Source organism: Akebia trifoliata, chromosome 3, assembly GCF_017979445.1.
Source record: "Akebia trifoliata isolate Shusen 1 chromosome 3, ASM1797944v1, whole genome shotgun sequence".
NCBI lineage: Eukaryota > Viridiplantae > Streptophyta > Magnoliopsida > Ranunculales > Lardizabalaceae > Akebia > Akebia trifoliata.
In genome coordinates, this window is record NC_141377.1 from 9,558,127 (window position 1) to 9,630,215 (window position 72,089).

General features: G+C 33.2%; 5 long non-coding RNA genes across 17 annotated transcripts in view; 4 read left to right on the top strand and 1 right to left on the bottom strand.

Annotated features, from left to right (window-relative positions):
* Window positions 1-5,412: 5,412 nt before the first annotated feature.
* On the top strand, window positions 5,413-30,568 carry LOC147405927 (uncharacterized). 7 transcript variants are annotated; one of them, XR_015176194.1, is made up of 7 exons: window positions 5,413-5,728; window positions 13,505-13,826; window positions 18,986-19,883; window positions 21,858-22,196; window positions 23,623-23,942; window positions 29,856-29,916; window positions 30,038-30,566. It is a non-coding gene; the product is annotated as an uncharacterized LOC147405927 (long non-coding RNA). The 7 variants fall into 7 exon arrangements; XR_015176195.1 differs by having other exon boundaries at window positions 5,414-5,728; window positions 21,858-21,982; window positions 22,082-22,196; window positions 29,856-30,567; XR_015176198.1 differs by having other exon boundaries at window positions 5,414-5,728; window positions 21,858-21,982; window positions 22,082-22,154; window positions 29,856-30,567.
* Window positions 30,569-36,463: 5,895 nt separating this feature from the next.
* LOC147405928 (uncharacterized) lies at window positions 36,464-43,348 on the top strand. 2 transcript variants are annotated; one of them, XR_015176200.1, is made up of 3 exons: window positions 36,464-36,621; window positions 36,896-36,965; window positions 39,750-43,348. It is a non-coding gene; the product is annotated as an uncharacterized LOC147405928 (long non-coding RNA). The 2 variants fall into 2 exon arrangements; XR_015176199.1 differs by having other exon boundaries at window positions 42,890-43,348.
* Window positions 43,349-45,691: 2,343 nt separating this feature from the next.
* Window positions 45,692-53,616, bottom strand: LOC147405929 (uncharacterized). Its single transcript, XR_015176202.1, has 4 exons — window positions 53,420-53,616; window positions 46,521-46,580; window positions 46,280-46,430; window positions 45,692-46,057 (listed from the first exon to the last, which is right to left on the bottom strand). It is a non-coding gene; the product is annotated as an uncharacterized LOC147405929 (long non-coding RNA).
* Window positions 53,617-54,847: 1,231 nt separating this feature from the next.
* On the top strand, window positions 54,848-58,879 carry LOC147405930 (uncharacterized). Its single transcript, XR_015176201.1, has 3 exons — window positions 54,848-55,074; window positions 56,679-56,740; window positions 58,545-58,879. It is a non-coding gene; the product is annotated as an uncharacterized LOC147405930 (long non-coding RNA).
* A 5,164-nt stretch (window positions 58,880-64,043) lies between these two features.
* The window catches only part of LOC147405931 (uncharacterized), a 13,236-nt gene continuing 5,190 nt past the window's right edge, over window positions 64,044-72,089 (top strand). Inside the window, exons 1-5 of one of the 6 annotated variants that reach the window (XR_015176204.1) lie at window positions 64,071-64,315; window positions 67,599-67,818; window positions 67,927-68,184; window positions 68,265-68,407; window positions 68,485-68,818. This is a non-coding gene — a long non-coding RNA (uncharacterized LOC147405931). Of the gene's footprint in view, window positions 64,316-67,598; window positions 67,819-67,926; window positions 68,408-68,484; window positions 68,819-72,089 lie in introns of all 6 variants that reach the window. The other 5 variants (XR_015176205.1, XR_015176208.1, XR_015176206.1 and 2 more) reach the window with 5 other exon arrangements.

Sequence of the window (72,089 nt, forward strand, 5' to 3'; positions counted from 1 at the left end):
CCAGAGTTGAATTAGTTAATTAAAATTCTCTTTTGGACTAATCTCATTTACTTAATTGAGTCTGCAATTGTAAATATTATTGTTTTTAATGTCATCCCGATTACTAGATTTAATACAATTAAATATTTCATAAATTTTACTAATTAAAACCACTTTGACAGTTACAAAATTAATAGAATTTATGTCCATCTATATTATTCAATAATATTTATGTAATCTTAATGTTATTATATAATGTTCCAATAACATGATATGACATAAAACTTTAATCATTAAATCGAAAATCATATTGGATCACAATCTTGTACCAAAACAAAATTGATTGAATCATGATATTGAAGCAAAACTAAATTCAATTGAATCCTTATATACATAAGCAAAATCGAAATCAATTGGATCAATATGCATAAGCAAAACATAAATCAATTGGATCATTAAACAACCCTAAATCAATTAAACCATTAAGCAAACTTAAATGAATTATAGCATTAAGCAAAATTGAAATCAATTGGATTAATGTATATAAGCAAAATTGAAATTAATTGAATCATTAAGCAAAATTGAAAAAATCATATTAATGTATATAAGCAAAATCGAAAGCAATTGAATCATTAAGCAAAACCAAAATCAATTGCATCAATGTATATAAGCAAAATCAAAATCAATTGAATCCCTAAGCAAAATCGAAATCAATTGGATCATTATATAAAAAATCAAAATCGATTGGATCATTATATATAATCAAAAATCGAAATCAATTGACGAAATTATACATAACCATAATCTGAATTCAATTACCGAAATAATATAACCAAAATTCTGAATTATATACAACCAAAATTGAATTCAATTATACCGAAATATATATAACTGAAATTTGAATTCAATTAGGCTGAAATAATATAACCAAAATCGAAATATAGACAATCAAAATTGACTTCAATTATACCGAAATGTTTATAAAATCAAAATTTGAATTCCATTAAACGTAATCTTGGAGCAAAACGGAAATCACTTATTTGAATAAAATATTGAAATCGAATTTTAATCATAATAATCATGATCATATAACGATATCAAGAAATTAGAACGAGAATTTTATCTTAAAACATGGCAATCTTTATGCATGAATAGTTCGTAGTTAAGATATGTAGATTCAATAACCTATGACTCTGATACCATATATTAGATTTTATGCATTTAAAATCCTAAAACATAACTTTAATGCAGTTTGATTTTTCCCTATAGGATCTAATCTATCATATATCTCAAATACACTATTCATTCAATGTAAAATGAGTTAAAGATACTTACCTTGTGCCAATATAAAATCGTTGATTCCAAACATTGGAGGTGTGCTTTTCGATTCACGTGTTCCTTAAAGCTTTTGAAACCCCAATCAAATTGATCATTTCTTCTAGACTCACCTTCTCAATTCTCTCTATATGAATCGACTAGGTATTAATGATTGATAAATGTCACTCTTGTGAACTCTTTACTTTATGCATTTTCCACACATACATTCTCTTTATTCGTTCTTTCAATATGGGATCGTCGATCCCCTTTTATAAATGAAAGTTGATGGTATAGAGTTATTCTTTCAATAAGTTTTTGTAGACACCCCATTTTCGCACTTGTCCAATTAATCAACTCGTCAACCCGATTGCGACGATTCCCAATGATGGATGAATATTCTAATATTTATTATTGTTACTAGATGTATTTCCAAATATTTGATGAGTATTTCAATCAAACTTTAGGAACCACGCTACGCTATGAAAATATAACACAAAACATAGAAATCATCATTTCCAGACAAAAAGAAGTTTTATGAGAAAATCACTAAAAAATTATCAAATTACCAAAATACTCTAACATCAAAACATCCCTAGAGCCTATATTACGCTTAGAAAAGCCCTTTTCGAACACATAAAATAATAAATTAAAACAGAATAAACTGTTTCACCAATTTTCATAAAATTTGATAAAATTACAAAAATATCCTCATAGGGTTCATGATCATTTCAAGCCGAAAACCCATAAGTGACAAAAATTGATACCCTCATTGAATTTCTTACGAAAAACTAATTTCAAAACATTAAAATAAAAAAAAATTAAATGCAAAAGTCCGTTTTGAGGCCAAAACGGTAATTTTTCAATCCTAAAAATTTTAAAATTTTAAATTAATAATTAAAACATTAATTAACATAAAATGAAATCTTAATAAATTAAATTAAAATTTTGAACAAATAAAATCAATTAATTAAGCCCACGAGTCAAATTTTAAGTGGTGGCTCATTTATTTAAGTGGGACCCACATAATATTTATAAAAGAACCCTCCACTGAGGATCCTAAAGAATTAAAAATATAATTTAATAAAGAACCCTCCATTGGGGGAGTTCTCCAAAAACTAGAAATTTCTCATTCTACGTAAGATTTAAAATCATAATTAAACCCTAATTGAAACAACTTAATCTTATCTTTAAGAGACCTAGTCAAAACCTTAATCTCCCAAAAGCTCTTTAAAAATGAGCTTCCACCACCTAAATTTGCAGGTCAAGAAAAATCCTAGAAAAAAGATGCTAAAAGCTTTTCCAAGACTTCCTAAAACCCTAAATCTAAAGTCCCAAGTCCATACCTAACACCCAAACCCTATTTTTTCACCTAAAACACCTAGAAATTCTTAAACACCCCAAAAATCTAGAAAATATTTAAATCTAGGAGAAGAAAACCTCGTCTCGGAGATTGGAAGCATATCTAACGACAGAGACAAAAGTGAGAAGATTCACACGAGAAACGCTCTCCGCCAGTTTCTGAGGGAATCGATCGTCGCAATCACCCAGGTAAAAAAGATAATTTTTTTATTTTAATTTTTAGGTCATTTTTTCTTGCAATGTAAAACTTTTGGGAAAAGTAGAGACCGATGTTCGTCAGGTGGAATTGGTGCCTAACACCTTCCAATCCCGTAACGTGATTCTCAGACCCATTTTTTTGTAGTTTAGTACATTGTATCCTCTTAAAGTCATATTCTGGTTCCTAGATTGTAAAACTAAGTAGCAACTCCTGAAAAATCAAAAAGTGGATTCGCACAGGCAGATCAAGGGCGCTTGTAATTTTCTATCCATTAAGGTCTCTTACTAACTTTAAAGAATATTCATAATTCTAATTAGATTGGAATTATTTAATATTGATATCTATAATATATATAGAATCTTTATATAATTAAACAATAAAATCGCGAGGTTAATGGGCCAGATGACATAGAATTCTAATAAGACATGGGTGTGGCAGATGTTATATTAAATATTACAAGTATTGGAACGTACGTCTAAAGTATAATTTTTTCACAAAAATATTATGTAGAAAAGGTATTGAGAAAATTTTGACAATTTGATTGTAAACCAATGTCTACTCCTTATGATACAAACTCTAGACTAAAAAAAACAAATAACGTAGTGTAGCACAATCTAGGTGTGCTAAAATTATTGGTAGTCTTATGTATTTGATGAACTGTACTTGTCCTGAAATTGCTTATGCGGTAGGAAGACTAAGTCGTTATACACAAAGTCTTGATAAAGACCATTGGAATGGAATGCTTTATATAGAGTACTTCAGTGCTTAAGAGGAACCATGGATTATGATTTGGTATATAGTAGATTTCCTACTGTATCATAAGGATACAACAATTCTAACTAGATCTTTGATTTAGATTAGACGAAATCCACAAGTGGTTATATATTCACCCTCGGAGGGGTGAAGTGTCTTTGAAATCTTCTAAGCAAACTTGTATAATTTGTTTTACTTTGAAGTCAAAGTTTATTACTTTAGAAAAAGTCGGTTCTGACACTGAGTGGCTTAGAAATCTCTTAGTTGATATTCCTTTGTAGATAAGACCAACTTTATTTGTGTTATTACACTATGATAGTCAGGATGCAATAATCCAAGCTAAGAATAAATCATATAATGATAAAAGTAGGTATATACGCCTAAGACATAATATTATACGTCAACTGATTGATGGTGGGATTATATTCCTTGGTTTTGTGAGGTCAAAGTTGAACTTGGCCGATCCTTTAACAAAACTATTAGGTAAAAAGCTAGTGAATGATACATCGAGGGGAATGAGATTTATGCATATACCAAATGATCAACAATAATGGTAACTCAATCTATGTGATTGGAGATCCTATGAATTAGGTTCATGTGAGTAATAACAAATCACTAGTTGATTTGATAATGCATTATCACTAATTACATTATTAAGAGTCCTTTTCTATGGTATAGATAATGCAAACTGCGATGTATGAGGTTGAGTTACACTCTAAATGGATTTCATATTCTTTTATAGATGATGTGTTTAAATGCAGTTCACACTAGATGGATCCACCTATATGAGTGTGGAAATGGGATCGTTTCCTATGAGAGTTTGGATAGACTCTCTAGAACACATATGAATATCCAAGTATGATGCATGGCCTGTTTGTGCAAATGCGATTAGAATAACTCAAATTTTGAGAAGTCAATGTGGGTTGTGAGTCGACTAATTACTCACCCCTAGGTGTTGGTTCATAGCTCAAAAGACACTAATTCCTAAACATTGAAGTTTCATGCTTCTTAAATTTTTTTCTTAATTGTATTTTGAAAATTGTGAGGGATTGTTGTAATTTTAATTATTTTAAGCTTTTTCAAATACAAAGTGATTTTAGTTATTTTGGTTAATATTAAATATAAAATGGTGTCTCTTAATTTTTATCTATTTTGGTGTTAACACAAAAGGGATGGATCCATACCCGACTCAGATCAAGCGACATCAACCCATATTCGACCCATTTTTTAATTCAAGTTTACTCTATGAGTCCAAATCCACTAAATTTCGATTAGATAACTTGGATTTCAGATAAAATCTGACCTATTTTAGGCCTTTACCATTATATGACAACACTTGCACTGTTATTAGTCATATTGCCATACATCAACCATAAAACGATCATATAAGATCTAAAGGTGAGCTTAGTATCCCTGCAAATGATCAAAGGGATCAACGTCCTTGATGATCTTATGACTTATCCTTGATTAACTCATTTACCGCTTCTGGAGGAAAATTCCCCAAGAGTTCTGGTATCATAGATTGGACCTCATATTGCACATATTGACGTGAAAAGTAGATAGGAATCATAGATATTTTTCACTCGCATCTCAAGGAAAAACATCTATGGTTCCCATACACTTTCACGCCAGGGTGGGAGAGTGAGGTCCAATCAGCATTATTTATATTTAAATCATCAAAATCAGGAAAAGAGCAAAATGATTGGATAGTTCGATCAAGTTAGGTAGGCCAGGATGTACCGGATTAAATAATGGTTCGCATAAGTTCGTCTACTAGAATCTAGAGAGTATCCTAACCGCACGTATTAGGGTACTTGCTTTTAAAACAAGTCGATGGCTCTGCTTTCCTTCCCATTAGAATATAAAACGAAAGGAAACAGCTCAAGTTTGTGGTGGAATTTGCAGAAAGGGAGATCATGGCGGAATCTGTTAGGGTTTGTGATCAAAACTCTTAAGAAATTTTGATGGACAAGATGGTTGTTAATGAAGGAAGTATCATTTTTTCGTTCGGGATGGGCGATTTGGGAAAAGTTCAAAACTGGGTGGATCCGGAAAGACACCTATGTGATCGAACACCCTTATCAAAGAGTTGTCCATTGTCCATATTTAACAAAGAAAAAGGTAAATTTACTATCGAATTTATGAGATTTGATATTTTGAATTTGAAAATAATTAAAACGTGTCTGTTATTTTTTAATTGTTGTTAATTTCTTCCACTCTTTCATTTCAAATGAAATTTCCTAATTTGATTGAAATGTAACGTTATTTGTACTTTCTTCTTCTTCTTTGTAATGTTATTAGTAACTTCATGTGTGTATTCTCATGAAATGGAGAAAAATGAAAAGGTGAGTTTGGGTTAAACTGTATTAATTATGGACTCTTGCATTTAGATCCTCTTCATATGGAAATTATTGTCAATGACAGATCATAGTTTACAGACAGTTCCAATTTATGTGGACAAAAACACTTTCGTTAGAGATATGTGATTTTCTATTTTAGACGATAAACTGTTTGTTGTAATGTGGTAGATAGGTGTTGGTTTTTGAGGACTATGGAATTGAATGAAATGGTTGTTCTTCTGATGTACCTCGATCACATTAAATATGAAATAACTTCATGTCATAAGTTTCGTTGTGTATTTTGTCATTGTACCTCTGGAAGTTTTATTTTTAATTACACTACGTCATTTTAAAATCACATCATTTTTATTATTCCGCAAGTTTTTTCTCTGTTTACTCCAGTAGTCATTGTGTCCTTGCTATATTGGACATCAAAGACAAGAAGTTAGAATTCTTTGGCATTTCATGAGGTATGTTGTGATGGGTCTACTTGACAACTCTTTGTCTGTGAATAGCGTTCGGTTCAACCGTCAAACTCTTAAAGATCTTTAACTATGAGAGATAGACCCACTGCACGATGTGTTGTGTATAATCGACGATTCTTTTTAGCAGTGTCAATGATGGATGTACTGTTGTTGAGTCACAGGGTACTATGCTATGACATCAATCATTTAGTACGTCTCTGCCCATAGCATGGTACAATTGTTACACAAATGGGGCATCCCAAAGTGTTCACCATATGTTGTATTAATGGCTGAAATCCACCAAAATAGTGTATAAATAGAAGTGCCTCTTCAAATCCAACCAAATGAGTAGCCTAGTTAGAGTGTCTAAAACTAAGACCACATATTAAACCCAAATTCACCAATTGAGATTTGTTTGGACTCAACGGTTGAATTGGAACCAATTGACGAGCCTTCTTGTTATCAAAGTATATGAAAAATGGACTTCAAATAAAGAATTTGTAGATGCCTCGATAAGCATGCAAGTAACCCATAAAAATATGAGTTTTTTATTTAAGTTTCAGTAAAATCCGAGGACATCATTAGATTTACATAAAAATATTATCCAAAATGGACTGTAAATTTATGTAAATTGAAGTCAAGCGATAAGTTATTAACAAAATAACACAATTACATAAATGACAATTTCTTCTCCTGTATCATATAATTATCAAACTTTAGAGAAACTCAAATTTCTTCTTCTTTCTTCTCCAATGTTAGTCACCCAAACCCTAGACCTTCAAGCAATGATTCGAATACCTTAAAGCAAGAACCAAGAGTTTCGCGAAGAAGAGAAAAGGCTTCATCTCGTTGAGATCTTCACTCTAAGTTGAAGAACTTGTCTTGGGATGAAGAGTAAAGTTGGGGTTTCGAGTAAAGAGCGTTGTTGAGAGCCATTCTTAACAAAATCACATTGAACAAGACGTAAAACAAATAGGAAATCTTCCTACTTGTTGGGAGCCATTCTTAATGATTCGCATAAAAAAATTATCCAAAACTAGTTTTTGAAGAAACATAGATTAATCAAAGGTGTTTTGTTGAAGTTTTTTTTTTATTTTGGATTGTTTCACTTTAAAGCATGCATGTTTAAGTGTTTGATTCCATAGATTTATTTCTATTCAAGCTAAATAAGTTGCTTTTACATTACCTTACAAATTTTAGGGGAAAAAATAGGATAAAACAAGTTTGGGTGAAGTTTTTTGGGAAAAATTGACAAGAACGCATGCCTCACCCCCTCGCCCCATCACTATAATAGTGACCTCTGATCGTTATAATAATGTCATAGCGATCTGATCACTATATTAGTGTTGTGATCGCTATGATAGCGACTTTTAATTGTGATATTAGTGTTAGACACATTTTCAACACAATATTAGACACATTCCAACACAGATTCCAACCTAGTGTTAGGCACATTTTAACAATTTATTTTCATTAAAAACATTTAAGTAAATACTTTAAGTTATTTAATGAAAATAAGGGAATACCCCCCATTGGAAACAATAAAAATAGTTTAAAAATCAAAATCTCTAAGAATCAAAATCTAATTTTTGGGTCTAAGAATAAATTATGATTTTCTGGGCTCGAAAAATATTATCAGCTCTCCTTCCCCCCAATTTTTTTTGTGAGTATTTCTTCATAATAAAATCCCATATTTTAGACGATGTCTTATAAATGTTAGAACTTCCATTACCGAGAGTTTGTTTTCCATTTTGAAAAAAAAATTCAAAAATAACATTTTGCCAAATTTTCACAGCTTTACATCCTTATTACTTTCTTGTGAGTTTTCGAGCTTTCTTTGATTCGATATCACCATGTTGAATATGTTGATATCTCAGAATCACAATTGTTTTCTAGAAAAGATATACTTTGATAGATACCCAAAAAGATAGATGATTGATCGATGAATTGATAGTTTGATACCAAGTAAATAACCAAAAAACTTAGAACAAGTAGAAGAGGAGAAAGAGAGGAGAGAAAAAGAACCCAATTTGAATTGTTTAGCCTCTCCTCTACCCTTTATATATTAATCACTAAGTCATTTTGCGGTTGACCACTTACATTAATTAAGTAGTGGGCTGACCACAATAGAGATAAAAAAATAACCCACCTACACCACTTAAGTGGTGGATTGATCATTATAGACATAAACAAATAACCCCTTACACCACTTAAGTAGTAGACTGACCATTATAGACAAACAAATAAAATAAAAACATGGCTTTTAATATATGTAATTGTCTTGTGCAACTGTGTCGGTCATGCAGGCTCTTGGCTTTTGGGAGTTTGGTCTAGTAGTTGAGTGGGAGTGTGATCAGTAGGAGTTAGATGATGTGATTTCTTATTTGGACAAGCCCTGGTGCCTGGGGGGTTTCAAGTCTATTAGATTTCCTTTTGAGAGGAAGGGTGGTGCCAAAAAGTCTAGGGGCATGAAATCTTTTGTTGAGTTTGTCAATGAAAATGAATTGATTGACCTATCAATGGGAGGAAAGAAATATACTTGGTCTAATAATCAGGAAATTCCAATCATGTAGTTTTTGGTGTTTTGGGTTGGGAAGATCTTTTTGAAGCAACCTCTAGAATCCCAATTAATTTGAGAAAAAGTAATGTGTTTGCTTCCTTGGGTCTTCCATTGGGGATTTCTTATAAAAGTGTAACAATCTGGGACCCCGTGTTGGAGAAGGTGAGTCATAAGCTAGCTTCTTGGCAGCCTATTTATCCATAGAAGAGGGGCAGGGGGAGTTAACCCTGATCAAGTATGTGCTTACAAACATTCTTATGTTATTTTTGTCTTTGTTCTCAATTCTAGAAGGGGTAGCAAGAAAGTTTGAAAAGCTATTCTGTGATTTTCTATGGCATGACATGGAGGGGAATCGAAAACACCATTTGGTTAGTTGGAAATGCATTTGTAAAAAGGAGAGTGGAGGGGTGGGGGGTGAGAAGCCTAGGCTTGGTGAATTGGGCCTTGCTAGGTAATTGGCTTTGGCTCTTTGGGATTGAGTCGAATAATTTGTTGAGGAGAGTTATAAAAGCAAAATTTGGGGCTAATTAGGGATTGTGGTTTCAATCGAGCTGCTTATGGTTTCGAGGTTTGGAAAGGAATCATAGAGGTGTTCCTTTTATTTAACATGAGAAATCGGTTTAAAGAGGGTAAAGGGAATATGGTATAATTCTGGGAGGACCCTTGGTGTGGCAACTGACCTTTCATGTTTGATTTCTCGGAGTTGTACTTGATTTCTTAAAAAAAAATCCTTTTTTTGTTCTTCAGAATCATGGATGAAAATGTCATTTCTTGGGATTTCGATTTTGTAGTGTTTTTAATGATTGGGAGTTGGTTCTAGTTGCTGTTGTGCTTTTGTGTGTTAATCCAGTTCCTTGCAACCTAGAAAGGGAGGATGAGAGAGTCTGGAGTAGAAGTAAGGATAATGTTTTTTCGATCAAGTCCTCTTACATGGAGTTGAGCAGAGGCGATTCATCTTTATTCCGTAGCATAGAGATTTGGTGGTCGAAGGTCCCTTCAAAGGCATCCTTATTCATTTGGACAATGACCTAGGTAGAACTTTGACAATGGATAACCTGATGTGAAGAGGCTTCTGCTGTGCAAATTGTTGTTTGTTCTACTTTTGAGATGGAGAGTCAATGGATCACTTGTTTATTCATTGTACAACGACATTTTTTTTTTGGGGCGAGGTTTTTCGATTTGATTGGTGTAGTAGGATGTCTTCCAAGATCCATTCGGAGCCTCTTTCAATCTTGGTTAACGTTCAACCTCTTTTTCCAGGGTTATAAGATTTTTGTGGAGTATTACTCACTTCACCATCTGTTGGGGTCTTTGGAAGGAAAGGAATAGTTGTGTTTTCAAGGGCAAAGCTAGCGAGAACCTTCTATCCAAACCCTTGTGAAATGATGGGTTGCCATTGGTATCTTTTTCAACCTTGTTATTACATGATTAATGGAGTCAAGGTCGCGCCTTTTAGGGATAGAAATTCTTATTAGTCTACAAGATTTGTTTAACCTGTTAGCCTCTCTTACTAAGAGTTGCCATTCATGCTTTCATAATCATGTGGAGTGAGCCTTCTGTTGGCAACATATTTTGAATCTAGTTGTGCTAAGGCCATTGATAGTGTCAATCATCTCCCATCTTCCAATACCTTTGATTATAAAGTATTACTCTTATATAAGAAATGGGCATTGGCGGTGTTTGTTTGCGTTAATTTTTAGTGCTTATTGCTTAAAAAAATTATTTTCAGCACTTTTTAAAAATTAGCGCGTTTGTTTATCAAAAAAATTCAGCACAAAGTGCTAAAAATTTGGCTGAAATTTTCAGCACAAAAAAGACGCTGAATGCTTATCGCTATTTGCGCTCAGCACCGTTTATTTATTTCGTGGACAAATCTACCCTTAAAAATATTTTAAATTACCGCGTATGTCGTCTTCTACTTTCATCCAAATCGACGGAAACATAACGCTGGCTTCTCTCGTCTCTCTCAATCAGATCTTTCTCGTCTCTCTCTGTCTCTCAGATCTCTCTCGTCTCTCAGATCTTTCTCGTCTCTCTCTCGTCTCTCGGATCTCTCTCGTCTCTCAGATATTTCTCGTCTCTCTGTCTCTCAGATCTCTCTCGTTTCTCTCGCGTCTGTCTCTCTCTCTTAGATCTCTGTTGTCTCTCTTGCCAGATCTCTCTCTCGTCAGATCCTTCTATTATTTCTAGTCTCTCTTCATCAATCCAACACAGAGGAAGAAATATCAAGATTGCAGTTCGTGTTTCTTTTGTGATTGGAAATCTTAAAGGGTGTTGTTGGAGAAGCCAAAGGTGAGTTGGTTTCTCTTCTTTTACTCTGTCTGGTTTGTGTTTTAGAAGATTCATCAAGAGAAACTATCTGGGGTTTTTGGATTATTTTTTTGTTTTTTTTTTATTTGGAGTGTATATGGGTCTTATTTGTGCACAAAAGAGATGGAGAAAATGGAATATGAGCTGATTTTAGCATATGGATAAATACTTATAGTCTTGAAATAGAACCTAAAACTATAAACCCATACTCATCTTCTTGTTTTCTGTATTTCTGTATTTCTGTTACACTTAAGAACAAAGGTAAGTAGGTGAGGGGGACTTGTTACACCCTTATATGTGTGTGTGTGGGTGTGAGAGAGAGAGGGAGAGAGAGAGAGAGAATCCATTACCATGTATTGGATGTGTATGATGGATGGGGCATTGGAGAGGGAGAAAGAGACTTATGGGAAGAAAAAATTAATAATGTGACTGAGACGTTTTTGGTTTAAGTTGTACTCAAAGTTAATATAGAAGAGGAGAATAACAAAAACAAATCTCATGTTTTATGTTCTTTTGAATTTTGAGTTAGCTTTTGTTATTTAAAAAAAAAAAAAAAGATTATGACTTCTCTTATTTTTTTGTTTGGTTGCATTGTATAATTGTGTAAGTGTTAATTTATCGATTGGAGTGTATATGGGGCTCACCTTGTGTTTGTGAAAATGCCCATCAAGGAATCTAGAGAAGTAGTTAAAACCTAAAAGTGTTTGAAGAGAAACAGAGGAAACCGGTGACAGAGCAGCCTCGTTGCTATTGTTGAAATATTGTTGTAGGTTCTGAAATATTTTAAATGAAGAGAAATTGAGCAAAGAAGCCATTGTTTGCAGTCTATTAGCTAGCTTGAGACGTTTTTTTTTTTTAAATCATTATTTATAAATCTCTTATTTGGAGTGTATATGGGTCTTGTTTGGTGTTTGTGAAAATACCCATCAAGGAATCTAGAGAAACATCTAAACGATCCTCTAGAGAAACATAGGAAAACCAGTCACAGAACAACGCCATTCTTGTTTGTTGTTGTTGTTCGCATATTTGTCGAGGTTCTGCAAATGAAGAGAATTTGGGCTAGGAAGCATTCTTAGAAATTAAAATTATGTTTCCTTGATATTCTAAATGAAGAGAAATTGGATTAAGAATCATGGCTAAGACAATGTGTTCATTTTTTTTTTTTTTTTCTATTTAGAAATGTAAAACATACGAGAGTATATTTTTCCTTAGATTGATGGGCTCCAACGATTGGCCTTGGTTGGAGATTCATCCATTTGATTAGAACAGTTTTAAACAATCCTTGATGTTTTTCCGGCTATAAGTGATTCATTCTAACTAACACAGTGCATCCAAAAAAGAAATTGAGAAATAATTATTTTATATCTCCAAACAAGCTTTCCAGTGCATGTACTAGATATAGTTGTTTTATATCTCCTAACATAGTATGATAGGGAAAAAAAGAGTTTGAAGGCAGGGTTTTGATCCCAGGTCCGTGGTATTATCACACGAGTACTTTCACAAGTGTTATATGCCCAAATTGGCAAGTTTGCTATTAGAAGTGAATTATTTAAGACATTAGCATAATATGGCGGGAGATCATTAAAAATGTAGGATTGGAGATACTAGCACAACATGACCACGTTATGTTTATCAAAAATTGGGTATAAATGTCTTTCTTTGACACACACTAGAGACTAGTATCCCTTCACCTAGAGATTAATGACATTCATAGAAGTATAAAACCCATCATTGCTACAAACAGTCAAAATCATAGCATCATATATATTCCACAAACAACTTTCTTGGACCTTGATTGGAATATCTATCAAAATAAAGAACATAAAATCATACAAAATAATAAGGAAAATAAATCTCAGAGCCCATTAATAGTATAAGACCAACTCACAATTTATCCTCATTAGTGAACACATCTTCCCCAATCTTTTGTTAAATTGGTTTGTTTTTCTGTTTGTTTTCTCTTTGATATTTACTTTGGTTCCTAAATGGTAGACATTAGGAGATTTGTTAGTTTGAGATTTTAATGATGTTGGATGTCGCCTTGGTGTGCCTATATTTTTCTTTTTGTCTTATAAATTGTTTATTAGTTATTACTAATTACTCTTGGTGTGCCTATATTTTTGCAACCGTTCTATGAATTGTAGTTTGCATTTGTTTGAATATAACTAGCATCGATATAGATTATTTTTATAGTTATTTATTTTAATTTTTCTATTGCGTCTAGATATGGATTCTAATGAAAGCAACCGAGCGTGTTGGCTTGATGAAAGGGTTAGAAATTTTTTTATTAATCTATGTATTGAAGAAGTTAATCGTGAAGGAAGATCAGGGGAACTCTAAAATCCCAGTCATGGAATAGAATTATAGTTGAAATGAACAAGAAATTTTTGACTACTTTTAAGCAAATGCAACTAAAAAATCAATGGGATTATCAAAAGAAGCAATATGAAATTTGGATGCGGCTTACAACTTGCACGGGTAATGGATACAATGCAGAAACAAATACCATTCATTTGACTGATGAACGATGGGATGACTACTTGAAGGTATGTCTAAACCTATGCTTTTATTATATATTTATAAATCTTAAGAATATTATAAGTGGACTCACTTTTAATATGCTTCTAATGTGTCTCAGAAATACCCGGAAGCAAAATTTTTTTGTCATAAGCCATTGATGTTTGCACGTGAGTTATATACATTATTTGAATGTACAATGGTCACGGGAGATACTGGATGGGGTCCACATAGAGATGGGTTACTCGTGGATGCATCATCTCAAGTTGGAGAGGATCCACAAAATTTTGATGAGTTTGAATCATAACATTTGGACGATGAATTTTTAGGACAGTGTTCCCAATGTATCAACTCCTTCAGAAAATGTGAATACTTCATCGTCAAAAAAACGTCGTAAAAAGAATGATCAAGATGAACTTTAAAATAATATTCAAACACTTATCGATGTTCTTGTGAAATATACAGACAATGGACCCTCGATACAAGATTGTATGAAATCTTTGAATGAAATGACGATGGTGGGGAAAGGATGACACCTTTACAATATTGCGCTTAATGCATTTGCTAAGGGAAAAGAGTATATGACAATTTGGATGGAATTGACAGATCCAACACTACGGTTGTCTTGGCTTAATGCTATTAACTTATCATAGGCTTTCAGATGTGATATCTTAGTGGTAGTTTTGTAAATTTTTTTTGTCTTTGATGGAACATTTTATTTGTTGTGTTTATAACATGTTAGAGTGTTTATTTTGAATGGATTTCTTTAGATTTGAATGTTGGAACACATTTATTTTGAATGAGTTTATTTAGATTTGAATGGTGGAACACTCTTATTTTGAATGGATATTTGATTATGAAATGTTTGATTATCATATTACTTTTTATATATATACAAATTATTTATGCAACAGTGAATATGACACTACAACAACGGAGGTTTCTAATATTATTAATATTGAAGTTCTTATTTAAACGAATTAGACGACAATCTATCACTCGAGATGCAGTCAATGTATCGCCACTTACGGGTGAACAATTTATAAATGAACTCTTAAATGTCCTTCATCAAATTGTTACGAGTTGTTAAGAATGGAAAAAGAGTCATTCGTTAACTTTTATCGTTTATTTCAAGAACGAGGATGGCTTGTGGATAGTAGACATGTGAAAATATCGGAGATGATTGCAATGTTTCTTATGACAATAGGTCATAATTGTTGGTATCGACTAATAAAAAATCGATTTCAACATTCATTGCAAACAATCCACAAGTATTTCCATAAGGTTCTAATTGTTATGTTGTACTTTTTCAAAGAAATGATCATATCACCATCTTTCGATCAACCAATGGAAGAAATTCGAACTCATCGACATCTTAGACAAATATTTAAGGTACCTAAATTTCTACCTATGATAATTTTTATTTATGTTTATATTTTTTACCAGTAGTAATATATTTTTTTAATTAATTAACAAGGGTGCTCTTGATGGAACACTCATCCATGTTTGCATTCCATCGGATAGACAAATTCCTTATAAGGGAAGGGGAAAGGGAAGGGAAAGGTCTAAATGCTATCAAAATATAATGGTTATTTGTAACTTTGATATGATATTTACATACGTGCAAGTTGGATGGGAATGAGTGGCACATGATTCAAAGGTTTTAATGGAGATTATCCGTGATCCTACAAACAGATTTTCAATACCTCCATCTAGTATTATTAGTATTTTATATAGTTTTATTAGTAATAAATATAGTATCTAAATATATTTCTAATTTAACGATGTATTTATTTTGATGTAGATAAATATTATTTGGTTGATGCTGCTTATACGCACACATGAGGTTTTATGGTACCATATCGTAATATACGTTATTGGTTATCTGATTTTCGTCGTGGACGTCCTAAATATAAGGATGAAATATTCAACCATGCATATGTCAGACTGAGAAATGTAATTGAGAGGGCTTTCGGAGTTTTAAAGGCGCGGTTCCCAATTTTAAAAATGATGGCACCATATCCCTTTCCTACTTAGAGAAATATAGTGATTGCATGCATGGCAATTTACAATTTTCTTCATAAAATTTCGATAACTGATGAGTTTTTTCATCAATACAATGATCAAGATATTCTTCTCGAAGTAACTAATGGTGGATACTCATCTTGGCGTGGAAGAGTTGTTTGGACAATCTGAACAAACATTTATGATTACCTTACGAGATCAAATTGCAAATCATCTTAGTAGTGCAAATATATGAAATGATGTTATTTTATTGAGTATGACAATGTTGTATTTCAAGTTTAATGGATTATGTGATAATGTTGATCTCAAAATTTTAATGGATGTGTTGATTTTAAATTTTGGTGACTTGGATGACATTCTTATTTTTAATTTGAAAATTTTGGGATTTTATAAATACAAATTATTATTTAAAAATTGAAAAGTATTATTTGTTTTATTTAAAAATGAATTGCATTTTAATTTTATAAGAAATAATATATTTTATTATGTTTGATAAGAAATGGGCATTTGAAACATGCAAACAATGTATACTATGATTGTAAGGATAAAATAGACAATTTACCAGTTTTTAGCAACATGTAACAAACATGATTCTGCAGATTCAGTGCTTAATTTTAATAAATTCAGTACTATTTTGACATCTAAACAAACGACTTTTTCAGTACTTAAATTCAGTGCTTATAAGTTTCAGGACTTATTTTTTTCAGTTTAACATACAATACCTTAGTATCTGTTTGCATTGTCATGTTCATCGATCCTTGTTTTAGGAATAGTATATCAATTATAAAAAGTTTGCATCCCTTACGTAGTGTCTTTTTCAAATGGCTCCTGCCAGCCCATCCAAGAAAGATTTAGTAGTATTTTGAGTTTTTTAAGATTTGAATGGTGCAAATGGTCATGTTCATCAATCATGGTGTTAGGGATAGGGAAATCAATATAGAAAGTTTGCATCACTTGGGTTGTGTTTGATAACACTTCACAATCCCATTTATTATAGCTTTTGTAGTTAAAAATCGATTTTGTGCCGCAATCTGTGTTTGATAGTATTTTTCGTTTGCGTTTTTTGTGGCTTTTAACCGTAGTTTTAACGAGTGGGTTACATGAGCTTTTCACAATTGTGTTTAAAAACGGTTCATATGAAATGATCGTAATACCCTTTATCAAATAAAATAATTACAAGTTAAGTTCCATGACCTAAACCAAAACTTTATATTAGTTCCTATTTTCGTTCAACCTAAAACCTAAACCAAGTCCCACCGATCGACGCCATTTACAAAGGCATCTCTGAACGATGGCAAGACTGTTTGTGTGCTCCCAGTCACTGTATGTGAAACCCTAATTAGATTCTTTCTTACAACAACAATTCAATTAGTTCTTCAATTAGTTTTCCCCTGTTTCAATTTCAGATTCGAATCTTGATTCCTTTCTACCATTTGTTCGATTACAAGATCATTATGCTCGTCTCTGAGAGATCATGTCATTCGAGTTATTTCTTTTAACAATTCTAGAGATATTTGGGTTTTAAGATTCTCATTTCTAGGGTTTTTGCTCTAAATCTGCTTCTAGGGTCTAAAGAGTTGTCTTCTATTTCTCAAAGTGAGCATCATTGCTAATGGAATCAACATTATAATAAATTTTTTACTATTATATTGATAGAAATTTTTGTTTTGAGTATCCTAATTCTTACCCAATGATTATGGTTGATGAAAAATCTAAATTCTTGTGGTTTATACTTTGATTGATGGCAAAAAATCAGAAATTTGTATTTGTATAGTTCTTGATGTCTGAAATTTTCATAGGTTTTTTGGTCGATATATATTTATTTCCATTTGTAAACATAAATGGAAGTGGTTCATTTTTTTACCATTGTCAGATGGAGGATAAGAATTCAAAAGGTGCGAAAGCAAATTGGACACCCAAACAACGTGGAATTTGGGTCGAGATATGCTATGAATTAGTTAATAAGGGAAGGAAACCACATAAAGTGCTTGACAAGATTGCATATGGAATCTTAATGAAGGAATTTAAAAAAAAATTAGCGTTTACTATAATAGAGGGCAAATGAAGAACAAGTGGGATAGACAAGATTACACAAATACTGACATCTCTTATGATGTTGGGACCGGCATATTAGATGCAAGTAAAGAGTGGTGGGATGAGTGGTTAGATGTATATTTTTTGTTAATTTTTTCTTTTATTTATATTAGGAATTTTGTTTCTTTATATAATTTAGGGTTTTTATTTTTATATTGTCTAAAAGATGTAATATTCTGAACGAAGTCTCTGAAGTTTGCAATGCAATTAGATTTCATCTTTGTAGGCATACATGATATTAGTGGACGGATGTGGTCACCTGCATCTGGTGCCATGCCATCTACATTAGAAGTCTAGGAAGAGGACTTTGATGAGGATGATCTAGATGATGTCATAGAGACCCAGCCTCCGTAGTCTTAAACACCTCTGGACCCGACTCCTGATGATGCCGACGAGTTGAGGATGATGCTACCCCCATTGTACCCCCACCCATAGATCCCGTTCGACGTAAAGGTGGCAATACTCTACAGTCTCAAGGTCATAGATAGAAGATGACTACTGCTATGCGACTTGGTCAGACGCTAGATAAGTTCGTAGATGTAGTTCACACCCAGACATCTGCTACTTGCAATTCCATTCTTATTAAAAAAATCAGTAATTAAGAGTCCATCGATCTTTTAGACCAACCAATAGATATAACCCCCAACAGAGGTTTTTATTGTTTTACGTTGAAGATGTTTATGAAAAACAAGCAATTCAAAGAGGCTTTTTGTGGGTTACAATTAACAATTATTTGTTTTAGGTGGTTGAAAGGCAAGATGGTTGATTTTTTAGTTGGGAAGGATTTTTAGGCCTTTTTTTTCATATTCAAGTTATTTTTAAGTTGGTTTTATGATACATTTATAAGGTGCAATATACTTTGGTTACTTTTTGAACTAATATGATGCAATATACTCTGTTTATTTTATGTTGGATGGATATTGTGATTAATATTATATATGATGATTTCTGTTATATCGTAGATATGTAATTGTGTTTTCTATATTGTGTATCATAAGTTTGTTTGTATTTAATTTAATATGAATTTAAATACATGTCATATGAATTTACGAGGACTAATTTTGTGCAGGATACACTAAATGGCAATCCTATGACGTGTCATGCATTATTTAAAATGGAAAGACACGTCTTTTTGAATCGGTGTACTATTTTGAAGGAGCGAGGTCTACTAAAGATAGAACGATACGTTACTATTCAAGAATAAGTAGCGATGTACTTATTAATTATATGACACATTCAATGGCAAAGAATAATTGTAAATCGCTTTGTTTACTGAATTCAAACGGTTAGCAAGTATTTCAACATAGTTCTTTTGGTTATTGAGAATTTGTCAATGTCTTTAATTGTATCTTCTAACCTCAATGAAGTCTTCCGTACATTCGTAACAATCTTCGTTTTTTTACCTTATTTTATGATAATTTCTTATGCATATATATACATTAAAAATAGTTTTTTATTAATGTTTATAGATTAATGTATTGAAATATATATATAAGACTGTATTGGAGTGATAGACGAGGAACACGTTAGTGCACTTATATTAATAGAAAAACAAATGTGATACGAGAATATAAGGGTCTCACACAAAATGTAATGGCAATATGTTCGTTTGACATATTCATTCATGTGGTGGTTGATTGAGAAGAGTCGGCTAATAATTCATGTGTCTTCATTGATACATTAAATAGTCTCAGTTTAAAATTTTCATATTCTCCACCAAATTTGTATGTAAAAGTTTATTAATTATATATGTTTATTTATAATATAATTTTTTTTTAATAATAGATAGATATTATTTGGTAGATGCTGGATGCTCACTCATGGATGATTATTTCACGTCTTATCGAGGTGTTCAATATCATCTACAAAAGTATAAGATATCATGGGCAAATGATCGAAAAGAATTATTCAACCATTTACATTCTTTATTTCGGAACGTGCTTGAGCGGACCTTTGAGATTTTGAAGGTAAAATGGTCAATATTGAAGTTGATGTGTTCATATTATTTGGACAAACAATGAAATATTATTGCATACATGATCTTGTACAATTTTATTCGAAAACATGTCATTGTTGATGAAGAATTTGCTTGATTCGAAGAAGAAAGATCCATTGAAGAAAAAGAGTGCATCACTGATTAGGAATATATTGTTCCCACATCAGTAGATCGTTTTTATCGACAAAGAATGAAAATGCAGAGAGATTTAATAGTTGATGCCATTTATACTAATAATTATTGATATATTTTCATATTATATTTATTACTTTGTATTGTAAGTGTCGATACTATTATTCGATGTTGGGATAAATATTATATTATGTTGAAGCATATTATCGAGATTTCATGCTTATTTATGATCTTTTTGTGCATGATGAATAACATTGATGACAAATTATGTGTTTACCATTTTGTTCATGTAGTCGAGTAATGACATTAGTTATATTTGATATGGTTATAATGGAGACAAATAAAAAAGAATGAAAAATATATCTTGTACGCATTTATTAGATGTATATTTTTCATGTTTTTATTTATTTTAGTTCTACTTATTATATTAGTTATGATTATTATTTTTAAATAATGTCAGAAAATAAACGAGATGTTATGTAGATGTGTTATGTACATGAGATGTAATGTGGATGTTAGATTATGTATTATGCAGGTATTTTCTTTATCAGGAAAATTTCATATATCCATTTTTAAGAAGAGATATTGTCGAAATTTCGATAGAATTATAAAATTTATAAATTTCTTTAAATTAAAATAATTATTTTTATAATTTTATAATATAAATTTATTATATATATAGGTCCTGTTCAACAACAAACATTTTGGCAAAACATTTTTCAAAACATGGGGTTAGAGGTTTTGGAATGGGCTGATTTTTGGTGAGGATGATCTCTACGGTGAGGGATCATCCTCACCAAAAATCAGCCCATTCCAAAACTTTAACCCCAGTTTACAAGTTGAAAAATCGTGGACCGTCCATTTTTTGTAAACCATTTTTGATGGGGTTAGAAGTTTTGGAATGGGCTGATTTTTGGTGATGATGATCTCCTCACCATATAGATCATCCTCACCAAAAATCAGCCCATTCCAAAACTTCTAACCCATGTTTTGAAAAATGTTTTGCCAAAATGTTTGTTGCTGAACATTTCCCATGTATATATATATATATATATATATATTTAGTGTAATTATATATTTATTAGGGTATTCTAATCATTTTTTGTGCATTCTAGGTGTATTATCAACATTAAAGGTATTCTGATCATTTTACCGAATCCAGTAATTGTATTAAATAATAATTACCAAATCCTAGTAACAACACAACACTTTTACAAGATTATTAATAAGTTTTTTAGTGTTCCTGATTTTATAATTGTTTCTGACAACTATTTTTAGTCACAGAATTTGATAACAAAAGTTGACAATGTTATCAAATGAGACTTAAGTTTTTTGTCTTTAAAAAATTTGTTGTGTCATGACTTTTATTTATAAAACCATGATACATAAATCGAAAAATATATTATCTTATGTTTGAATGCAATTATATACTATATGTCATTTAAGAATAAAAAAGAACAAGTAAATCTCATAATGTTTGTATACCTAAAGCATTGTAATAATAACCAATTGATTACATTTTATTTATAATTATATAATGACCTAATAAATATGTATGCAATATCACATAATAATATATGAGGTGAGGTGTATCTCTAGTAAATGCAAGGTAACGATTGATCTCCCAATCAAAATCGGTTTGCCCAGTCGTGCAAAGTTCTATCTTGTACTGGTGTAAAATGGTACCGAAGTCTCATTAATTCATTGATGAGAGATTCTAATATCGTTGGCCTTTTAACGTGGGTCTAGCGCCTTCACTTGTCTTGATTTTTCGGTTGGCGTGCTAACTATTATAACATCTTTTTTTACCCAGGTTATTGTTTGACAATAGCGTCAACGACCCAACTAAACCTAATGACAGTTAACCATTCGACGACTACAGTCTATGATGGATCCATGTCTAAACTAGTTGTGAACCTCGCGTATAATGCTTACCGGGTATGCATGCAATCTCAAATCCCTATAGTTACTTACCTCAACCTCTTTACAATCAAAACCAAGGTTTATTAGAAAAAAGATATAACTGATACTTCTTAGATTTCATTGGGAGTGATTATCTCCAAGGCGTCTCATACCATCAGGGAGCAAGTCATACTCATCGACATCTTGGGTAATTTCTCACTTTCGAAAAAGTCATGGGATTACTTACAAGGTAGTCTCGCGGTCTTTTTTTGGCTCACCTATTATACTAAAATAATTTAAGTATGTTTTATTTGTGAGAAATTCAAACGAAATCAGTGAGAAGTTAAATTATTGGTTTAAGAATTGCTAAATTAAAAGAAAATGAAAAACACGAAAATATTACAACTTGTTCCATGGATACCCATAAATCATCCATCAATTCCAATGTGACGTTCCATATCTAAGAACAAACTAAATAACCCCTCCATAATCATAAACAAGGTACTATCCATATTTAAGATTGATCTTCCACCGTATCACTCTTAAACTAGACTACTAGACTACTGGATATCCATGCAACGAGTACACACTACCAAGATTCATCTGTACATACTTAGTAAATGCAAATACTTCTACATATATTTTTTGAGAATAGGGAAGGTTTTTATGTAATAAAACAGAAATATTCCATAGCAAAGACTAAGAGGTTATATGTTATAAAATAAAAACTTTTCACGACACGTGCCAATCTTTGCATTCTGAGTTTTCCCTATATATATGACATTATAAACTAAAACTTAAAAATACAAATCTAACAAGCAACACAACATCATACATTTTCCGATCAAATTAAAATTAAATATATTTTTTTATTAAAAACAAATGTATAAAAAATTTAGTTGTGCATAACTTACTATTCAAGATAAATAAATTAAGAGATCAATCCCAAATCAGACAAGAATGTCCACCATCAAAGAGAATCATTACTCAAAAAAAAAAACATTAAAAAGAAAATTATTAATTTTATAAACTAAATTTGCAAAAAGAAAGGATCATGCTTGTGTTTAGAAGTATATTTCAAAAAATTAATGGTCTATTTTATTATAATATAGTTAATTTTAAAAATATGCTTGCAAAAAAAAAAAATTTGTGTTGAATTTAGGAATACCATTTTGATTTAAACTTAACTAAATCAACTTTTTAAATCAAATCATAATTGAACAAAATCTTATTTTTCTTTCCTTAAGTAACATTTTAAAAATATTTACTTATCTATTGTTGCTCAAGATATCCAAGATAACATGTCGATCCAAAATCAAATAACATGTTCAATGTCAAATCAACCATCATAAGAGATAACTATTTTGGATTATTCCAAAATAATAATAAAAAACTTCAAAAATAGAAATTATTATTTATGATAGTAATTAATTGAAAATAAAATTTAAAAAATGTAAATTTGGGATGTATTGGACTCATCATTTTAGTATAAAAATTTATTTATTAAATAATTTACAAAAGAAAAAATTTGGGACATTTTGGACTAAGAAGTACTATTTTTTGAAATGTTATTTAGAAATAATTTTATATTTTATTATTTATAATCATGTTTAAGAAAAATTATAATAATTAACACACTTGTTGATGCCTATACTAATTAATTATCTTTGATGCAGAAATGATTAAATGAGAAACATGTAAGAGTGGTGCATCTGCTTCTACGTTGATAGGTGAGGACATCTGCATGGCTGGGGTACGTACTTATGGCCTTGGTCTGACCCCACTTTCAATATTGGCTCTCCTTCTGGCTCCTCTCGTGGTAGTTTTGTTGAGATGGACCCAATTGAAGATCGAGTTGCAACAGACTAATGTGATTGTCAGCATGATGAGGGGATGGTTGATTTGTAGAGGGATACGCAGAGCTAAATCCAGAGCCAGGTGTAGGAGTAGATAGCCCAATACTTTCAGACCATGTTCCCATATGGCCATTGTTCTAGTAAGGGATTATGAACATTATTATTTATTGCCTAGTACTTTCGGACTATTGTTATAAAACTTAAACTTGGTTTCGACTTGTTATGTTTTTTCAGTGTTTTTCCTTTATTTTATATTGTTTAATTACTAACTGTTATTTTGTCTTATTAGGTAAACAATTTACATTACATACATTATTTTCTCTTATAGTGCTGCATCTTATTTTGTTAAATAAGTAGTTAGTTGTTTTTTTTTTTTTTTTTTTGTGTTTCTTATACAAACAAGGGAGAAGAGCATTAAACAATGTTCACGAAGGTAAATTTAATATTAGAATTCATTTCCCACAGTTTAATTGAGTGGTTCTCTATAGTAAATATGACTTTCATGGATACCATTGAAGGTAAATTTAACGTTTGTGGAAAGAAAGCTTAGGTTTGCATAGCTATATTTGTTGAAGTATTAGATTTCATCACTGAAAAACAATGCATGCAGACTTACAGTAACTAAAAAAATCAGTTTTGTTTAGTCAATACAGACTTAAAGCAATTGATATGATAAAAAACAGAGTCCCGATTTACAATTGGGACTTGGTTTTGCTTTAGGCAAAAGTATTTAATGGCATATACAGTATGTGATGACATATTACTCCAATGGGAAAACATTTGACTATTGGAGCATTAAGTTCAACTTTTTTTTATGTATCTTCTCTTACAAATACCTTATTTCCACCTCCTATTCTTGTATTATTCTTTCACTTGCTTATACTCTTTGTACGTCATATTTTTACTATTATTTTTTCAAAATTTTAAGTTTATGCATCATAACAAAAGATCATGATATCCAATATTTCAACTATTAAAGCGGAGTCCACTTTAATTATCTAGAACTAAAAATTAATACTTAAAGTAGAGCCACCTTCGTATCATGAATAGTTTATACATTATTGGCAATTTAGCTTCTTGAATTCTTTTAGTCTTGTTACTAAATGACCAAATGTAATCAATTTTATTCAATTTGAAAAATGAATGCTATCCAAATATATTGTTCAAGTTTTGTTTTTATTTTCTGATTTTTAAAATATTTTTCCCTTTTTTCTTATATTTATTTTATTTTTTGAAATAAAAAATCATTTTGTGCCGTATGTGATTTTGCATATGCTATTTGACAATATCACAGTTTCTATAGTTTCGTCTAGTCAATACTGACTTATAGCAACTGACAGGATCAAAAATAGATTCTTGATGTGTAATTAGGACCCAATTTTAGGACTAGGCGATTTAAACCTTCAAAGATTTTGGGATTGTCCATCTCTAGGTCCAAAATGAGCAAACAAGCTCGGAATAGAATGAAACCAGTTTTGTCTAGTTAAGACAAACTTATAACAATTGAGTGAGTAAAAAAATGGAGTCTCAATTTATTATTGGGACCTAGTTTTAGGTCTAGGCAATTTAAAACTTCAAAATTTTGAAATTTTTTCGTCTCAAGGTCTAAAATAGGCAAACGTGCTTGGAATGGAACGAAACCAGTTTCTATAGCTTTGTTTCATTAAAAAAAACCTATAGCAACTGAAAATATCAAAATTGGAGTTTCGTTTTGTAACCAGGTCCGATTTTAGTTTAGGCAAGGCATAACCTGCCCTTGGTATTGCACATGGCTTGTCCTTGGCACTGCCTTGGGATAGTTCCTAACTCGAGCTTTGAATTGAATGAAACTAGCTTCTATAGCTTCGTTTAGTTAAAACAAACTTGTAGCAGCTAACGTATCGAAAATGGAGATTCGGTTTGTAATTGGAGCCAGATTTTAGCAACTGGTGGAAAAAAAACTGAGTCTCGGTTTGTAATCGGGGCCTGATTTTAGCTCTGGGCAATTTAAACCTTCAAAGATTTGGAATTTTTTCGTCTCAAGGTTTAAAATGGACAAACGAGCTCAGAATGGAACGAAACCAGTTTCTTTAGTATCATCAAGTCAATGTAGACTTAAAAAAACTAACAGAATAAAAAATGGAGTCTTGGTTTGTAATCGGGACCTGGTTTTAGCTTGAGGCAACTAAAAATTTATAGCTTGAGAATTTTCATCTCGAAGTCAAAAATATACAAACAAGTTTGGAATGAAATGAAATTAGCTTTTATAGTTTCATCTAATTGATACAGATTTATAGCAACTGATGGAAGAAAAAATGAAGTGTCGGTTCGTTATTGGTACCCGGTTTTAGGTCTAGGCAATTTAAACTTTCAAAGACTTGGGAATTTTCCGTCTAAAGCAAACAAGCTCGGAATGGAACAAACCTGCTTCTTTAGTTTCGTCTTGTCAATGTAGACTTATAGCAACTTACGACATAAAAAGCGGAGTCTCAGTTTGTAATCAGGTCCTGATTTTAGCTCCAGGCAATTTAAATCTTTAATGACATGGAATTTTTCATCTCGAGATCCAAAACAGGCAGACAAGCTCCGAATGAAACTAAAGCAATTTCATCTAGTCAATACAGACTTACTACAATTGACAGAATGAAAAACAGAGTCTTGGTTTGTTATCGAGATCTGGTTTTAGGTCTAGGCAAGTTGAACCTTTAAAGACTTGGAATTTTCTGTCTCGAGGTCCAAAATAGGCAAACAAGCTCGAAATGGAACGAAACCAGTTTCTTATAGTCGATGCAGACATAACAATTGACAAAATAAAAAACGAAGTCCAGATTTGTAATCAGGTCCTGATTTTAGGTCTAGGCAATTTAAACGTTTAAAGACTTGTGATTTTTCTGTCTCGAGACTGGGCAAACGTACTCGGAATGGAACGAAACCAATTTCTTTAGTTTCGCCTAGTCAATACAAACTTATAGAAACTAGCAGAATAAAAAACAGACTCTCGATTTGTAACTGTGACCCAGTTTTAGCTCTAGACAATTTAAAGAGTTTGGAATTTTTCTTCTCAGTGTCCAAAATGGGTAAACAAGCTTGGAATTGAACGGAATCAGTTTCATGTAGTCAATATAGACTTATCGCTAGTCCTGAGATGTGTGCAAGCCTAAGGACATGGGAGGCCTGGGCATCACTGAAGCTGGCATGTGGAACCAAGCAGCTATTTTCAAGCAGGTTTGGGACAGCCTCTAAGAAGAACAATCCTTGAGTCAAGTGAATGTGGCAGGCAGAGCAGAATCAAAGAGAAGCACTTCTGGACTATGGAAGTTCCCCCCAACTCTTCTTGGAGGAAAATCCTTAAGGCTAGGGAAGAAACAAGTCAGTTTATGGATTTCAAGATTGGCTCTGGGAGGATTGTCATGTTGTGGCACGATCCTTAGCACAATGAAGGGCTGTTGGCCAGGTTGTTCCCCCAACATCTCCGTTATAACTCAAGGATGCATGCTTGTGCTACTGCGAGTGCTCTTATCAGGGATGATCGGTGGGAATCTCCTTCTTCCATCCCCTCTTTGGATAATGTTTGGGGAGGCCTTAAGGATATTATGATCAACAGGCTCTCTAGTGATCGCCTTATATGGACACCTGCGCCGAATGGTGTCTCCTCCATTAGTTCAGCTGTCAAGAACTTGAGGCAGGAGTCCCTCCCCACCCAGTGGGCCAAGCTCATGTGGAGCCAGTGAGGGATGGCTAGACACAACATTGTTGCTTGGCTGGCATTTATGGGGGGGGGGGGGGGGGTGATTTTAAAGGCGATCTTTTCTTCGATCTAGAGGGATGACATTCATTCCCAGTGCATATTCTGCAAGAATGCTGAAGAAAATGTGGAACATTTGTTTGGGGGATGCAATTTCTCCAAGGAAATTTGGGGCAGGCTGTTGTGCAAGTGGCATAATATACGTGCTATTATGGACCTGGCTGAGAGAGACTCGATGGCTGTGGGCTGCCACCAGGAGCAATTCCTTTGCAACCAACATTAGGAAATCATGTTTTAGTGCCTTCATATACCATATTTAGCGTGAGAGAGGCCAAAGAAGGTTCAAGAATGAAGCATGCTCCCCGTTGAAACTTCTTGAAGCTATAACCTGGGACATTCGTGAGTATTATTCTGCTAATAACTTCCAAGTCCTCGATGGTTCCGCTAATAGGGATGTTGTGGATAGATGGAATATTGTGGTTTCTTTCAAGAGCAGTGTGCCCATTGGCTGGGGATGGAAGCCTCCTGATAGGGGCTACTAGATGATAAACACTGATGGTTCTTTCAAAGGAGCTCTAGGGGGGCTAGGGGCCGTCATCAGAGACAAAGGAGGGACTATCATTGCAGCCTGGGATGAATGCTGTGAGGGTAAATTTGTCTTATGGCATGAGCTTAGAGCCATTCTTGGTGGTATGCAGCTTGCTGTTACCCATGGGGGGGGCATGGGGGGGGGGGGGGGGTCAAAGAGTCACTATCAACTCTGACTCCCTGAACTCAGTGAAGATTCTGTCCAACCAGATGGATTGCCCCTAGAGGGAATTCAAGAAGCTCTTTACTTCCATTTCTTTTATTTTTGTTTTTAGAGAAACTGATAGAGTTGCTGATATGCTTGTTGGGTTTCTCCAGAGCCCCATTATACGTTTTTCTCCCCTTCTATCCCCATTGAGATTATGGACATTGTAGGGAGGATGTGGATGGGCATCCCTATGCAAGGGTGTAATGGTGTTTTCTGGTTGGGGTCTACCTAACCCCCGATTAGCAATAAAAAAAAAAAAGACTTATAGCAACTGACAGAATAAAAAAAGGGTCCCAGTTCGTAATTAGGATTTTAGCTCTTAAGATAATTCCCATAACATGGGAATTATCTTGGGTAGCACAAGGGCACGAGCATGCACTAGGAAAAAAAATATAATATAAAATTTTTTTAAAATAATTATATACACTTACAACAACAGCTTATTTTTTTCATAAATCCGACCGTCGTATATGCCCTTGTTACGACGACCTCGGTCGTCGTTGAGTACTCCATTTCCCACAAAATTTTCCCTCGTTTTTTGGCAGTCAAAAAACATTGACTACCATAAGCTGACCGTCAGTAATGCGAAAGGAATATCGTGGGCCTCTTGTAAATGAGCTGCCGCAACAACCTATAGAGACGACTATTTGAGTTGTAGCGACGGTTGCGGTCATCACTATATCCCTTTTTCTCGTAGTATATTGAGAAGGTTAATGGAAAAACAATTAATGTGATCCAGGGGCTTAAACTTTCATATACGAGGTTTCACGGTTGAGTAACAAAAAACGATTGTTAATTATGTCTATATCATTAAACGCATGTGGCAGGCAGGTAAGCTAAGAAGTATATTCATTCGGATCTAACTAACTATTGTATTTTATATCTCTCAAATTATTCTATGAAATTATTATTTATTTGTTTTTTTTATTCAAATAGTTTGTAGAACTAGCATGTTCAAAACCTAAAAGGTGGACGTGTGGGAAAGGGCAAGCGACGATTCAATTTGGTGGTTGTAAGAATTTGAGATTTGTAACCGCTCTTTTTTCTATAGGTACAAGTAACCGCTTTTTTTTTTTCTCTTCATGTTTTTATTCCGAACCAACTTTGTAGGACAAAAATGGGAACCCTCTACTTGTAGTTAGAGTTGACGATGTTGATCTAATTCCTCTTTTGTTAAAATTGATGATCAAGAATATGGTTAGATGGCATGTCTTTCTCATACTTGTGTCCCAAACACTTAGTGATCATCTATGATGAAGGAGATTGCATCCCTCTTCACGTTGACTACCATGATTTCCCTCGTCCTTTCTATGTTGTTTCATTCCTAACCAAATGCAACATTTATTTGGTTCGAACTAGAAAAATCATCAGTCGTGAAGATTTTATAGTCCTGTTGCACATTTGCTTGTAGCGTATGTATCGCATTTCTCCTTTTTTCATTATTTTAATGTCGTAATTTTTGTGTTTGATTGTATTAAGAAATGTCACGTGCAACAATCTTCTTTATGAATTATTTAAATATTTGTCTTACAGATCGATGCTCATCTTGAAACACAACGGTGCAGATGTGGATGCATTGTGTTCCTGGGAAGAGGTAGCCGTTATTGTTTCATCTGATTAGATAATATGACTAGAAGTGTTTAGTATTTGTTTCTTTTTTGACAATAATCCTTTACGTTTCATATTTTCATCGCCGGATCTCCATCACTTTTCAGAAGAAGGACAATAATAGTGTCATACAATATACAATACCATGCAAGTTCTCTTCAGATCCCAAGTTGTAGGGTGTCATGTGATAAATGGTTCGTTGTAATCGGTATGGAAAAAAAAAATCATGAATTTGGCCAAGAATATGAGAAAAGGCAAAAAAGTTCGAAGAATATGAAGATGTTACCCACTTGATTGGCAACTTATTATTGATTGCATCAATAACTCTTGAAAGAAGAGATCAGATAAAGGGCAAATGAGATTCCCTTGAACTCACCTTCACCTCTCTTGACCTAGGTTCAAACCCCAACCGTGCGCATGCACACACAGAAACTTGTATTAGCAAACACATTTGGTAAGAAGATGTGTTCATGTGCCAAATCTATGTATGAAAGCCTGTAAATAGGGGTGGGGAGGTGCAAATTACACACTTCTAAGTACTTGAAGGAAGCTCTTCCATTTTGCTTGTGAAGCCTTCTGTAGAAAGTTGGGGATACTTTGTCACGTCTTATATAAATTGAAATAACAAGTTTTATTATTTAATTTGATGCCCTTTGTCTAATTTTAATCTTTTTTTTTTTATATATATATTTGATCATTAGAATTAAAGATTGAATTGACCAAGATCAAACCTAGAGTAACTCATTGTGAGAGTGGATCTCACAAAACCAACTCATAATGGGAAGATAGGAGGATTCAACCTCAAATTCCCTAATCTAAATCCATGTTCATGTTTCAACAGATCCAAATCTCCTGTAACATGGGGACTTCAGCCTATTGTAATGGTCATGTCCCTGATTCAAACCTCATGCAACTGAGTCATAGATTTACGACAAGCATAAGACATGTGGCAGTGTAGATATTTTTTCAGTGCCACGGTTCATCCCTCGTTGATAAGTCACCAACTACAAGTCATAAGTTTACGATATGTGTAAAACGCATGCCAATGCATGGAGCATCTTTTGGTTGCAGAAAACCATTGTTTAGTTTAATGGAAGGATATAAAGAGAGAGACTGGGAACAAAATTATAAAAATAAATCTGCCTTGTTATGTGCTAATATTGTTCTTGTGTTGCTTTTCTTGTGTGAATTAGGGAATTACAATAATAATACTAAATATGAATTCACCTTTAACAGTGCGATTAGATATGAAATCGGAATCCTACCTTAGTGTGGGCATGGGTTTAAGATAATAATAATATATTCGGAAGGCTCATTGAAGGGAATACAAGTGTCTTTTGCGAACGCAGTCCTCTGAATTGGTGGAAATTCAATGGCAATTGATTTTGAATCAGCAGCATATGTCGAGCTTTTGGTCAAAACCAATGGAGCACCGAAGAAGGTCTTGAAGTTTGATGCCATCTTTAGCAGACAAGCATAACATGGTAAATAATCAATCGAAAATGACGTTTTCTTACTTGCGGACATCTAAGGTAGCCATTGATAGATAATGAGGCTGCCCTACCTATGATTAGCCTGTATGTGTTGTACGTGTGCAAGGGATGAGACAATGAAGATAATTTCTTTGAGAGAAACAGTGGGGAAGCACTTTCCCAAAGTACACAAATCTTAAATTGCGTTAAGTTCCTACTAGGACTCCAAGCATGGTTATTAAAAAACTGGGACTTGGATCAGTGAATCTTTCAACTACTAATCAAATTCAGTTGAAATAAGATGACATACTGTAGTCTGTAGGGATTAGAGAGTACTTGGTCAGTAAAACCCAGGAATAGCTGCAAAGAGGTAAGCAACATGAGTAAGGTTTGGATAGGTATATAGAGAGGTAGTAATGCTAGGGCTGTTGGTGCAACTAATGCAAATAAGCACAGCAGCCGATCCTGGTGATTCGTTCTTATTTGGACTTATATAACTACAGTTACACTCAACCTATGCAACAACGCAGATGTGTTATGTCGGATCAGGCCCTATAAAGAAGTTCCAACATGCCAACACATTGTAGAAGAATATTAAGAAAGATAAACCATATGTAATTTAATAATGCGTGCATGCAAGTATGTAACATAAACGGCGATAAGCCAAGAAAACAAAATACTCTTAGAACAACTAAAATTCTCTATTTTAATACATATATATTTTTTATGCTTCTGCCTTCTGGGAGAGAGAGAGAGAGCTGCCAAGACAAATGCTAAAGGAAAGTGCCTAAAGGAAACACAGAATATGAGCAAATTCTCTTTTGGCACTTGTTATCCGCCCTTGCGACTAAAAAGGCCACATACCCCTTTCAGGTTTCGGAAAAAATTCTAATTTAATCCATCCATTTTTTTCTCTAATAGGATCATTTTGTGTTTTAAATTGTTTTTAGTTAGCTTCTCTATTATAAATTTTTATATATTCCAAAGTTTTATGGGAATTTCAAGCTCACTCGCTTGCTTCAAGTATTTCTTTATTCTATTAATGGCATGGTTATGTTCATCTGGTCATTGATCAATTTTGGTCTTAGATTTAATGGATGTTGGGGGGCTTGTAGAATGTCCTCTTATGCTCCTGCCTTGGCTTGAATATTAACTGTTCTTTCTTTCGACACAATATGGAACGAAAATACCTGATTTCATATATGCTCCATAGGAGGAGATTCGTAATGCTGATGTTTGTACAGATCAGTCGTAGATGGAGAAATGGATATGGGATATGGGTGAGACTACGCTCTCTGAGCAGATTGAGAGGAATAGGAGCTGGATCCGGCTAAGAAGCTATTAGACAACATTGAGATTTTGAAAAACAAATAAATGGTATAAGCATGAAATCTTAGTATGTGAATGTGCCAGATAATTATATCTAACAATACTAATGCATTGGATCCCGTCAGAACTTCGTAGTTAAGCATGCTTGGAAGAGAGTAGTATTAGGATGGGTGACCTCTTGGTAAGTCCTCGTGTTGCACCCCTCCCTCTTTAAAAAAAAAAAAAAGTTGCACATGCCAACTAGCTTAGTTGGTAAAAACTTTGGGTGATGATACCAAAGATTTGGATTCAAATCCCACTAGCACCGAGTTACTAAACTCATTGAAAACAAGTTTACCAATAATTTCCAAAAAAAAAAAAAAAACCTAAACAAACAAACTATATCTAACAGCCATCCTAATTAGGCTTACCGTGGTCCAGCCTGGTATGTAAATAGGCCTAGTAAAACTACCCAAATCTGGACCATTGACAACCCTACAGAAACATGACACCTATTGGCAGTTAGCATTTGGCCAATGATAACTTTTAGCTATATCCCAATCATGCTGTCAATATGTGGAGAAAATCCAATGGGTTGGTACTAAAATATGCATCTATCTTTGCATTTCTGCAGGATTAACATGAGATTTTTCCCTTCTACCCAAAGCATCTAGGAAAGGGTTTTTCATTTTCAAGAGGGAACCCTCCTTTACTCCGAAACATGGGGTTTAAATGGTGAGGGAGAGTTCATCCCAAAAGTTTTTTGCCCTATTTTAAATAGGAAAAGGGAATATTAGAGTTGAGAGTACCTTAAAATAAAAAGGTTATAAATCTCTTTGTCTGATTTACCTTTAGAATCCTTCCTCCTATTTTATGTCCAGGAGAAGCAGAAGCTCTGAGTTTGGGAAACTGCTTCTAGGAGAATCTTGTTTGTTACAAAAGCTGGCAAAGAAAGTAGTAGAGAGAGGTCGAATTGATTTTGTTGTTTAATCGACGAGTTAATAAGAATGACCATACGCTTTTCAATGTTGGCTTCTATTAGGGCTCTTGTGTGAAAGCAGCCCCAACAAGGCTTCTCAAAAATGTAATTTTGGACTTCCTGCAAAAGTTGTTGAAGCAGAAGCCGTTATCAACAAACGTGTTTTTCTGGCCTTTTCAGCTTAAAGCTAAAAAAGCCATAACAAATAGACCCTTATTCTTGGGTAAATTATTTGTGAAATGCTTTTGTAGAAGGCTCAATATCTGTTTTACATCTTATGGAGAAAATCTACAATTTTTTGAACATTTTCTTTGCTCTTATTCCAATTTATGTATGTATATTAGACCTTTTGAGGCAATTATTGTTCTTGTAAGGGAATTTTGATTGTTCAATAAAAATGTATTTCAATGCTATTTGTTATTTGTTTTTCTTTAATTCAAATGTTAAAAGAAAAATGAGAAGGCAAAGTAACCTTATCTTGATTTTCCTTGAAATTAATGTCCTATTCTTCTGCATATGAACAAGGAATAAATAAATCAAATATATTTTGGGAGGCTTAGTAAAGTGGTTCTTTATGAGTCAACCTTCCATTCATCCATATTTCAAGAAAAAAACATCTCTTGTTTTTTATTGACATTCTCATAAAAATAAATACTATAATTTGGATTTCGAACTAGCATAAATATAACATTTATAGGATTATTGAGTTTAGTCTCACATCGGACACTCATTGCCTTGTCTCTCTCCTTTTAAGCTCCTAGGCCTCTTCACTCATTGTCAATTGGTATTGAGTTGGACCTCCAAATTTATCATGATATCAATGCGGGCCTTTCTCTCCTCCACGTCACCCAATCCATATCTCCATGTGCTTTGGCTCAGTTCGCCCCACATGTGTGAGGGCGTTTTGAGTTGAGTCCCACATAGGACACAAATTGCCTTGTCTCTCTCCTTATAAACTCTTGGGCCTCTCCACTCATTGCCAATTGTTCTGAGTTGGACTCCCAAATTTATCGAGGATAACTTTCGTCTTTAGTGTTTTCATACAATATCCTCAAATCTTCTCGTAAACTAATGAAAATTGATCTTAAACACTTTATTTTTCTTCTCAAAACTAGTTTAAGATACCTTCTCATATATTTCAAACCCGCGACATGCCCCTTGACATTGGTTTTCTCTTATAGATTAATGACAAATTGTCTAAATACAATTTATTTTCTACTAAAGCGACTCATTTTCAACCTCTTCAGTAAGATTATGATGACGATGATGATGGTGATCATCACATTATAATCATCAATCTCAATGATTGAAAGGGGGTATTTAAAAAGAAATCCCTTCATCATAGTTCATTAAATAAAATTTTCTCCCTACGTTTTTTTACAAAATGATAATAGCATCAACGACCTTGATCAGCATGCATGTGTTTTGATTTGATGTCCAATGTTTTAATAACCATGGTTCCAACGGATTCAACTAGATTTTGTAATAAAATCAGTTCAATGGACAATGATCCTCTTATGAATAAAATAAAATTATTTTCGAAAACTTATTTACATATTTTAAAGTTTTTGTTTAATAAAAGACATCAATCCAACTGGATTGAACCAGGTGCAAGTCTAATTTTAAAACATATCATTACTGTTATAATGAGAGAAGGTGGAGTAAAAGTGTTTTTGACATCAAAATTTGAATTTCAAAAATGCCCTCCTCCTTAATATTTAAACATAATATAATTAGAGTCATTTTGATCAAAATTAAAAAAAAAATTGGAATCACAAAGTGGTTAGTTTTAAAATTATAAAAAATATCACTTTTTACTATGTAATTTATAAAATCACCATTAAATCGATATTTTAAATTACAAAAAGGCCTTCACTTGTACGTGCCACTTTCTAGTTGATGTTAACTCATTAAATCGATATTTAAGGCTTTAGGGTAAAATTTCACACGTGTCCTATAAAAGGGGTACACTTCACAAGTGATTTGTCCTGATCAATTTTAAGTAAATGAGCCAACTTCACAAGTTAAATAAAATAAAAAATAAAGAAGCCAACTGATTGGATGGTTGGACCAAATTTTGTAAGCAACAATGTATCGGATCAAATAATGCTTTGTCAAGTTCACTGTAATGAGATTTGGAATAGGGTAATGGCATGTATTAGGACACTTGCTTTTAAAACTAGTCGATGCCCTAGGAATAATCAGGTGTCAATGGATGGTCGGAATCCAAATCCAAATTTTTGGATATCGGATTTGAATCCAAATATTTTTAATTTCGAATTTGAATGGATATTTTATACAAATTCGAATGTTGGTACATCTGATCCGATATAATTCAATTGGAAATAAAATATGTTACATATATAACTAAATGTATTGAGTTTTAAAACTCGGTTTGACGTATTGACCAAGTTGTCTCGGATGAGTCCATGAGTCAATTAGTAGTGGACAAGATAAACTATTTTAAATTAAGTATATTAAATATATTTAATCATAAAATCATATTTATTTAGATAATAAATATTTAATATTTAAAATTTAAAAAGTCAATTATTTTAAGTAAAATATACAAAACCCCAGTTGACTGGGACGAGTTTTATGATTCTTTCAAGATTTTGATTTTTAAAATGTCGTCCGAGTCATTTCGTTTGTCTCACAAGGTTTTGCTCAGACGCCTTGTCTACCATTCCCATTCACGAACGATACCGATATGACTCGGGCGAGTCATATCGGTCTCGGACGTTATTTAAAACCATGATTCCATCGGGATACCACTATCCAAATCCAAATCCAACTCTGTCTTCTTTAAACCCTAAAACCCAAACCACTCTCACTGTGCAAGAACTCCGGCGACACAAGTTCGACTCTCCGAAGAAGGATACGAAGACCTTAAACAACTCCGACGACGGAGATCTCCAGTGAATTAGTCCGGGTAAGTCCTCTCTTTTCTCTCATCTTCAACCTCAAACAAAAAATCCTTAGATTTTTCTACTAAGTTCTCTCAAATCTTAACTCTTGGGTTGTTTTGTTGTCTTTTTATATCATTTAAGAAAAAATGAAGGATTTTTTACACAATTTCAAGATGAGGGTTTGAGAAAAAAATTAGGGTTTTCTTAGATTGAAGATGAGTGATTTATTTTTTTATTTATTTTTTATTTTTTATGATTGTTAATGGAAGAAGTGTTCTTATGTATGAGTATTTTCAGTTCGGAATGGGTGATTTGGGAAAAATCCGAATATCAAAGAGTCAAGGAAGACCATCTATGCGAATTCCAGGTAATTTTTATTCTTAAATTCAGAAGATTTGACTTTTTGAATTTGAAAATTGAAAATAAGTGAAATGTGACTGGAACCTGTTATTTAATCTTGAAATACTTGAATCTTATTAATAAATATTAATTTCTTTGACTATTTCATTTCAAATTAAACTTCTCAATTTAATTGAAGTGTTATTAGTAATTTGTACTCTTTTATCATGTGTACTCTCATGAAATGTAGAAATATGGAAATGTGAGTTAGAATTATATTAATCGTGGATTCTTGCATTTAGATCTCTTTAAGTGAGAAGTAGTTTGTAAATCTCTAATATTCACTTAGTATGTGGTATTACGCACTTAGTATGTGGTATTACCTCTAATAAAAAGATTATGAATTTATGCAAAATTCCAATTTATGGGGAAGAAAATCAATTTATTAGAAGTATGTAATTGAACATTTCAGTTGATAATTTTACAGTACATTGTCACCTGCATAATTATTTATAAATATATGGTCTATTTGATATTTTTTTTTTGAGTATGACGGAATTTGATAGAAGAATTTATTCTTCTATGGAAATGATAACTATTTATTGCATCTGACCAGCCATAGACACTTGAAATAATTTGGCTGAACCTTGTGGTAGAACATAAATTTAGATATTGCAATCATTCCATATGACATGGTCAGTTGGTTGTTTCTCTCCTTTGTGCATCTTGTGAACTCTCCTATCATTGAAATAAAGTGTTGTGTCTTAAAGAGGGTTTTGGTTTTTTTATGCCTAAAGATCAAAAGGAACTCAAATGGTTTTGCTTAGCCAAATCGATAGAGGTAGATGATTTGGTTGCGCGCTTTTCTCCATGGTGGGCCATGGTGAATTCCATTCCTTCCCTATCGAGGAAATGACAGTTTTGGGTTGATATTTTTGGCTTCCCTTTCCACTTGTGGAATGAGATTGATCTCTCTATCATTTGCAAGTCACTGAGCGGCTTAATTCAAGTGCGAGACTCGCTAAAATTTAGAGGGAACTTTCGAGCGACTAGAATCTTAGTTGGAAACCATTATTTCGTGTTGGATTATTGTCTTGAGTGGTCGTCATAATTTTCGGTTACCTTGAATGTCGTGGGAAGCAACTTTTGGTTGGCTTTGTAGAAGAAAGGGATGTATCAAGATCCTCAAGCTGTTAATTCATTGGTTGACAAAGCTATAAGCATCAAACTGTGTGAGGATGGTAACAAGTAAGATTCAGTCATCCAGGTCCTATCGGAGAAGATGATCAGTAAATTTGGAATAGCCTTTTAGGCTAGGTAGACTTAGTTCAAGGTACATGGGATTGCTCTGACATCCCAAACCAGGGGGTAGTTGGGGTGCAGTATGGTAGTAGTACGAAAGCCACCCCATTGGTGCGTGCATACCAAGTAACATTGCGGGACTCACTTTTTGATGAAAAAAATTATCTTGTCTGTAGAGGACGAGTTTATGAAGGTTGATGAGGTTGCAAATCCAAATTAGTTTCTTCATAAGACACCGTTAATGATCTTAGACAGGTGAATAAATTGGATAGGATGGATCTCTTGGGAATGGACAATCTAGATTTTCTTGGTTTCATTGGATTTATTATCCATTTCAGAAGGCTCTAACAAGTATCCCCATTAAGACTTCCAATGCCATTGAGTTGACCCCTGGTAAGGAAGTTTTTTCCTAGGATAGAGTGATGGTTGCTATTGGCCTTAAATCGTCTAAGAATTAGTATCCTTTCATGGGACACAAATCTCTAGAATTACTAGAAAATTTATTGAGCTTGCTATAGCCACTAGAAACAAAAAGGTTGCAAAGGAAGGGAGTTGTGTCAAACCAATGGGTATAAAGTTTTTGGCAAAGTTGGACTCAAGCCCTATAAGGTCAAGTAGAGAACCTTTATCGATGGATTGGGCTTCAAAGCTTGTGTCTTTAGAGCTCCACTAGAGACTTATAAAAGCGAGCTTTCCTCAAAATTCAATTTGGTTGAGACCGTGTCTAAGCCTTTGAAGTCGGGCTCACTCGCAATTTTGAGAGTTCATTCTTTTATTTAGACCTCTGTTATTGGGGTTTTTCAAGCTAGAATCGAGAGTGGGTCGTCTTCAAAAATGTTGTTTGGATGGACTTTTGGGATTACTTCTTTTTATTTTATTTTTTGATAAGTTTAACTTATTAAAAAGGGGACAAGAAGTCCTCAAAGATAAAACAAGAGAAGGAAGAGAAGAAAACAAAAACAATCACTCCACCTAAATAGAAAATCTTCAAAAAAGAAGTCCCTAAACTACTTAAGTAAACCTTAAATAGCTTACACAAAAAAAATAACAAACTGAGAATATTAAAAATAATGTAATGTCCAAAAAAATATATATAATAAATAAATATTGACAATGTCAACTAAGGTTGATTGAGTCAACCATTGTTGACTTTTATCAACTTGGTCAAACTTTGGTCAATCAGTTTTGATTAAGTCAAATTGACCTAAGTCTGTTTTGCTAGAAAATTTTAATAAAATTAGAATTTTAAGTAGGGGACAGTTTGGAAACTGCCTTGAAAACCCATAATTGGCAGTCGTTGGATACAGGGGAAACAACGGTTTGGATTTCTAATTGAAAACAACACGAGCGAAACTACGGTTTTGAACAAGTTAATGAATTTTCAAAAAGGTCCCTCTATTTTTCATTACACACACCACCTTCGAACCATTCTCTCTCACGAATCTCTCAGCAGGAAACCCTCAAAAACGGCAAGATAACTCTCTCTTCCTTGACGTGTATCACTCTACAGAAAACCTTAACCATTGAAACTTGAAACCCTAAAAACCATTGTTCGATTCGAGCTCTCTCGACTTCTCTTGATCGAAGGCTTCAAAAAACCCGAACATAGAGGTGAAAATAACACTAATTTTTTTTACCATATGAGATCCGCACTTTGACACCTGAGATTCCGTAAGCCCGATTTTTTCATCTTGCCGATCAAATTCAATAGAAAATCACCGGCGAGAAGCAAGTCTTTCATCAAAAACAAGGCATTCCACAGCTCCCCCGAAGAGGTCCCGAGGGGCTATAATTTTCTCAAGTGTGAAAGCAGAAGGTAAGAAGGAAATATATTCTTAACAAAGAGAGTGTGTGGGCTGGCACCCCCACGGTACTCTCTTTCAACCTAACGCGCTTCGGCCCTGACTCCTCCTTTCTTTTCGCCTAGCCACTACTACCTTGAAGTGAGTCCCTCCTTAACATCACGGGACTCTGAGCTTCCATATAGAAAATTGGAAATAAACTAGTCCATATGGCTACAGCTGGAGACCAGGACTATTCTGATCGAAGCTATAGGTGCTAATCATGGTGGTGTAAAAAAGGATGAATCTATGTAGATGTCTATTTAGTGGCGAGCAGCCTCTTTTTGATCGGGCTTTCGTCCATTCTTCCACTAGCCGATCTTAATCATGATAAGGTGCACCCTCAATCGAAGGGACACTCGCAGCAGAGAGAACAATCTCATGAGTCCTCCAAGGGTAAGAATGGGGGAGCCAGTTCTAGTCGCTCCCTTCGGTGAAAGAAGCCTCTTCCTTAATGTCTCTTTATTAATGGACTATCTATCTAAAGCAACAAGCCAAGTGTACTTCCTATCAACTCAGCCTTATGAATAGTGATTTCAAGGCTACGCATACGCATGTTAGAGACAGACCAATTACCAGATCCACCCTACAAAGAACAGTTTTGTTCGCTTGTAGCTCTTAGACTAAAAGCCTTTCTGATCTACGACCACCCTCCTGTACTCGCTTGCCCCGTTAAAGGAATTCTCTTTGATATGATATCCCGCTTCCGGCCCAAGAAGGAGTACCGGACTATCCGATAAAAATGTTGGCTAATTGATCGAAGTGGGTAGCTCCAGTAGACCCATAGATCATGGAACAATCGATAGCTTATACCTGCGGACTTTGAAGCCAATTGCCATCCTCCTTTTAAAGCATCCCGTTCTTCGATTTATGATTCATATGCATATCAAGACCGACCAAGCAAGGGTTAACGTTGTGTTTGGAGTTCAGTTTGAACCCAAGGCTTGAGTCCTTCAAGGAAGTCAAATAGCTTGTCCTTCTCGGACATGTCACGAATGTCAAGCTTGGGTTTGTTTGAGGGCATTCAACAGATGTAGAGCTCCCATGTGAGTCTCATCATTATGTCTCTCTCTCTCTCTCTCTCTCTCAAATAATTGCGTGTTTGAGGTTTTACCGATGAATTTGGTTTAATTTTATCTATAATATTGCTGAAATTCTTTTGATTTTAGTTATAATTTTTCGATTCAAAGTCTCTCTGTCTATCTCAAGTAATTGGGTGTTTGAGGTTTTAATGATGAATTTGGCTTAATTTTGTCTATAATATTACTGAAATTCTTTTGATTTTAGCTATAATTTTTCGATTCAAAGTCTCTTTCTCTATCTTAAGTAATTGGGTATTTGAGGTTTTACCGATGAATTTGGTATTAATTTTGTCTATAATATTGCTAAAATTATAATAATTATTAGAAAAATTCTGACAAAAATAAGGTTGTCTATCTTTTTGTTCATCAAGAAAAATGAAAAGTAGGACTTTATGAGATATGGAGGTCCTCCATTGAAATGGTATATAATTTCTCGTTTTGGAAAATCCATGGTTCCTCAAAACATGTACACATTGTGAATTTCTGGTTTCTGGTTTAAAAAAAAAGCTAGTGATAGATCAAAAGTCAAAAAAAAAAAAACAAAAAAAGTTGATTTATTCTTTTCTACAATATATAGAGAGCCTCAATGCCTTCATCTTTCTCAACCACCCCAACAATACTCATTGGGAACGGATCAAGGGACATGAAAAAACATATGTAAAAACAATGTAACATTAATAAATTTTCAAAACATGGGTTAAAAGTTTTGGATTGAGCTAATTTTTTGTGAGGATGATCTGTATGATGGGAAGATCATCCGGAAAAAAAAAAAAAATCAGTCCAATATGAAATTTCTAATCCCATTAAAAGTGATTTAGAATATGGATCGTTGATTTTTTGCCAATAATTGTAAATCACTTTTGATGGATTTAGAAGTTTCAGATTGAGCTGATTTTTTGTGAGGATGATCTTCTCATCATAGTGACCATCCTCGCAAAAAATCAGCTCAATCCAAAACCGCTAACCCATATTTTGAAAAACCATTGTTTTTACATATGTCCCATGAACCGCCCCATACTCATTAATTTGATTTCCTTTATTAATCCTCCATGCGTGGAGAGATCAGGGATCCTTTGGTTATTAGTAGAGTTATAGGAGATGTTATTGACCCTTTTAATAGAACTCTACCTATTAGAGTCACTTATGGGACAAGAGAAGTTAACAATGGATGGGAGTTTAGACCCTCCGCTGTTGTGAACTAACCAAGAGTTGAGATTTAGTTCTATACATTATCAGCCATGTGCACGAATATACTTGTGATTTTGATAGTTTTTTTGTTATTGGTTTAGTTGATCTGAATTTATTATTACTTCATAAAGAATTATAATTCTCACATGGATATATATCTCTGATGCACATGGTGTCTAACAAATCAAAGGTGTTTGTATAATGGTTAGTCTTCCATTGATGAATCTTTTTTATCATTCTTTTATTTATTGATTTTTCAGGAAGTTTTTTTTAAAATTTAAGTCATTTTTTGAATAAATTAAAATGATGAGATATATTAGAATAATGGTTTAGCCATGGATGAGACTTTTTGAGTTGAAGATATATATATAGCAACTCTTATATATCTTCTCTACTGTAATTATTGTTTGTGTTGAATCATACGTTATTGTCATGTTATTGTTGTTTTAAGTGTTATTGATATTAAAACATATTTGTTATAGGAATAATTATAAGAACTCCTAAAATTTTGTGAAACCACTCACAATTGGTTTTGTTAGGTTTGCTATCGAAATGGGCAAGTTTTATGTTGTCTTTGTAGGAAGAAAGACCGGTATATTTTCCACCTGGGAAGAATGTCACCAGTATGTGGATGGATATCCGTCTGCTTGTCACAAATCATTTTCATTGTACGAGGAAACCAGAAGACACTTTATCAAAGATAGGCGTAATCGTGATATAGTTGAAGAAAAATTCCATGAAGTAGAGGATTAATTCCATGACTTGAAGCAAGAATTCCATGAAGTGGAGCATGTGGGAGCATGTGAAGTTCAAGAAAAAATCTAATTTATTCAATAGATTGCATGTAATTTGTATAATTATTTTCATATTGTCTTTGTTCATGGGTATGTATTTTCTTTGAACTTAGTAGTTTTTATATCACATCACGAACTATCGGTGTAGCTAATTTTTCTTTTGCAAGTTTTGGAATATGAGCAGGAAAATTTGTAGTTCAACTATTTTATGTTTTGTCAGTTACCCAATACAATGTTTTGTTTCGAGCTGTCTTTTGCTTACTTGACATGTGTCTCGAATTTAGTCTTATACTCTTTGAATGCCATTATTGGTGATGGGTTCTGGACAATTTGCTTTCTATGCTTTTCTGGGTTCTCGGTCTGGTCTTTATGTGGATGTGTGGAGGATTGGTGGTGATAACAGCTCAGTTGTTGCAATCTCGGTTTTATTGAGTAATTTTGAGGGAGTTTGGAATGTGGAGTGTGCTTGTACCCTTGTTGTAGAATTAGTACAGTTCCCTCGTTGGCTTTCCTGTTCGCCAAAACATGTGTTTTACCAAAGAAGGCATGATATTTTTTGATCCTATGCTGTGTGTGATCTTCATTATCGATAGAAACAATTTTAATTTTGTTGACCTTTTGGCAGGCTACAATTTGGTCGCCTTTGGCATTTTTGGATGCATTTTGGGCTTCTTTGTCGCTAATCATGTACTGCTCAGACACGGTTTTTACATAATTGTGCACGCTTTTGGGCTGCATTGCCACTTAATGGAAGGAATTCTCATCCATAATTAAATTGTTGTGGGTTTGCAAGATTTTTACTGATTCAGCAATTTTTGTGCATCATTCGTGTTATGATGTTTGAATGTATATTGCTATTTTCATATCCAATGTATGATTTATGCAAAAGACCCTGGTTTCCTGGACCAACTGTCCATGTTTGGTCTTGGAGATTCATTAGGTGAGGCATGGATGGTAAACGGTCCAAATGTTCCACCAAACATTCAATTACTACCAGCCAAAGTTCATGTGTACAATTTGAAGGAACACTAACTATCTCTTTGAAAAATATGCACATCACGGCATAAAAACCTTCATGCCACTGGAAAGATCATAACCATTCGGACAAGAACCTTCATATAAATTTCTGGACAGGGGGCATAACAGTCCTCCATTGATCAGATGGTTATAACCATTGGAACATTGTGGATTTTCAATCAATGAGCAATCCAAGGGATGATGGAGCATTTGGATCTCCAAAATCAAACATGCTGACATGCAAGAGGGACATGTCACCATCTGGATATTGCGGTCCATACATTATCGAAGGATTAGAAGAGTTGGTAACATCATAAACATTCACTACAATTGCCTACTTCCCAGCAAGTTGCCCCAGCAAATTCTCCAGACTCAACGTCAAAGGCTCCACCAAGGCATCTGCTTATCATCAATATATCAGTCTCTTTAGATTAATTAAATGAGCATGACTTTTAAAGAAAGAAAAATGCACTTTGAACCTTCTACGGTGTGTTTACTTATAATAATAATAAAATAAAATAAACCATTCTATGGAGTGTTCATTTGTATCAGTAGTTTTACTCTTTACTAGCATTAATAATATATACTATGAAAACCTTAGAAATCATGTAGCCAAGATAAATGTGCAAGGTTCAAAGTTCTTTTCATCTCAGAATGTCCTAGCCAATATGCCATGGTTTCAGAAATTTCATGACTAGAGTAACCAGTATAATTACAAGACAATTCAAACATGCTGAGGACAAAGATACCAAGCAAGGAACCGGTATCAGCATTTAAAAGTAACTGCAAATCATGATTTCCAAGAGCCTTGGGATCAAGGCAATTAACATCACCACATTAGCTAATCATTGTCTGTTACACAATAAACCGAGATTTATAAAGTCAAAATATTTTGATATTAAATACCACAAGTCATGAGGGCTAATAATATAGCTAATCAAACAGAAAATTCCTATATGAATGCATTACTAAGATAATCATCAATTCTCTTTAACAACAATAATCTGTCACCAAAGTTATGGCCTATTCAACTGGGAAAAAATTCAATGTAGGCATGCATACTCCTTGTTACCCGAGTTTTTCCCAAAATTTATATAAATGTGTAACTTGTAAGGAAAAATATGTTTGAAATCCGAAAACAGACCCAAAAACAACAAGAACTACAAGCTGAAAGGAAGAAAATGGCAAAAGCTAAGCTTAGAAGTGCATTAAGTGAAAGAAGACCCCTGGTGCAGTAGAAAAAAGAGACAGATCATATGGCCTTCCTCTATGTAAGAAAAGGTGAATAAGCTCAATAAAATGTTACAACCATGTAAAAGCCAAACAAGTTTAAGAGTAGTGAGAAACCGATACTGATGAATGACTGAACCATGTAATAGCAGAGTGCCCTTTCGAATCCTGCAACCCAACAAACTCTTAACGTAACATCTCTTAATGCAACCCAACAAATTCTCAAGGAAAGAAGTGCTATAAAATGGAAAAAATCACAAGATTGCAACATATCATTCAGTGAATAGTTTATATCTGGCCAAGTAATAGACAACACAAAATGTGAGGATCATTTGGACACAAGTACCAACTAAAGAAGGTTACCATCCAATGGAAATCAAGTGAAATAACAAAAAGCTCTTCAACATCTCTATCAAAATTCTTCTCAATTTAATATACAAATAAACCACGATTAAGAGTAGTGAGACACTTGGTTCTTCTCGCCAAGTAGTTTCCCTACATTTTCCTAAAAACATGCCTTCAAAATTGAGGAGAGAAACGAAGTGCAGGTACAAGCTTTCTCCAGTGGCCAACATCGTACAAGCTTTGATCCCTATCTTTTGTAGGGTATTTGTTTATCCGTGGCCAATAATTTGTTGGGTCCTGCCTAAATGTAATATCTAGTTGCTGCAACACAGTGGGATAAAGTGCGTAGATGAGAAGATTACTCAAGGATCAAGCAGTAAAAATGTATGAAATGTGGCAAATACTATATCAGTATAAAAGTTCACATTCGTGTGATAAAATCTCACAATTCACTAAACCAGAAAAACAAGTGACATAACTCAAATTTAATCAGAAAAACAAGATGCTCAAGTTCTTTTAAGCTGAATCCAGTCAGTCCCTTACCCATCATCCTCCTTAAGCACAATAAAATCAATAAGGTTGTGATGCCGTACTACATAAGCCTTAACCAGGATTTCTTGTTTGGGACTGATAATGTTAGTAGCACCACCACCACGCCCATATCTTGCAGCTTTCTCTTCCATATCCTAACCCCCTAAAATATACAATTAGGAGTGATTAAATTATAATTCAAATAGGCTTTAAGATACTAATGGGTTCAATAAATGGTTTAAATTAATAGAACCTTCTTATTCAGTTGGTTGTTGTAATTCATCCGTCCATGCATGATGTTTCCCTACATCACCTGAAAAAAGGAAAAAGCAAGCATGTGATGTTCAACTCAACATAAGTGATTGACATTTAACATCCCACTGAAATTATAATTCATACAATATCAATGTCTTAAGGAATAAATTTATCTTATAAACATGAAATTACTTACCTTGGATAGATCCAATCTTTTTTTTATTAGGATTTTCAAGACAAATTCGTTTGTCATGGCCAAACTTTAAACATAATGCACATTTCCTTTTTTTCTTCTGTTGGGCCAATTCAATACTGCTCTTCAATCTACCAGGATTGAGAATCTTTTCTTGTCCCTTTTCATCTTTCTTCCTAACCTTCGTATGAGAGATATTGGGATCCAAGAGTAACACTTGGGACAATTGAGTTTCGTTATTTGCAGACTTTCCACCTGAATCAATTGTAGGATTTGACATTACATAAGGTTGAATTTCACTAAGTTTTTTTACACATTTCATCGTAGTTATCCCGTAATAATTTGAATCTCTCAATTGAAGAAGCGGCCATACATGCTAATTTGGTATTATATTGACACAGATATTCAAGTCTCATCAGCTCAGATTGTTCTTTCTCATCACCCATTGTAAGTGAATCCTTCACTCTGAAAGTAGGATTAGCTTTTTTCGTTCATCTTCCCAAAATAAAATGAGATGGTATAAAATTAATGTCATAACGAAGAAAAACCTTTAGAAAATGTCGACAAAATATTCTCATAAATTCAAATTTCTTGCATTGGCACATACCCTTGTATGTTTCCAAATTAAACTCAACCACAAACTCCTCGGGCGCACCAAACTTAATTTTCATACAATCAATTTCCACCATCTATTACTCGTTCTTCTTCAATTTTATAATTTATCACGTTCACCCATTCATTATTGAATTTTTCAAACAAATTTCTAGTGTACACGTTTGCCGCATGCTTCAGAAGTAATTCGTTATCTTTGACGCATCGAAATTTGTGCTCTGAATGAAAATCTTCTTTTCTCTCATCACTTATATTCTTCTTCAAATCTTGTTCATGCTTAATAATAAATTCCTTAAGATTTGATCTCGAAGTAACAAACCCATAAAAAAAATTAGTATTTTCACTACACCCCATTGTATTTATATCGGTAAAAAAAATATTACAATTATAAACAGGTACTCACGACTCTCGTATTTGAAACAACTGCTGTAGCCATTCATTTTGTTCCAAACCATTTTCCTCAATCAGCCTTCCATCCCTTTTTGAAATCCTCTTCAGTATATGTCGACCAAATACACTTTTGCATTTTATTCTTGAATTCAAAATTCTTAAAGTACACATGTGGTAACTTCTCGGCGAATTTCTTCTCGATGTGCCATATACAAAGACGATGACGCGTGTTTGGAAAAATTTTGACAATCGCATTCCTCATTGTCAAATCTTGATCGATGATTATTGATTTGGATGTCGTCCTCCCATTACTTCTAGCCAGGTCTTAAACAACCATACGAAGGTCACCTCAATTTCATCTTGTAGAAGTGCACCCCCAAATTGTATAGACTGCCAGTGGTGGTTCATTCCAATAAAATGGGTGAATGACATATCATACTTGTTTGTACGATAAGTTGTATCGAATGTCACCGCATCCCCAAAAGATTGATATACCATTCGTGACCTAGCATCAATCCAAACAAAATTAGTTGCCCTCCCATCGTCATCACACTGTATTACATAAAAAAATTATGGGTTTTCAAGCTGTTTCTGTTTAAAGTACATGAGCACTAACTGTGCATCTCCCCCTTCTAATTGCTTGTGTCTAACATTTCTCAAATGATTGTAACAATCTTTATTATCGAAATCAATCATATCACCACCAAGGATTGCTGAAACTTTACTAACTGACAGATTTTCTCATTGAAATGCTTTAACTAAATATTTAGCTGCTTTTGGCATGTTTCTATTTGACCTCATACTCATTTTCATCCCTAGTGTAACTACCTTGTGATTATGATTTTCTTTGAAGACCGTCACTTTCCATCGCATAGTGTATACATCATGTATAATTCACATTGTCGCCTAACATCCACATTTAATAGTTAAAGTACTCCTATTTATCTTTTTCACAACTATTACCACATCTTTTACCATCTTTGGTGTGTATTTACCTTGATGTGTGTTGATGTATGTGGCTCATATTGAGTGGAACACATCTATACGGTATCTGCTAAAAACATATGTTTGCCAAGGACGAATTTTGTAGGTTGGGGGTCCAGGGGCAACACTCCCGCGGTATGGTACAGGGGTATTATTGGAATTTTCTAATACCTATTGTACGACTAGGGTTTATTATAAATTCTTATGATGTAACCCTAATTTGACATATAGTGAAAATTCAGTTTCTCGTTTTTGTAGATGTAGGCACATCGCCAAACCACGTTAAATCTATGTGTTTATTTTTATTTCTTTCTAGTTTCTCTTTCGTATTATTCATCATTATTGCCGCACGTAGCACAACACAAGTTTTGTTATTTAATTGGATGCACTTAGTCTAATTTTAATCTATGTTTTGTATTTGATCATTAGAATTAAAGATTGAATTGACCAAGATCAAACATAGAGTAACTCATTGTGAGAGTGGACTTCACAAAACCAACTCATAATGGGAAGATTGGAAGAGGATTCAACCTCATATTCCCTAATCTAAATCCATGTACATGTTACAACGGATCCAAATCTCTTGTAACGTAGGGACTTCAGCCTATGGTTATGATCATGTCCCTGATTCAAACCTCACGCAATTGAGTCATAGATTTACGACATGCGTAAGACATGTGGCAGTGTAGATATTGTTTTGTTGCCACGGTTCTTATCTTGTTGATGAGTCACCAACTACAAGTCATAAGTTTATGATATGTGTAAGACGCATGCCAATGCATGGAACATCTTTTGGTTGCAGAAAACCATTGTGTTGCTTTTCTTGTGTGAATTAGGGAATTACAATAATACTAAATCTTAATTCACCTTTAACAGTGCGATTAGATATGAAATCGGAATCCTACCTTAGTGGGCATGTGTTTAAGATAATAATATATTCAGAAGGCTCATTGAAGGGACTACAAGTGTCTTTTGCGGACTCAGTCCTCTGAAAATGACATTTTCTTCTTAGCGGACATCTAAGGTAGCCATTGATAGATAATAAGGTTACTCTGCCTCTGATTAGCCTGTATGTGTTGTACGCGTGCAAGGGATGAGACAATGAAGATAATTTGTTTGAGAGAAACATTGGGGAAGCACTTTCCCAAAGTACACAAATCTTAAATGGCGTTAAGTTCCTATTAGGACTCCAAGCATGGTTTTTAAAAAACTGGGATTTGGATCAGTGAATCTTTCAACTGCTAATCAAATTCAGTAGAAATAAGATGACTTACAGTAGTCTGTAGAGATTAGAGAATACTTTGGTCAGTAAAACCCAGGAATAACTGCAAAGAGGTAGCAACATGACTAAGGTTTAGGAAGGGTAACAATGCTAGGGTTGTTAGTGCAACTAATGCAAATAAGCACAGCAGCCGATCAAGGTGGTTCGTTCTTATTTGGACCTATATAACTACAGTTACACTCAACTTATGTAACAACGCAAATGTGTTATGTCGGATCAGGCAATATAAAGAAGTTCCTATATGCCAACACATTGTAGAAGAATATTAAGAAAGATAAACCACATGTAATTTAATAATGCATGCATGCAAGTATGTAACATAAACGGCGAGAAGCCAAGAAAACAAAATACTCTTAGAACAACTAAAATTCTCTATTTTAATACATATATATGTTTTATGCTTCTGCCTTCTGGGAGAGAGAGAGAGCTGCCAAGACGGATGCTCAAGGAAAGCGCCAAAAGGAAACACATAATATTAGCAAATTCTCTTTTGGCACTTGTTATCTGCCCTTGTGACTAAAAGGCAACATTCCCCTTTCAGGTTTTGGTAAAAATTATACTTCAATCCATCCATTATTATCTCTAATAGGATCATTTTGCGCTTTAAATTGTTTTTAGTTAACTTCTATATTATGAATTTTTATATTTTCCAAAATTTTATGGGAATTTCAAGCTCACTCGCTTGCTTCAAGTATTTCTTTATTCTATTAATGGCATGGTTATGTTCATCTGGTCATAGATCAATTTTGGTCTTAGATTTAATGGTTGTTGGGGGGCTTGTAGAATGTCCTCTTATGCTCCTGCCTTGGCTTGAATATTAACTGTTCTTTCTTTCGACACAATATGGAATGAAAATACCTGATTTCATATATGTTCCATAGGAGGGGATTCGTAACACTGATGTTTGTACAGATCAGTCGTAGATGGAGAAGATGATATGGGATATGGGTCAGACTCTATGCTCTCTGAGCAGATTGAGAGGAATAGGAGCTGGATCGAGCTAAGAAGCTATTAGACAACACTGAGATTCTGAAAAACAAACAAATGGTATAAAGCATGAAATCTATCTTAGTATGTGAATGTGCCAGATAACTATATCTAACAAGACTAATGCACTAGATCCCATCAGAACTTCACAGTTACGCATGCTTGGCCGAGAATAGTACTAGGATGGGGGACATCTTGGTAAGTCCTTGTGTTGCACCCTCTCCCTCTTTAAAAAAAAAGTTGCACGTGCCAACTAGCTTAGTTGGTAAAATCTTTGGGTGATGATACAAAAGATTTGGGTTCAAATCCCAATAGCACCAAGTTACTAAACTCATTAAAAACAGGATTACCGATAATTTTAAAAAAAAAAAAAAAAAACAAACAAACAAACTATATCTAACAGCCATCCTAATTGGGCTTAGCATGGCCCAACCTGGTATCTAAATAGACCTCGTAAAACTACCCAAATCTGGACCTTTGACAACCCTAAAGAAACATGACACCCATTGGCAGTTAGCATTTGGCCAATGATAACTTTCAGCTATATCCCAATCATGCTATCAATATGTGGAGAAAATCCAATGGGTTGTACTAAAATATGTATCTATCTTTGCATTTCTGCAGGAATAACTGAGATTTTTCTCCTTCTACCCAAAGCATCTAGGAAAGGGTATTTCGTTTTCAAGAGGGAACCCTCCTTTACTTTCGAAACATGGGGTTTAAATGGTGAGGGGGAGCTCATCTCAAAAGTTTTTTGCCCCATTTTAAATAAGGAAAAGTGGATATTAAAATTGAGAGTACCTTGCAATAAAAAGGTTATAAAGCTCTTTGTCCGATTTACCTTTCAAATCCTTCCTCTTATATACATGTGTACAATTGAATAGTTGCTCAGTTCCGAATTGAAGGATCGTGCTAAAGATTCAAAACCAATTGAATATTCTTCTTTTCTTTATTTTAAATTTTACTTAATATATATTATAATTTAAAATAAATAAAGATGAAATCATTCCAATGGATTGAAAATTGAAAGCTTAGTATCTGTTTGTTACAAATTCCAACTTTTACTTTAGGATTCTATGTCCAGGAGAAGTAAAAGCTTAGAGTATGGGAAGCTACTTCTAGGAGAATCTTGTTTGTTACAGAAGCTGACGAGGAAAGTAGTAGAGAGAGGTCGAATTGATTTTGTTGTTTAATCGATGAGTCAAGAAGAATGAGCATACGCTTTTCAGTGTTGACTTCTATTAGGACTCTTGTGCGAAAGCAGCCCCAACAAGGCTTCTCAAAAATGCAGTTTTGGACTTCCCACAAAAGTTGTTGAAGGAGAAGCCGTTACCAACAAACGTGTTTTTCTGGCCTTTTCAGCTCAAAAAGCCATAACAAATAGACCCTTATTCTTGGGTAAATTAATTGTGAAATGCTTTTGTAGAAGCTCAATATCTGTTTTACATCTTGTGGAGAAAATCTACAATTTTTTGAACATTTTCTTGGCTCTTATTCCTATTTATGTATGCATATTAGACCTTTTGAGGCAATTATAGTTCTTGAAAGGCAATTTTAATTGTTCAATAAAAATGTATTTAAATGCTATTTGTTATTTGTTTTTCTTTAATTTTGCCCATCAATTGTGAAAGTTAAAAGAAAAATAAGAAGGGAAAGTAACCTTATCTTGATTCTCCTTGAAATTAATTTCCTATTCTTCCGCATATTAACAAGGAATAAATAAATCAAATATATTTTGGGAGGCTTAGTAAAGCGGCTCTTTATGAGTCAAACTTTCATTCATCCATATTTCAAGACAAAAACATCTCTTGTTTTTTATTCACATTCTCATAAAAATGAATACTATAATTTGGATTTTGAACTAGCATAAATATAACATTTATAGGATTGTTGAGTTTAGTCTCACATCGGACACTCATTGCCTTGTCTCTCTCCTTATAATGGAAAATCAGCGTCATTTAAGGGTACAGATCATACTGATCATCCCATCGCAAAAACTGCAGAATTCTCAACAAAAAAAAGGTTCATTGTTTTGTAATCACAAAAACTGGCAGAAGAACATGTAATCTTGGTTATATGGTTTTGCTATTTGAAGAGGTCCAACGCTAGTTAGATAACTATTCTCGTCCCCTATGTAAAACAAATGAAGGTATGCTAGTACACTGTTGTCGAATACATATTAAGTTCATTGTTTCTAACATCTTTTTAACTCTGCATACTGATGATTGTGGATTGAATTATTTGTGAGACATGATATATCTAACTCCTGTTTTCATATTTTCATCCATTGCAGCATTAATAATTAGTGAGGGAGGTATTTTGAATACTAACTCTACTACTAAACTTGATTTTGGACAAATCAAGTTACAGAACTATAAAAACATGTACATGAACACTAATTCAGGTGCAGAAATTATAGCAGGAGTTGGATTTACTAAAAAGATCGTACCTCTGAACTCAGGAAAGGATCATACCTAAACCATACATATCTTGCTTTAGGTTGAGTACAAAATCCTGGAAAAAAAACAAAGGAACAAGACACAGGATCCTCTTATTAGCTACGAAATAGAAACATCTTTGAAGATTCAATTAAAATGGTGTGCAAGTGAAATAATCAAAATGAACTACTAAAGATAACTACACCAAAAAAGGCTATTAGGAATGGTTTTGAACCATTCCTAAGTAATCTTGAAATGGCTTCAGGACCGTTTTTTATTGAGCTGCCGCTAAGGAATTAAAACGGTTGGAAGCCGTCTTAAATGTTAGGGTTTTGGAATGGTTTTCAACCTTTAGTTTATTAAAATATTTTTCAAGAACTGTTTTGAACCTTTGGTGACAATCTGCAAGTATGATGTACAACTAGAGAGCAAGCAGACAAGTCTTTGCAATCAATAACAATGTGAATTGACTTCTACGTGTACCCATGAAACACGAAGTTTAGAAGTACAATCTTACCTTTAGATCTATGGATCTCATTACAATTTTGCATAATCTGTAACTTTTCATTGTGAGACTTGTCCCTGCAATGTCAACAACATAAAAATCAGCACACTGAAGCAAAATATTCCACACTATATAGTACAGTCGGATTGATCCTTAGAACCTAAATAGCACTTCTAAATACTAAAGCAAATCATGGAATGTTCATAGTAACAATGCAAGACGCGAAGATACAAAAAACATGCATAAAGCAAAGGCAAGGCCTCATGATCACTCTCTATGTCTTACTCTAATTCTTGCACTTCCTCATTCTCTATAGTATTTCTTTGAAAAAAAAAAGAGGCAATAAGACTTTATGTTATATGAAATATGATATAAATGGTTTAAGCTTAGTTCTTACGAATAGAAGTTATGTACCTTGGGTAGTGGATCCAATCATTTTTCTATATGGATTTGAAGGACAAATTCTTGTCTTGTCCGAGTCGTTGGCATAAAGCACACTTTATTTTCCCTTGTCATCCTTCTTCCTACCCTTTGTGAGATATTCAATTCCAAAAGTAACAATTGAGATGGGTTATTACTGCATCTCTCATCCGGACCTTGGGAAACATCAACTGTAGAGTCTGTAATTACATCAGATTCAAGCTTGCAACACTTTTTATTAGGGGTGCACATTGGATTGGATAAATCCGAGAACCGAACCAATCCGAAGCTTTTGGATTGGATTGGTTCGGATTAAATACACCCACGGTTCGGGTACGGTTTGAAAAAAAAAATCCGGTTAATTCGGTTCGGTTCCGGATTAAGAATATAACAACCGAACCAATCCGAAATCCGAACCGTAATATATATATATATATATAATTATATATAATATATATAATGATTTAAAAAAAAAAAAAATTATTTTCTTAATTTCTCTCTTCTCCTTCGCATCGAATTTGGGGGAGGTCTATAAATCGAGAACCCTAGCCGCCGTCTTCGCCGGTCGTCTCCCTCGCTCCACCTCGTCGGAAAACATAGAGGACTCTCTCGAAACATCGCCGCTGTCTCCTTCGCTCACCTCGTCGGAAAACACAGAGATCTCTCTCTTTCGCTCGTGAAACCTCGCCGCCGTTCTCGGTCGTCTCCCTCCGTTACCTCACCTCGTCGGAAAACACAGAGGTAACTCTCTCTCTCTCTCTCTCTCTCTCTCTCTCTCTCTCTTATTGCCGTTATTCTCACTCGTTTCGAAGGTTCTATCCTTCGCTCGGATTCTCTGTGTGAAATTCAAGAACATAAATTTCTGATATATTCGAACAAACACAGTCAAGGAAAAATTTAAAAATAGACAAACAGAAGTAAAAAAAAAAAATAGTTTATTCGTGGAAAAAGATGTCGAAAGGTAAATGATGCTCTATCAGTGTAACTATGACAAAATAAAGCTTCATCGGAGCTTTGCTTCGTAGCCTATAACAAATCATCGTCATTTAGAGATCATGTCCACTAAATCTTTACAAGAAACACAATTTAAAAAAAAGGACACAGTAATTTCTTGGAATGTTAAAACATTGACTCTTTGGAGTTCTGAAAACATATTGGATATATAAAACTCCATAGGAAAACTATGGAAACTGACACCGTATATTTCCAAAAATGAAAACAAATTACACATACAGACAGTGTTGCTGAAATCCTTCTGTTCAAAATTCAAATCCTATGATTCAAATTGAATCTTAAGAAAAGATTTGAATCTTTCACATGAGCCCCTTCAGATACAAATTCTAAAGTTTCTATGTGAATCTTAAAATTTCAGCACAATTTACAATTCAAGTTATACAATTCTCTTAAATCCAATGAATTGAATAAAAGGATAGGGCAAATTTTCAGGTGGAAACAATGGCTCATCATCATTGTGTTTGTTTGTTTGTTTTTGCTTAAATACAAGAAAACGAAAAGAATAGTGTGGTTTTTACTAATCACCTAACGTCACCTTAAACAGATGACAAGAATGCCTATCCCTACATGCAATTTGAATGAAATTTTAGACTGCTGAGATATGGAAAATAGATTAGTTTGCTGAAATAAAATTTTTATTTTCTAATTGTTTTCATGATTTTTATTTTTAATGTGTTAAAAATAATAAGTATTTTGGATTGATTCATGATTTTTATTACTATTAGATTAGTTCATTATTTTTTAATGATTTTTATTACTATTGAAAATATTAAGTATGAGAACCGAGAACCGATCCGAACCAATCCGAACCAAGATTGGATTGGATTGGATCGGTTCTATAGGGTAATTGGATTGGTTCGGTTCCAAAGTTGTAGAACCGATCATGTTTGGTTCGGTTCCAATTTTGCCAAAATCCGAACCATGTGCACCCCTACTTTTTATGTATAGTTCACTTTACGAAGTTGATCCAATGCCTCTTTTGTCCAAACAAATGATTAAGAGGCTGGTTAGATGGTATGTCTTGTGTCGCAAACAGTTGTGTTATCAACATATATGATGAAGGAGATTTCATCCATCCTCACTTTTACAACCATGATTTTCTTCGACTTTTCTCTAATGTTTAAATCTTGACCGAATGCAAATGGTCCAAATTTAAAATTATGGGTCCTGAAGAATTTTCTAGTTTTGTTGCACTATCTTTTCTTGTTGGGTATGCATACTACATTTCCTTTTTTGTTCGGAGTTGCCATTTTCATTTCACATTTTTTTTATGTTTTAAGTGTCGCATATACAATAATTTCCTTCTTAATTGTTCTAATATTTTCTTGTAGATTGATACTCATTTTGGAAGGCAATGTTGCATACATGGCCAAGTTTGTGTTCCTATGAAGAGGTAGGGCCTACTGTTTCATCTTATTACATAAAATAAATAAAAATTAGAAGCTCAATATCTATTTCTTGTTTGACAATAATTCTTCGTTTACCACATTTTCATTGCAGGATCTTAATCACTTTTCAAAAGATAGATGATAATAAAGTATTGTACAAGTTCTCTCTAGGTCCCGAGTGGTAGGGATTATAACCTTTTTCTAGTGAGCTGCTATTGGCACCCCAACTTGTATTTATACACCCCAATTTAAAAAAAATATGATTGAGAATAAGTAAAAGTTGGGGTGTCAATAGAAAAACTATTTCATTTTTTTATTAGATTTTTATTTTATGTTTTAAGATTTTATGAGCCTAATCATAATCGTAAACAGCTTTTGGAATTGTTTCAAGTAGTATTATAATGTTTTCTAATGTTGAGATAATAATTTGAGCCAAACCTTTGTAATGATTTAATGGTGGGTTTTGATCTATAATTGGGGGGTGAAATAATTTAAGAAAATGGAATGTAATAAGTAAAAGTTGGGGTGCCAATAGCAGCTCTCTGTTTTTACAACCAAGTCCTTGATTCAGGGCTCAAGTGAAGAAGTTATCAATTTACAATACGTTCAACACATGGTCATGTTTAGCATTTTTGGTGTCGTGATTCTTCCTTCGTTGAGAGTCATCAATTACGAGTCATACATTTACGATCTGCGTAAAGACAGGTGCCAAAAAAGTGCCAATGTGTGGAACTTTTTTCGTGAGTGCATACCTTGTTTTATTATTTCCATCCACATTCTTTTGGTTATTTCTCACACTCATTTATAGGGGTTTCAAATTGATAACTAGGGTTGTAGTTCGCCTTCATTGAATACTTCTTGACTTTTCACAGCAATGTTAATCGAAACCACAGTGTTAGTGTCTAGCATTTCTTTTTTAGAAGTACCTGAGCAATGTACCAATAGTATTCATTTTTTTCATTTTCAGGAAGGTACTAGATAGGGCTGACTGAATTCTTCTAACTGCATCCACCTATTTTAATAGATCTTTACAGTGCATCAATTTGTGAATCATTCATATCATATAATTCTAAGGCTACACGCAAATCATTTTCATTATAAACTCTTACATGAGGGAAATATGTCATCTAGCTTATTGATAATAGCCCTCGATTTGTTCCCCTCCAATAACTTAGATTCATTTTAAGGGGATCTCAACCTAGTAGTTTTATAGTAGAACTTGAGGCCTTAGACTACTAGATTATTGTCAAAAGTGTCATGGACTCTTTTACATAGTTACTAACATGTATACACACATGCTATAGATTTTGCATAATTTATGAATACAAATGGATTGTATGGATTCATTTTCCTGGAATTATTAGCGTGATGGCCTTGCATCAAATCATTAGCTAATGAGTCATGCTGGAGTGACCTCAAGATAGGAGCTCTTGATGTGAAAGTGGGTAGGAACCATAGATGCTTATGCACTCGTATCTCGAGGAAAGCATCTATGGTTCCCATACACTTTCACATCAGGGTGTGCGATGTGAGGTCCAATCTTGAGGTCACTTCAGCATTATTCTTAGCAAATTTGTAATGCTTAATCCTTATTAGATCAGGATCAATCCCTAACCACATAGTCAATAGAAAAAGAAATTAGCAATAGGTCAACATGCCCCCAATTCATGTTGAAACTAAAGTTCTAACAAAGGTAGGTGTGGGGTTTATGTGTCATGTTGTGATATTCTTGGTTCTCATCGTGGTGATAATTATGGAACGATGATGTAGTAATAGCTTTATATCTTATTGCGTGTACTTGTTTTGTAGCTTCTGTGATGAAGCACAGGAGGCCTTCTATACATACACATCAACGGATAAAACCCAGTTAATGTTAAAGGAAGTTGTTCGCGATGAGAGTTCGTGCCTTTGTACCCCCACCAACTTGTGCTCTTAACAGATGCCCCCAATTCATGTTGAAACTACAGTTCTACCAAAGGCAGGTCTAGGGTATATGTGTCATGTTGTGACATTATTGGTTCTCATTGTGGTGATAATTATGAAACAATGATGTAATAACTGTATATCCTATTGTTTGTATTTCTTTGGAGTCTTTGTGATGTGGATGAGCTGAAATAGACAATGAACAATTATTATGTGTCAAATAGATTGCACTTGCATGGGAGCTGGATGATAAGCCGCACAAGAGAGGGAAAACATAGGGAGCATGGCTTACCTTTTTAAAAGGGTTCACTCCCTTTGTGTCCCAAAAGCGAGGAGTATGGAGAGCGGTGGAGAAATGAACTGCGGAAAACAGCCCAGATTGAATTGACAGATCAAATTCTCAACCTATGATAGAAGAATGCTCCATATCTATGGGTAGAAATCACTTATAAAGTATGGCCCGTGAGACACATTGATCAACAAGAAAATGCAATTCAGGGAATATGCCAATCTCAAATCCATCAATTGATGGAGAATCTCAAACCTCATTTTCTAGAATTTTTAAGACGTAACAGTGGACTTGATGATTGACAAGATGGTACAAGGTTTAGAAAGAATGAGAAGAACACAAGGGAGAATAAGGGTGGTGCTATTGAAAATATATATTAATGTTAACACAATAACATTGGGAAAAGACAGTACTTTAGATAAAATGCAATGGATAAATAAGATTTATTTAGCTTACCCAAAATTTTGGAACAATACCATAATGCTGATGATACTTCCTAGATATATCAAATTATTTGTATAATCTAGTAAAGGGAGTTCAAATGATATGATTTTAATTATTCATTTTTTTATCTTAGCAAAGAAGTGCAAGAAAAGCTTTAAATTTAAAAATATCTTAAAGTTTGAAGACTTATTATAGACAGTAGGTTTCTTATATTTACCAGCTAGTTTTGATTTGGCCATAGCAACAAAGTTCTCCATAAAACCCCCTATATAGGTGACTTGCTAATTAAATCGACGAATTAATCAATGATTTATCGATAGTACTAGAGTTTGCTTGTGCCTACCGAAATGAGCATCCTCTTTGAGATTAAGAGGGTAGGAGGGTAAGTGTAATGAATCTAGAGGTGTATTAATGAACAAAAGTGAGAAGGGAAAAGACAATAAAGTTGAAAGGATATTTTTGAAAAGTAATAAAAGAGGAAAGAAAATAAAATTAAAAATTGTCCTCAAAATTTATAATGACATTAAATCCCAATCCCTCTTTAAGAGAGAGAAAGGGATTGGAGTCCACTAATGTGTTTTATCAGATAGACAAGAGGATACTCGTGCCTAAGGTGGTAGAAGAGAGAAGACAATAAAATTGGAGGGGTACGGTTGAAAAAGGGGTAGTTAGGAAAGTCAATAAAATTGGAGAGGTAATTTTGAAAAGCAGTAGAAGAAGAAAGCTAATAAAATTAAAATTTATTCTCGAGACACTTAATGAGATTAAATCTTAACCTCTCTTTATATGTGAGAAAAAAAGGGGTGGTGTCCACCTTTGTATTTTATTTATTATATAGACTAGAGTTTCGGTTAAGGGGGTAATAAAGAAAAAAATAAATAAAGTTGGAGGATATTATTAAAAATATTTGAGATTAAGAAAGTAAAACAAGAAAATAATAAAATGGAAAAAAGTATTATTAAAAAAGAAGGAGAAGAGGAAAGACAATAAAGTTGAAAGGGTAATATTGAAAAAAGATGGAATAAGAATTAGAATAAAGTTAGCACTATAGTTAGAAAGAAAAAAGATAAAAGGGTAAAACCTATCCTCAAAATACATTATTTATGGGGGTATAAATCTTGAGATAAAGGAGCAAACGGGTGAGAGTTGATGTTTTGTTACATTTTTTTAATATTTTGTTACGTGGTATTTTGGCCTGTTATATATGTTCATAAGGATAAAGTTGTCCAAAAAAAATTATATGTAAAACTCCTTAGCGCATTCTCCACTTAGCATTAAGTGATAATTTAGTACTGATTTTTTTTTTTTGGTACAAAATTCAACATTTAATGCTAATTTTTTTTGCAAAACAAACACGTTAAAAATACTTTTATATATATATATATATATATATATATATATCTATATATATATATATATATATATATATGGGTCAGGTTCAAGGGACAGATGAGAAAACATATGTAAAAACAATGTAACATTAATTTTTTTTTTAAATATGGGTTAGAAATTTCGAATTGAGCTGATTTTTTGTGAGGATGATCTCTATGATGGGAAGATCATCCGGAAAAGAAAAAAAAAGTCCAATCTGATACTTCTAACTCCCATTAAAAGTGATTTAGAATGTGGACCGTCGATTTTTTTATTAATTTTTGTTAATAATTTGTAAATTACTTTTGATGGATTTAAAAATTTCTGATTGAGTTGATTTTTTGTGAGGATGATCTTCTCATCATAGTGACCATCCTTGCAAAAAATCAGCTCAATCCAAAATCTCTAACCCATGTTTTGAAAAACCATTGTTTTTTCATATATTTTTACATATGCCCCCTGAACCGCCCCTATATATATATATGGGAGCAGTTCAGCAGCCCTAAAGTTTGCCAAGTTTGGTGCCAAACATTTTTTGTAAATCACTTTTGATGGGGTTAGAAGTTTTGGAATAGGCTGATTTTTTGTGAGGATGATCTCTACGGTGAAGAGATCATCCTCACAAAAAATCAGCTCATTTTGAAACTTCTAACCCTAGTTTACAAGTTGAAGAATCGTGGATCGTCCAACTTTTGTAAATCACTTTTGATGGGATTAGAAGTTTTGGAATAGACTGATTTTTGGTGAGGATGATCTCCTCTTCATAGAGATCATCCTCACTAAAAATCAGCTCATTCCAAAGCTTCTAACCCATATTTTAAAAAATGTTTGGCACCAAACTTGGCAAACTTTAGGGTTGCTGAACCGTCCCCTATATATATATATATATAATATATATATATATATATATATTTTATTATTTTACTTTTTACTCTCAAAATTTTATTTTCTTAAACATTCAAATTTCAAGAACAAGATGGCCTTTTTTATTATTATTAATAGAGGCAGAAGATAATTGATTTTGGTAAGAAACTTGTACATTCTTTGAATCTTTCTTGATTTTTTTATGAAATTTTCTTAAATTTATCCAAATTAACCATTGAACCTTCTAACAAATAATTACCAAATCCAAACCTTCTTACTATGTTGGTCACACCCTAAAATCAAAGGATCCCCTTACATCAATCTATTGGTTATTAGATGAGTCATGCTGGGGTGACACAGGATTTACTGTGATTCTCACAATTCTGACGTGGACATGCACAGGTAACTGTAGATGGCTTTTTACTAGTATATCGCAAGGAAACACATCTATGGTTATGTGCACATCCCACGCCAGACATGTGAGAATCGCTTTTGTCATTTCAGCATTTTCCTTATTAGATTGAGTCCAATACTTACCTTACATCAGCCGATAATAGGACAGTCATGTAAAGATCTGATGGTGCAATCTTGTGGTTGTAGCTTCTTTGACAGATAGTCAATGTAGTCAATAGCCTTTTACTCCCTTGATTGAAAGTCCACATTCCCTTTTTTTCGACGAATAAATTGTGAAATTTTAATTGTTTTTTTCAAAATATCATTGAAAACTGAAGTTATTATTTCAAAATTTGAATAAAATAAAATTTGAGAGATTTTGTTAACACACAAACTTTTGCTAAGAGCGCCCCAATTCATATGAAATCACCAAAGAATAAAGATTGATATTTGGGTACTCTTAGTAAAAGTTGGTGTGGCAATAATAACCCTCTAAATTTTCATCTAATTCATAAAAAAGAATGTTGACTTTTGGTCAAGGGGTGAATATAAATTTGCATTTTCTTAGGGTAAGCTTAAGGCTTGGTTGATGAGGGTTATTTTTTTCCCCCACTTTTAGTTGAAAAGGAAGCATGTTTGTTAGTAATAATTTTTGTGGGAAGTTCAAAACTGTGTTTTTGAGGAATCTTGCTGGGATTGCTTTCGCTCGCAAGCTACTATGAAAAGCCAACATTGAAGAATGAATGGGGATGAAATGATGATTTCACCCTCATTCTTAACTCATTGATTAAACAATAGAATCAATTCGACTTCTCTACTATTTCCTCGTCAACTTCTATAACAAACAAGAATCTCCTTGACGCAACTTCCCAAACTTTGAGCTTATGCTTTTCCTAGACAGTAGTAGGAGTTGGAATCTGTAGTAACAAACTGATCCTTAGTATTCTCAATTTCGTAGCGGGATTTTATTAAATTACCCTTTATTTTAGAGAGCAGCTATTGGCACCTCAACTTTGACTTACTACACCTCAATTTCTTAAATTATTTGTCACATTCCAATTAAAGATTAAAACACACTATTAAAACATTATAACGATTGGGTTCAAGTTATTAATTAACATTACAAAATATTGCAACACTCATTAAAACAATTTCAGTAGTTGTTTACATTAGGATCATATAAAATCCTAAACCTAAAATGTAGAAATCTTCCAACAAAGAAAAAAAGAGAGTTTCTATTGGCACCTCAACTTTTACTTATTCTCAACTATGCGCTTGTTTTTAATTGTGATTTTTCTCAAAACATGCATAACTCATGTCCAAATTTCGATTTTGGTTCACTGTTCATTTTAATTCCTAAAACATGTATTTTGTGTGAATTTGTCATTTTTATAATCAATGAATCTGCTGGTATATGTACAAATTCATAGATATTAAAAGTGACAAACTCACGAGTTCGTAAGCTATAAAAAATGACAAATACGTGTTTTGGGAATTAAAATGAACATTGTATTGAATTTGGAATTTCTTCTATTAAGTGCACGAAATGGAGATTCACCCTTTTTTTTATTTCATTTTTAATTGGAGTGTTATAAGTAAAAGTTGGGGTGCCAATAGCAATTCTATTATTTTAAGGATCGAAAATTCTCATGGGGCCTATAATAAAATTGCAGTGGTCATCAACATTAATGATTTTAAATCTCGTTTGAGACTGAGACGCATCACCCAAGTTAACTCAGTATCAAAGTTGAATAAGACCAACTCACAAGTCACTTTTTTGACCAAGATTTAATACCTCACATTCATTCAATTTTTTTTTACTTTTTGAACGAGACATCTCAATTGTATCAAAAAAACTCATCCGAGACGACTCGGTATAACTTGGACGAGAGCACCGAACCGAGTTTTAAAACCGTGTCAATATAAGCTTGCAAGCGAAGTTAAGAACTAACCAACGGATTGGAGGGTTCCATCATCTTTAATAGACGAGCCAGTACTGGATTAAAAATGCTTCGCATAAGGAAATCGGTTGCATCGTAACCGCACAGATTGGGGCACTTGCTTTAAAACTAATCGATGCCGTCCCTTTTCCTTTTCACGAGGCTATAAAAGGAAAGAAAGATGCAAGATTCACGAAATGTGTTAGGGTTTCTGATTGAAGGTGTAAAGATATTCGATGAATAATATGACTTTTAGTGAGAGAAGCACATGTATTTACATGAGTTTTCCAGTTCGGGATGGGTGGTTTGGGAAAAATTTGAACATTGGGGGAATTGGCAAGACCACGAGATGAAAGGTAAATTCTTATTCTTGATTTTCTGAAGATTTGACATTTTGATGATTTTCTGAAGATTTGACATTTTGATTTTTTGAAAATGAGTGAAACGTTGTTAGAACTTTTTACTAATATTTAAACATTTGAATTTTATTATTTGATTTTAGTGTGATTATTCATTATTTATTGTTTATTTTTTTGGGTACTGATTCATGAAATGGGGAAAGATAGAAAAATGAGTTCGATTCACCCTCCCCAAATTTTTACTCTGTATGTTGTGTTACCTCACAGAGAAAGACTAAGAATTTTACCGTAAGATTCAATTTATGAGGAAGAAAAAAACATTTTATTACAAGTAGTAATTGAAGGTTGCATTCATAATCATAAAATCTGCATTTTCACCTTCGAAACTGTTAGATGTAATATTGTTTATCAGGTGATTGTTTGAGTACTATGGAATAGGATAAAAGAATTGATTCTTCTTTGGAAGATGGCCAACCAAAAATACACTTAAAATAATTTGGCCATAATTATGTTGTGGAGATAAAATCTAAATCAATTCCGGCTGTTGTTTAATGTATTTTGCCAATTGTTGTCCAATCATAGCTACAAGTACACGAATCTCATATTATTGTTAAAATTCTACGAATTTTTCGTGACAATTCTTCGAATAAGGTTCAGTAGATTAACTCAACAAATCAACGAATTACGTAGAGATTTTCCAATTAGTACCTCCACCACCACCCCCATTTCAAGATTTTATTTTCTTTAACCTTCAAATCTCAAGAACAAGATAAGGTTCTTGGGGAGGGGTTTAAGTTGATGGGTTTTTGGGAACAAACAATTCCCCTTGTTTTCCATGATTTGTCTGAATTAAACCAAATTGGCCCCTGTCGAATAATTGTCAAATTCTTGGTTATTATGTCTCATATGACATGGTGAGTTGGTTGCTTTTCTCCTTTGTGCATGTTGTTAACTCTCTTGCCACAAAAAATTAAGGGTGTTTGAAAATGGTAGTTGGTGGGAGTTGGAGTTACAACTCCCACTTTAAAATTCTAATTGGTTGTTGGTTCACCAATTCCATGGAGTTGCAACTCCAAGAAGGTCCTCAACTAGGCTTGCAAATTGGGCCTAAACCCAGCTCGGCCCAACCCGACCCATTCTAATCTTGGACGAGCTTGGGCTTTGATTTAGTTAGCCTATCCATTTGGCCCACTCAAAAGCCCGATCGTAGGTCCGCTTGTTGGCCCGTCAATTGTGCCATGTGAATCACTTTAGTATTTTAAAATATGCTCTTATAAGTTCTTCACGCCATTCTTTATTCTACTTCTTTTTTGGTTGACATTTTGAAAGATTAACTTTGGCTATTTGATGGTTCAATGATTGGAGATTTCCCTAAAATGTCCATTAGTTGCACCATTTGTATTGTTGTAGCACAATGTTTTGTTTTTTTATCGTTAAGGTGTTATAGTCAAGGTGTTAATGATAAGAGTTAAGAACTTCAAATCTCAATTTTAAAAAAATTGTTTTCGAAGTGAGAAAAATACAAAGTTGAACTCCAATATTATGCACAACGTTCCATCTTTTTGGTTGTACGTTATTGCAATTGCTCCTTCATTAGATAAATATATTGTGACCTTTACTTTGAAGTATTAATAGTAGGGGAGGTTTTGACAATGTTAAACCTAGCCCTTGTTGTAGATACATGAGATCTAGTAGGTCTATTGGTCTAAACGTCAATATGAGGTGGATTTGAGAGTCGCAACCATTCATTGAGTTTAAGGTGTGAATGACCACAAAAAAATAGATTTTAAAATTCATTTTGGGATGAATATAGTGACTCAAAATGGATCCAATCAAGAGATTGAGTAAGGAGGTTCGGTTGTTAGACAGGAAAGGTGTTGGGCACCCCATCTTACCTACCAAATTGGTGGTTACCAATGTATAGGTTTCCTTTAGTTTGACCTCTTAAAGGTCTTTCAAAATTGCAAAAATCCTTTAGCTTGGATCTCTTAAAGTTCTTTGTAGTTTGAACTTTTAAAGGTCTCTTTTAGCTTGGATCTCTTAAAGATCCCCTTAGTTTGATCTCTTAAAGGTCTTTCTAAATCTAAAACATCCTTTAGTTCTAATCTCTTAAAGGTCTTCATAATTTGACCTTTTAAAGGCCTCCTTGAGTTTGGATCTCTTAAATATCTCTATAGTTTGACCTTTTAAAGGCCTCTTTTTATTTGGATCCCTTAAAAACCGTTTTAGCTTGACATCTTAAAAGTCCTCACAAATCTCAAAAATCTTTTGGTTCCAATCTCTTAAAGGTCTTCATAATTTGACCTTTTAAAGGCCTCCTTTAGTTTGGGTCTCTTAAATATCTCTATAGTTTGACCTTTTAAAGGCCTCTTTTTTACTTGGATCCTTTAAAGACCGTTTTAGCTAGACATCTTAAAAGCCCTCACAAATCTCGAAAATCTTTTGGTTCCAATCTCTTAAAGATCTTCGTAATTTGACCCTTTGTCTCCCTTATCTTGGATCTCTTTTTTTATTTATAAAGATTATGTTATGCTTAAGTATATTACTAAGATTTCATACTTATTTATAATCTTTTTGTGCATGATAAATAACATTGATAACAAATTATACGTATCCACCATTTTGTTCATGTGGTCGAGTGATGACATTAATTATAATTATAACGGAGGCAAATAAAAATATTGAAAAATATATCTTACACATTTGTTAGATGCATATTTTTTATGTTTTTATTTATTTCATTTCTATTTATTATATTGGTTATGATTATTATGTTTAAATGATGTCAGAATATAAATGAGATGTTATGTGGATGTGTTATGTATATGGGATATTATGTAGATGTTGGATTGTGTATTATGCATGTATTTTTTTTATTAAGAAAATTTTATATGTCCATTTTTAAAAGGAGATGTTGGAATTTTGATATAATTATAAAATTTAGGGGTAATTATAAAAAATAACCTAATTTATATATTATTTATAAAAAAAGTAATAATTTTTGTAAATTTATCGAAAGGAACCTATTTCAGTACTTAAACTGTCGATTTTTTTAAATATTATTTATTAATATTTTACCTTTATATTAGGTATATCAGTATACTCGTGCATATTTATTAGTATTATGTGGAACCACATTATTTTCAGATGCATCGGATAAGATTGTTGATAGTAATTTGCTTCATTTATTTAAGAATCTATCTATTACGTCCTAGTATGAGTTATGCTTGGGTGTCGTCATTCTTGTATTTTTATATTATATTTTTAATAAATTTGTAAGGAACGAGAAGAAGCGGCAATCGAGACTTATGGGATGTATACTGTTATTACAAGTATGGGCACACGAACGATTACCAGTAGGTAGGCCCATACTTACGAGTGACAATCTTTCATTTTCTCGAGCGTGTAGATGGATGACGCATAATAGAACATATATTGGTAATCCGCATCATAGTGTATTATCATACCGGATCGAGTTAGATTTTCTTCTTCCTTCTATGGTAAATATAAATTTAATTTATATGTTTAATTAAAATATTATTTTGATATTTTATCTTATTTATTTATTCTTTTTTAGGTTGTATGAACCTCATTTTTTCATATTGCAGATGAAGATATAGAGATTATGCGTACAACTCGTAATCTGAGCTTACATCGATCTTGTATAGTGTTTTTACACACTGTATTGTATCATCCTGCGAGTCGATGTATGCGACAATTCGGTTTGTAACTGTTTATCTCGGGTTCTATTTAACTATACGGTACAATGGGGAGGAGAGGAACAACACAACTTACAGTAATGATAGATTGAGATGAAAGATTTGTTAGATTTCACGTACATGATCAATTATGTCATAACTTGTAAGGTAATTTTAAAAATTAAAGTTCAGTTATGTCAATTATGTTAATTATGTTAAGATTTACATGGTAATTTTAAGAAATTTAGTTGATTGGTTATCTAAGGAATTTCGGAGATGGTATGATTGCCTTCGATTGCATAATCCGGCACTGCATTTTCTTGAGTCACGATATATGCCTTGTGGTACGGATGATTTGTATGTATTATACAAAGAGAGATGTTATAATGTGGTAAGTTATAATATTTATTTTAATAATTTGATTTTTTAAATAAAAATATATATCTAACATATTAATTTATTTTTCAGGTTGGTGTTCTTAATATTTTGACTCAAATTCGTGAGATGGATGTTCATGAACGAACCATAGATCAGTTGTAAGCTGTTGTCGTGACGTTGACATTACTACCAACTTTGCCTCTTCAGATATCAAGATCGGATGAGTCAGTTTATAAAGTTTCACAACGTCGACGTGAGCCTGAGCTTGAGCTTGAATCTGAACTGGAGCCTGAGGGTGAGGATGGGGATGGAGAGGAGGGTAATGAGGAGTCTGGAGAGCAGTAGGATAATGAGATTGAATATCACACGCAGATAAGTCAGAAATGATTATATTTCAATACATATTGATCAGGATGAGGAAATGGTACGTGCAAATCTCAAGACATGTTATTTTTCATCTTTATTGGGTTTTACTTGTGATGTTTAACACAGTTAGATCATCACATGCAATACCTATAGATTTCACATTATGACATGTACTTACCATTTTTTCCTTTAGAATCATATTACACATGGTACTTAGACTCTACAAATTCTATATTTTCAATCATCTCAGCATGCACATGAATATCACATGCAATATTCATATACTTTACAGACTTCACATTATGAGTCATTTCAGCCCCTATCTATTGAAGATTTAAATATTGTTTTACTTAGGTGTAATCTAGGAAGAACATGTCTAAAACATCTATTCGAGAGTTATTAAAAGGTGATTGTAGTTGAGGCAAGCACTATCATTAGTTATTTATTACGTTATATATTATGATTTGCCACGTGATAAAGTTTAGATTCGATTTTATTTTTTTTCAAATTTTTTATCACGTGATTAAGATCAAATTTGAAAGAAAATTTTAATTATTTACCACAAGAAATTTTTGTTAAATAAAATAACATAATTAAAGTAAAAGATATTTAATATTTGTTTACGAGTTTTGTTGCATAATCTAGCAACTTCAACTCCGGGCTCTTATGAATCAATCCGTTATTTTCATACGTAAATATTATATCACAACTTACAAATTGATATACAAAATTAAACATAAACATTAAAATAAAATTAAAAAAATACAATTATTTTTAAATTGAATTTTTATGTGGATCGATTATGTCTAATATTTTCGCAACGACTACAATATAATAGTCGCATATCTTGATTGTCATTTTTTCTTCTGTTTACCTTTAGACGACTAGGTCGGCGCGTTGAATTATAGGCGGTAAAATTTGTTCTTTTTGTTGCGGGGGATTTTTTAACTCATATGGATTGGAAATACTTTACATATAAGTTGCATAACCCTGTCTATATTTTTCAATATTAAATTCGTTAGAACAAAATTGATATTAATCTCATATTTTTATATCGCATACTTTTATTGCATGTTAGCATGGAATAAGTGTTGGAAGTCATTTATCACACATACAATATCTATTATCTATTTGAATTACGTGCATTTACAAGATTGTATATTTCAAATCTCATATTCTTAATAGTTACAAATTTACAACTAATAGTCTTTTGTATTCTTTTTTTAATTTTATTTTTTATCTTTAGAGCTAATTGAGAATTTTAAGTAACTCTTTAATCTACGTATATTATGTAATTTAATTATTTTACACTTAATACTTTTTTATAATCCAGTTATTGGTTTTATACGTAATTTCATTATCCATGAATTAGAACTTTCATTTGCATTTGATCTTATTATTCTAAAACGAGGTTTTGGAAAATGATTTACTGTCCAATGGATTAATACATGTTTTAGATCTTCCTCTGATATTATTCAATTATATATTTCAATATTTTTTCTTAATTAATTATATTTTATTTTACAATCAATTTCAGTATAAATTTTAGCTATTTTTTCTAAAAGTTTACAAAATAAATTTGATTTATAAATTCTTTTTAAATTTGCTAGAAAATGTTAAGTACAAAAAACAAATGAAATGAAAGAAAACATTTATCAAAAAAATTTCAATAAATTTACAAAAATTGTTATTTTTTTGATAAATAATATTTAAGTTAGGTTTTTTTTTTATAATTACTCCTAAAATTTATAAATTTATTTAAATTAAAATAAATATTTTTTATAATTTTTAATACAAATTTATTATATCTATATCTATATATATATATTTTGTGTGTAATTATATATTTATTAGGGTATTCTTGTCATTTTTGGTGCATTATCAACATTAAGGGTATTTTGATCATTTTACCAGAATATAGTAAAATCCAACAATTATCAAACAATAATTACTAATTTCTAGTAAACAGCACAACACTTTTACAAGACTCTATCAAACAAACTTTTAAGTGTTCCAATTTTTTATAGATGTTTCTAACAATTAATTTAAGTCGTAGAATTTGACAACAAAAGTTGACATTATTATCAAACGGGGCCTTAAAGATCCCCTTAGCTTGAACTTTCAAAGGTCTTCAAAAATCTATTAGTTTCGATCTCTTAAAGATCTCCTTAACTAGACCTTTTAAAGGTCTCCTTAGTTTCTTTCTCTTAAAGATCCTTTTTAGTTTCGGTCTCTTTAAGATCTCCTTAGTCCGATCTCTTTGGTTTTGACCTCTCAAAGGTGTCTTTTAGTTTGACCACTCGAAAGCCTTCTTAGTTCAACTTTTCAAAAGTCTCTTGGTTTCGACCTCTTAAAGGTTTTCTTTTTTTTCTCGACCTTATAAAGGTCTTTTTTAGCTTTAGCTTGACATCTTAGGAGTCTTAGATTCAATTACTCTTAGCACCTTTAAAAAAACACAATTTGGGTAAGCTTTCCCTCATCCAGTTTCGTAGGGCTATTTCAAACTCAACCACGAAGGGATTGTACTCTCAACCCATACTAGCCAATAAAAATGCTTACACTATGATTTGACATGAAGCTTACACCACATGATGTTGGAATGAAGATTCTACTATGTGATACATGCAAAGGCTTCCAAGTTGGTGGGGTTGACTATCCCATGGGTCGTAAACTAGCCATCTGTCAGAAGAAAACACAAAAGAGTAGGTGTTTGTCTGTTTGGTCTCATCTTGATAGGTGTTTTTATTATGACTAAGTGATTTTCCCCCTACCCTTTCTACTCTTTTTACTCATTTGTTCTTTCACTGCCTTTTCACTTATTATCCCTTTTTTCTTTTGTTCAGATTATGAATCCTTGGATACTGGATCTTCCTCATGTTGTCTCCAACCATCCTAACTTTGGTGAGGCTGAAAACTTAGATTTGCATTAATTAGTCCATACTACATATGAGAGCTTTCTTGTGTACATTATTTGGGGATTGTCTATCTTTCCAGTGTCATGGAGAGTGTAATGGCTTAAATATCCATTACATGTTGAGAAATTTTGGTTAACGGTTAAACTTGGACACTGTTAGGTTTGTATTGAAAAATTATCCTAAATAAACTAAGTTTTTCAAAATCGGAGCCTAGGGTATAGATTTTTTAAATAAAATTAAACAAACTCGAAAATGACCTTTATATCACTATAAATACTAAAGTTAGAGAAAATTAACAAATTTTTAATCTCTTTTACAAACTAAAACCCTAACCTTACCCTTCCTAAAGGTTGAAGCTTTGATTCGAAGACCATAGGTAGGGTGAGATCTAAGATTTGACGAAGAAGAGAAAGT